At 35.1% G+C, this 72,089-nt stretch overlaps 3 protein-coding genes across 3 annotated transcripts; all 3 read right to left on the reverse strand.

The window, feature by feature from the left end:
• Positions 1 to 3,492: 3,492 nt before the first annotated feature.
• Positions 3,493 to 5,224, reverse strand: LOC142631307 (uncharacterized). Its single transcript, XM_075805449.1, has 2 exons — positions 5,038 to 5,224; positions 3,493 to 4,243 (listed from the first exon to the last, which is right to left on the reverse strand). Exons 1-2 carry the CDS (start codon positions 5,185 to 5,187, stop codon positions 3,611 to 3,613), a joined length of 783 nt encoding a protein of 260 aa, XP_075661564.1. The 5' UTR covers positions 5,188 to 5,224; the 3' UTR covers positions 3,493 to 3,610.
• A 13,239-nt stretch (positions 5,225 to 18,463) lies between these two features.
• LOC142632494 (uncharacterized) lies at positions 18,464 to 19,105 on the reverse strand. The gene has a single exon (XM_075806883.1). The coding sequence runs from the start codon at positions 19,103 to 19,105 to the stop codon at positions 18,464 to 18,466; it is 642 nt and encodes a 213-aa protein (XP_075662998.1).
• A 20,381-nt stretch (positions 19,106 to 39,486) lies between these two features.
• LOC142632243 (uncharacterized) lies at positions 39,487 to 41,135 on the reverse strand. The gene is made up of 2 exons (XM_075806670.1): positions 40,951 to 41,135; positions 39,487 to 40,187 (listed from the first exon to the last, which is right to left on the reverse strand). The coding sequence occupies exons 1-2, from the start codon at positions 41,098 to 41,100 to the stop codon at positions 39,555 to 39,557; spliced, it is 783 nt and encodes a 260-aa protein (XP_075662785.1). The 5' UTR covers positions 41,101 to 41,135; the 3' UTR covers positions 39,487 to 39,554.
• Positions 41,136 to 72,089: the final 30,954 nt, after the last annotated feature.

The following is a 72,089-nucleotide window of genomic DNA, read 5'->3' on the forward strand; positions in this document are numbered from 1 at the left end:
ATAGCTGAAATTATTTAAAGCATGAATAAAGCTGCATCGTGTTGTAAGACTATAAGGACTTTAAGGTCTATAGGAACTTTTGGGCTGTTGATCTATGCCATAGGGTTAATCATGAATTGCTGGAGAAATGGCAACCGACCACACACATGAAATCTCATTTTGTCGAAGTCCAAGTTCTCTGATGGATGATTAATGGCCTTGGTAGTCTTTGCCTAGACTTTGACTATTCCCTACCACAATGAACCCTTAGAAATCAACACATCTACAATCCTTTCAAAGGATAATGACAGACTTGTTTCTTCTATCCAAAATTATAATTGCATCTCAAAATGCTTAGATATTAAATATATTAGGGTCAATGATATTAAGTCCATGAACAAGTCAAATTAGTTTTGGCCCACGGTTTTCATTGGGATATATACTAAATCCTTGGTTTACCCATAGTGTGAATTTTAGAACAAAGTTACAGTTATAGAGCCTAACTCATGTTTAAGGTTTTACTTTTGTTTAGGACATATATTAAATCCTAAAGTATTAGCTGCTGGCTCTGAGTTTTGATAAATTCAGGGAAACATATTGTTGGGTAGTGATACTTTGCATTAGTGTTATCATTTAGTTCAGCAAAATATAATTTTAGTGAGTCAATTTGTATAAGTCAATAAGATTTATATTTTGTGGAGGATATTAAGTAATTTTCATGATTGATTATAGGTCATATTTAAGAGTATTTTGAGACTATTTGGAAGGTGTTTTAGCTGGACTTTCAGAGTGATTCAAGTGCTGTAAGTAATTATGCATAATATGCGCAAGTTTTGTCATTTAGGTTCTTAGATGTCAAAGGTTTTCAAAAGTTATATTTTTAAGCTTACGTTTTCTAAAGTTTATCGAAAGCATTTTTATATCATTGAAAGAAAAATTTCGACTTTTAAATAATGTTTTAAAGAGAAATTTTGAATTTTAAATAACGTTTTGAATGCCCGAATCTCATTTAAAAGATGATTTCTAAACTAAACTCTTTTTAGAAAATAATTGAGTTTCAATGTAAGTTTTCTAAAAAGGTTTTTGTTCTTTAAGTTTATTTAAAATCAAGTGAATTCAAAGTCATATTATTATTTTTCAAATGGTATTTAAGACGTTTCTTTTAGCAAATTGGGTTTTCAAACTTACTCTAGAATTGTAAAGATATTTATATAAACTCTTCAGTTCTTATTAATTCCCTAAGAGAGTCAAGCATCCATTGATCCTGTTTCAATTTAATATTGTGATATTCAATATGTCTCTATATCTAGAATAATTGTTAATATTAACAAAATTATTTTATTTTGTATATATTTTGTTTTGTGATATGTGACTCAAATTAAGTTTTATTTTTTTTTATTTTTTTTATTTTTTATGAATTGATCATATATGTGTGTAAATCCGCTCACAAGATTGTATTTGAGAATATGTGTTGATCTTTCACCAGCAGGGGTTAAATGTTAGTATCCATTCACAGGATTGTATGTGAGAATATCTGATATGTATATGTGACACTATGCTCTAATCAATTTTATGCATGTGTTTTCTAATGATTGTGAGATGTGATTACATATGTATTAAGTGATTCATTATATGTTTTGGAATAATTATTTTTGATATAATTGAATGAGTTTGTGAAAAATCAAAATATACGTGCTTTGCTTGACTCTATCCGTTGTATATTCTGTATAATTACTTACTAGATGTGTGACTCACCCCATCAATTACTATTTTCAGATTAAAATGTAGTTGGGAATATAGAACTTTTGGATCGCTTTGTATGGTACGAGGTAGAGCGTGAAAATTGTAGGTAACTTCAGTATTTCTTGATGACTTATAGAATTTTAGTTATCTTTATTTTGTAACTCATGTTTTATATAGTAGAGATTATTTCCAATTTGTGGAGTTTAGATTTTTTTTTTTGTTAGAGGTTTTTAAGAGTATTGTTTCTTTGGATTTTTTAATTTATTTTGGGATTATTTATGTTTATTGAGTTATATAAGTTCAGCAAGTTAGTCATGCATCTAAATTAATGTTCCATAGAATTGGGTCGTGACATTAGTACTACCTGACATTAGCCCAAATCTTAAAACTAGTTTTTTGTATTTCATCATTCCTTCTTTCTAATTAAATGGTTGGATATATGGCTACGTTTTAATTACTCTATCGAGTGGTTTTTCTCCACTCAATAGAAGATATATTACACAGGACAAAATATTTAATTTTTTTTATAAGGGATTACAATTTTATTTCAATAATAAATTTAAAAAGTACACAAAACAATTGGAAAAAGGAGAAAAACATGTCTCTTATTAAAGCCAAAGATAAGACTCCATGGCTCGCTCAGCAAATGGAAAATGGTTGTGGGGTTTCGTCTTGCACCTGAGAGTCATAAATAATACTATGGCTGAACTGTGGGGTATTAGAGAGCCTTTGGTTCGAGCGTGGACCAAAGGCTATTACCAAGTTTGTCTCCAAACAAATTCCATTCTTGCTTACAAGTTACCAATGGTTGAAAACTAATGAAGATTATCCTATGGAATTTTCTAACTTGGTTTTGGATGGTAGGTGGCTCCTTAGCAAGAATTGAGAGGTGCATGTTGAGCATATATGGAGAGAGGCCAATAGCTGTGTAGACTTATTGGCGAAGAGGGGTGCTTCTCAATCGGAAAGGGAAGTGTTGTATGATACATGCCCCACCTTTTTGTTGCAATGTATATATTGGGATTCCATGGGTTTTGTCTCATTCCAGAGTCGTCGCGGTTAATAAGGATCCAGTAATGTTGTGTTTGGTTTCAACTAGTCCTCTCTTCTTGTTGGTATTGGTTGGTTGTGTCTTGTAAGTTAGTTTGTGTTTTCTAGGTTTGTTTGTGTAATGATGTGGTCCCTTGCACTGTAGTTTTGTTGTAATATTTCTGTTGTAAGACCTTTGTTTATCTAATATAAGTCCTCTTTATGCAAAAAAAGAAAAAAAAAAAAAAAAAAAGGATAAGACTCCTGTTGCGGAGAAGCGTGGGGGGCCAAATTCTGTGCTACCATGTTAGAGCCAGCTAGAAGCACATCGATACGACAGTATTTTGTGGCCAAGCACAGAGTGAATGATCATGGCTGCAAATTTCAGCAAGGAGCCAGCTTGGATCACCCTCGTAGTAGATCATATTACTTAGGCCTCGATCAGACACAAACTTGATGGTGGCTTCACTGGCTTCGGCATGATAATCATTCTCCGGTATTTGTTGTTTACCAAAAGCAGCAGTATAACTAAACCCAGATGGTCACTTGCAAATAATTTGCAATGATACAAATAACCACAGTAACTGTTGGTACGAAAAATGCACAGGAAAGGCAACACTCTACATAAGCCAAGCCCTCAGAAAGGACTAGGGTTTCAGCGAAAAATTTAAGGCCCACATTGTTTAATTTAACACTTTTTCAAGAGCAAAAGTAACTAGAGAATTTCAATGGCACATATAGAGAAGGCTACTAAATTAGTATACTACTACTAACCATTACAATATCTTATGCAAATATCATAAACAACCCTCCACTCCCTCTTTCCCCAACCCCTTACCCTGTGGAGAGAAAAAAAAATTTAAAGCTTAACTTTTCCAGCAAGCATAAAGCCCTTATAGGCTATTGATCTGATCAATTTAGGTCCTCCCCAAGCACTTTCAAGTTCTTTAACCACGCTTTCTGATAACAAATCAACACCTTGGTCTTTGGCTGTATTTACTGGAGACCATGACCTTAACATATTCAAGAATTTCTCAAACGACACCTCTTGTGGTATATCTAGTTGTTGTGGTTTCCCCTCACATCCTATACCTACACTTTCAAAAGGAAATGGAAGTGTCTTATAATCATCAAATACAGATTTTATTGTTGGGTCCCAATAGGGAAGAGTTGTGTCATAAAAACGCTTCATTATGGGATCAAAAATGGGACTAACTACTACGCCTTTATAAGCCCAAACAGCAATTACACCTCCTGGCTTTCTTAGAAGCCGTGTCACTAGGGAGTAGAACTTTGGGAGCTCAAACCAGTGGACAGCTGTGGCCACAGTAATCAAATCAACTGAATTTTCTCCTCCAATCAAGGCCACTAATTCATCATCTGTGATGGATAACGGAGTGTGGAGATATCGAATGCGAGGGTGTGGCATTGCAAGTTTCAACTGAGCCTCACTCACATCGGTTCCAACTACTTGCTCATAATGCTCAGCAATCTGTCAAGAACAATGTAATGCAATTCTATCAATCTTAGTTTTATTTGATTCTTCATAAACATCAAGATGCAAGGACACAATTTTATTTTGCAGAAAAGTAACAATAGTTTTTTTTTTTTTTTTTCACTTTTTTCAGTCAAACTGTACAAGATACGGACAAGTTCATGGATTAATACATGTAATACCCAAGATGAAATAGCTCTTTTGGTAGAGATTAAGAGTTGAAAATTACCTCTGAACTTTTTTCTTTTAATTTTTTAACTCAACTAATTCAAGGGTTGAGATTGAAAGTTAATTTGTAATTCTCAATCTTAGCCATTAATCGAAAATAGAGTTATAAAAATTTCTGCTTTTCTGATATTATCCGTGTAAATGAATCATCACTAAAAGTACCATCAATTGAGAGCTCAATTGTGATAATCAGACTTCTAAATTTACATTACGGGTGACATGAATCTAGGCTCTAACAGTACAGGTCTTAGAACATCCTCATTATGCTAGTCAAACTAGCAACTTGGTAGAAGAATAACTAAACGCGCATATAAACAGCACACATCAAGCTCAATAATCAGCCATATAATTTTTTGTTTATACTTCGGTCTCTCATAACTTGAAATCTTAGCTCCAGGGGAATAGTAAGATGCTTCAAGAGAGGTGGGATATGAGCCCACATTAATGGCAAAAAAAATATATATATTATAAGCACAAAGTAAAAATTGCTCAACAGAAACTGGCTAAGATGGATCAAACTACAAAGTAATAGAGAGATGTAGAGAGGAAAAAAAGACACTAACACCAATAGCAGCTTGACCATTGCCGGTGCCAACATCCCAAGCTAAAGAGTGGTGAGGAGTGAGAGCAGCCAGCATAGAGTACCACTCGGTTGGGTAAGTTGGCCTACCATTCGCGTAAAAATCAGCTTGCTTGTCAAACTTACCAGCCATTATCTTAGGTTAAGGTTGGTCTGTTGGTCTTGTGAATTGCTTCTGTTTCCTTTTTATGGTCGTTGCTGGTAATTGTTTTCCGAAACTTATGACGTATATGCTTACGCTCTTAGCATCCGAAATTGACTTTAATTGTAAGAGCAAGTTTAGTACGTAACTACTTTTACAACTTTGTTATATAGTAATTTTGTAAGGGGGTGAAATTAGAGACTCGTGAACTTGTTACTTTATTCTCACCACTTACCACTCTACAGCTCATCACGTAAGCAAATAACAAAAATGGTACAATTATTATGTGTAAACTTTTTTTTTTTTTTTTTTTTTTGATAGGATTATGTGTAAACTTATTCTAATTGAACTGGGCGGCTACCTGCCTACCCTGGTGGGATTCATCTGGACCAAAGTTTAATACGTACCTTTTCTATCTTCGTAGGTGACTTTTCTTTTGTTTTTTTTTGTGGTTATGAGTCATTCTGTTAAGTTTCGCGTTCATGGTTTGTTTTTACTTTTTAGCTGGCCATTGGCTAACACTAGCATCAGGCGTACTATTAAAATGATATTTAAACACATTATAAATTTATTTTATATATTTTAATATACTACATTTTTTTTGGTAAACAAAAAAAGTAGTATATTAAAATAAATAAAATAAATTTATAATGTTTAAAATAATATACCACCTATTCTGTTTAAAATAATATACTACTTTACAATACTTTATATACAACCTATTCTGTTTTTTTTACTATATTTAATAAATATTCTTTCTTTATTCTTTTTTTTATATTTCTTTTTTGTTGTTCCCAAAAGCACTAAAGACATACGAGAGAGAGTTTAAATAACCATTAATAAATTACAACAATCATGAAGAAAAAGAAAGTTTGAATAAAAAAACCTAAAATATTTTTTTGGGCACTTGGCACATGATTTTCTAGTGTTTGGTGTAAATGCTAGAATTAGAATTAGAAAATATTATATATATATATATATATATATATATATCCGTACAATGCTAGAATTAGAGTTGCACTGTAGCATGTGTCAATTTTTTTTAGCATTTAGCACATGCTTTTTTAGCATTTGGCACATGCTTTCTTAGTATTTGGTGTGCTAAATTCTAAAAATTTAGCATTTAATTAGCACAATTGATGCTAGCAACGAGGTAATAAGACTCAAACTGAGAGGTCATGTCATCATTGCCATTTAGTTTAAAATAAAGTACTTTTTATTCACGCTACTGTGTGCTTATTTATCTTGTTTATACATATTTGTGCTGTTAGATTTGGGTCTCGGTTTTCATCTTTCACAATAGTGAATTATTGTTTCTACGACCAAACTCTTGCATAAATAGCTTTCATTGTGTTTGCTGGGTTAAGATAGCTTGACCTTGATTAATTAATTCAATTATCAAAGTTGATTAATTAGGTTCAAATTTATACAAATCGTGAAGGTACCAACAAATCACCAATTAAATTAAATGCAACAGAAATTAAAATGACACAGTGATTTTTTGACAAATGGCAAAAACCTCATAATGTGATTTTAAGGTCACCACTTCCAAGAATCCACTAATCAACAATCAAGCAGTTACAAGTATAAGAAATCTTACCAACTACCCTGGCCTATCCCAAAATACCAACCAACAGTTGAACCTTCGCTCCAATACCCAATTAGACTTGATCTTATAGTAGCCTTTTTTCCCTTCATGCACAAATCTTCAATCTGTGACTAACCTTTTGCACGAATCCCAGTACGTGACTAACTCCAGCAACTTGAATGATGTTGTTAGCTGCAAAGCTTTTCACTTCATCAACAATGAAGATTTAGAAGCACTTGATTACAAAACCCTATGGTATATAAACGCAGTAACTTCTCACAGAGAAAGTAAATCTCTAAGTCTCTGTATCTGTGTTAACGACTTTTAAAATAAGCTTTATATATGTCTAGGGTTATGAGAAAAGAAACCTTAAACAAATGCAAAAGCCTAGGCCAAATTTCATATTTTAAAAATTGAAAATCGTAAGTCTCGATAGATCAAGCTGTTGTTGAGCTATCTATCGAGCTTTACATTAAGTTTCGATAGTAGGCATTTGTCAAGCTATCCGTCGATACTTGATGAATAGCTTTTCTTCACTTGTTTCTTGGACCAATCTTCATGTCTTTTAATACGATCACTTGATATATATATATATATATATATATATATATATATATATATATATATATATATATATATATTGGAGTCATAGACTCCAGTTGTCTCTGATTTTATCAAATATTAACCCAATAATTAATTAGATTAATTATATATGCAATAGATCTAAATCAAACAAACATCAAACAAGCATAGATCACATGAACACCAAGAATGATGACAAAAGAAAACTTTTGAAACTATGGCTTCAAAGTAAAAAAACGTGGGGAGGATTTGACCTAAACAATCCTCAAGACAACATTTCACTATTAGAATTAAAGTTATTTGATAGACTTAACCTTAAATCTATTGCTGCTTCATGTAGTACTTACGAGCATGACTGCACTTAGTTTCAAATCCACAGATTCTTCTACTGTGAAACTGTTACACATAAATTCTCCTATTTGTGAATCTGAGATCTCCACTCAAAGATTTACATCAGCAACTATGGTTGACTGAATTCTCTATGGCTTCATATAGATCTACACTATGCTAGCAATAACACCGTGTTGATCTTTCTCTATATGCTCTTGAACTGTCACGGGTTGAATAGATAGAGGCTCAAATCAACTATGAATGCCTCCAATGCATTGAGAGAAGCTTGTTTATACAAACCCTAGCCGCACATATAATGTTTCTCTCTCTGAAAAGCCTCTCTAGGGATAGCTTGTGATGTCGTTTAAATATCACAACAAACGGATCATGAATGAGGCTTGAAACAAGCAAGTAATGGGCTTTTTTGCGTGTCAGATTTTTGCTAATATCGCAATCTTGATGGATCGAGCTAGGTGTCGACTGGTGTCGAAGTGACAGTTTCGATCGGTCGAGCTAGTGTCAAGCTAGTGTTGAAGTAATAGAACTAGAACCTTTGTTTTCTTGCTTTGAACTTGATTCTTTCTTAATCTGAACCTAGGTCTTGGTCTTAAACTATAAAATACACTCAAGACTCATCAAAAAGACTATAAATGAATTACATTTGATCACAGTTTGCCAACATAAAAATATAAACTCTACAATATATATGTTAAAGATGTTAATAGAGAGTGTGGATAGCGGTGATGGTTATAGCATACATTTCTTACTATGGATGCGTAAATGTGGCTTTGTGGGAGTCATATAAGATGTCGAACAATTTCATCCTTCTTGGGTTTGTTAATTGACGTGATCATGGGGTGACAACCATTTCCAAACTCTGTTGTAGTTTTAAGATGTAAATTTCTTGCTAACATTTTGTTTGTTTCAGAGATCAATTATGATTGGTGCGTATTTGGCTTTAGGTTAAATTTACGGTAGGTTTTAATTAATTATCATGCTTAATATTTGGTGAAAGATATTTTTTGCTCTGTTTATAACTTATACTATGATAGATTGATAGTATCTTTTACGTTCTCCCCCTATTTTACTTGGAACTTGCATCCTTTTTTGATTTATCAAATTATTTTAGATTATATTTGTTGGGTTAAGATAGCTTGACTCTTATTAATTAATTTAATTACCTAAGTTGATTAATTATGCCAAATTACATGCAAATTGTGGAGACATCAACAAATCACCAAATAAACTAAATGTAGCAGAAATTAAATTGGCACGATGATTTGTTAACAAATGGGGAAAATCTTTCCCAAGGCAAAAACCTCACCGAGTGTGTAACGACCCAAGGAAAAGCGCTAGCCACATCTGCACGATACCTCAAAAGTACTAGTCACAATTGAGGCTCCTTGTAATTGTTAATAAAATCCAGATCTACCCAGTAAATACCCGATGTGGGACTCATCACACACCCACACACATCACACAATCAATCAAATTAGTGGTGCTTCCAGCAAGGGTCAATAGATCACACAGCAAATATTAAAATCTAATCAGAGTATTCCTGCTTTGATACCACTTGTTGGGTTAAGATAGCTTGACCCTTGTTGATTAATTCAATTACTCAAGTTGATTAATTAGGTCAAATTACATGCAAATCGTAGAGGCACCAACAAATCACCAAATAAACTAAATGTAGCAGAAATTAAATTGACACGGTAATTTGTTGATAAATGAGAAAAACCTTTCGCAAGGCAAAAGCCTCACTAGGTGAATTTAAGGTCACCACTTCCAAGAAGTCACTAATCAATAATCAAGCAGTTACAAGTATAAGAAATCTTATCACTACCCTGGCCTATCCTAAACTACCAACCTACAGTTGAACTTTTGCTTCAATACCCAATTGGACTTGATCTTGTTGTAGCCTTTTTTCATTTTATGTACAAATCTCCAATCTGTGACTAACTCCTTTGCACGTATTCCAGTATGTGACTAATTCCAGCAACTTGAATTATTGTTATTGACTGCAAAGTTCTTCACTTCTTAAACGATGAAGATCAAGAAGCACTTGGTTACAAAACCCTACAGCGTACAAACGTAGTAAATTCTCACAAAGAAAAGTAAACTCTGTCTCTATATCCATATATGACAGCTTTTAAAAATAAGCCTTATATATGTCTAGGGTTGTGAGAAAAGAATCTCTAAACAAATAATACAGCATAAGCCAAATTTCAGATCTAAAAATTCTGAAATTGTATTTCTTAATAGATAGAGCTTGTGTCGAGCTTCCCAGTTAGTCTTGATAGTAGCTATCTATCGAGTTATCCGTCAAGCTTTAATAAAACAGATTTTCTTCACTTATTTCTTGGTTCAATCTTCATGTTTTTAATACTAATACTTGATATGTTTGGAAAACATATTTCTTGATGTATTAAACCTTAGATCTACCCAATTATAAGAAAAGTGCGTTTTGTCAAAAGATTAGCCAATTACATATAAAATATGACCCTAACAACATTGCTAGTACAAATTCATGTTATACCATTTTCCAAACACACACATATAATTTAAGAGAAATATTACAAACTATGTTACAACAATTTCATGCTATATATTGAGTTGAAAAACTTTTATTAACTCTCATCTATTCTACTACTTACATCATTTTGATTGCATATAAAATATATATATATATATATATATATATATATATTTGCTAGACAATTGTGATGTTTTTTTTTTTTGGGGTGCTTTTAGACTTATTGCATATGGATTTCTTTTTCAAGACTTATGAAATCCCTCATTCAAAATCTTATTCCTCTATTATATATGTACTTACAATATGATATATTGTCCAACATACTAAACTACCAAATTGTATTTCATGGTCTCCCTCTTTTTGATGTGTTAAGCTGAATACTGATGATAGCTCCAAAAGAAATATGGACCAGTTCGAGTCGGAGATATAATTAGGGAATATTTAAGTCATTGGATTGTTTTGGTTTGTCTAAATAGTGGAATTCTAATTTGGGTTTTAGAAGTCTCGTTTTGAAGTTGATTCCTTATAAGTATATACTACTTATAAATGTTATAAATCTCTAGTTAGAACTTCAATCATTCCTACTTATTTCACCATTCTGTTTGTTGATTGCATATCTATAGAGAAGCCAATAAATGTGTCTTATTGTGTAGTGTATATGGGCAACCAACTTTTGCATCCTTTTGAACTTTTTTTTTTTTGATAATTCAATAATTAGGGTTAGGGGATATGAATCTTAGATATTTTTATTGAAAATACAAAAGTACTAATTGAGCTATATGCCTACATGGCTTTTGGTGTTAGAAGTATTGGTCAAATAATTAAATTTATCATATCCTAATAACTTAAACTTTTGAGACAATCGGTAGTTTAACCCTTGGTACTTCTTTTTGTACTAGTTGGTGTAGAGTTTGTTTAGACCCCTTAAACCACAATTGAATTAACCTAGTTAATAAGCCAAGTTATTACTTAGTCCAAATTCCAGATCTAGGTTAACACAATTATATAATCATATCAATGTAAAGTACGGAATATAAAAACACAAAAATATGATGACACCGGTAAAAAACTTGGGGAGGATTTAACCTAACTATCCTCAAGGTAAACCTGAATCCACTATGAAAGAATTGAAGTGTACAATAGCGACTTAGACCACTAACATCCTATTGCTACCCACCAGTAGAACTTACTGACACGACCACGTGCAAGCTCCGAGACCATAGACTCCTTCTTTCTTGGATTCTCCAGCAAGTACAAGCACCCCCGCTTGTGTATCTTTAAGCTCTTATGGCAGTAACTGAATAATCATCAACTTCTTGAAGCTATCTCCTTCTTGATAATCCTAAGCTTGTGTGAAGGTAAGCACCTCTCAAATCTCACAAGAAATTCACACAAACAACAATATGAGCAACCTCAAAAACGTGACTAGGGTTTGCTTTTTATACCTAGGGCAAAACATAAACCCTACACGTCATATGGGCTTAGGTCTGAGTTGGAAAATCTGCAGAAAAAATAATCTGCACGACTTTCAATCGGTCGAGTCTAATTCTCGATCGATCGAGTCAGGCAGAAATGCACAGTAACTTCTGCAGTTAATTCGATTCCAACTTTACATAAATCACATACTTTGAGCAAGTCAAAAACACACCTAGACACCTGTTTTGATCATGGTTTGCCAACAATACATATTAGAGTTCTAATACATTAGTTCATAAGTATTTAGAACCTAACAAACTCCCCCTTTGGCAATCCGTGACAAAACACAACTAGAAGCTCAAAGTTTACAAAGAAAAGCCCTTTACAAAAAAATGCCCATTAGAACAAATCCAATCCTAACTACTATCCATCAGTTGCAAGTGTAGACAGCAGCTTAATTCAATCAACCTGTATATTTCCTAAAACACTAAACAAAACGCATAAACGTATGTGTGGAAAATACAAGTAAATAAACATAACATTCTTGATTTCACAAAACACAAAATATAGACAAAAAGCAATGATATCAATGAATAACTTATAATCATAAGTAACTCATAATCATAAGTCTATAAGCAGTGAAACAAGAAACAATATAACTCCCCCTATCATGATTACATCAAGAGCCAAAAACAAAAAATACACAGTGAAGCACCTAGATACAATCTAATCTCCACAGGCTCTCAAGCTCTCCAAAAGCAAAAAAAAAATCCCCCTAAGATATACAATCTCAATCTCAATCTACTCCCCCTTTTTATGACGGAATGCCAAAGAACAAATCAAAATCCATCATCAAAAGGAGGCGGCGAAGACGAGCGTTTAAGAAGCGCCAAATCTGCTCGCAAAGCACGGATCTCGTCCAAAATGTGCACCAAAATCAGACCATAAGCCGCCTGAACGGTCACGACAGACTCCAACGTACGACGAATGTCAAAGTCATCCGAAGTCAATGGCGGAGGAACATCAGCAGCAGTATCTCTGACAAGATCAGCAGGCTCCTTACCCGAAGAAAGATCTGTAGAAGAAAAAGGGGGAACGGTACCAAAAGACTCAGCTTGAGGGCGCTTAAAGCGCTCTCTCATCTGAGTAGCCCTCTACTTAAGCAAAGTGGCACCAATGGGAGCAATAACATGAACGGGCTCAAACACGGGGAAGTCAAACAAACCTAAAAACAACAAAATCCTATGAATGAAAATAGGATGAAAAAGAGCATAAGCAGTAGAGGAACTCTTATACACTTCGTTCAAAGAACGAAGAAACAAATGAGGAAAACTAATAGGAGCATCCGTAACCAGAGCATACAAGAATGCACATCGCTCCAAAGGAATGGTGTGCAGATACGAAATAGGCCACAAGGAATGACACACTATCCTAAAGATAAGATAGGTAGACTCGGTAAGCTCAACAGAAGTGATCCGAGGATTAGAACCCCACCGGATAGAAGTACCAGTGATGTATGATATGATGTCGTCTAGGGGAGGAGACATAGCATAAGGGTAAACAGGATGCTGAACAAGAGGCACCCCTAGAGCATTAGCCACTACCGAAGGAGTAATGGTATACTCATCACCACGAATCCAACTTCTTACAAGAGTGCTGGAATCATAGGGGTGAACAGAGAGGTTCGAATAGAACTCTCTAATCAAGATGGCTGGAGGAGGAGCATCAAAATCCAAAAGAGACAACCAGCCTTGACGCTCGAAGTTTGCCCTAATGGCAGGATCAATCTCATCTAACAGAACCCTACGCTCAGCCCAAATCTTTCTCTTAGGGTTAAGATTCTCAAAGGTCTCTTGGTGCTTTGCACTCAAGAACCTATCACTCTCAAAGGAAGGGTCAAAAGAAGAGGTGGATGACCTATTGGCTCTAGTCTTCCTAGGCATGGTGCTAGAGTAATAAATAGAGACACAAGAGAAAGAACAAAAAACAACACAAGGGCAAACTGCAAGTTAGCACAACAAAATAAATCTATATGATGCATGAACAAAAAAGTGTCATGATGCATGCTCTAATGCAATGACAACAAGTTCTAATTTAAGGTTAGAATCACAAAATTGGCTTGAGCATAGAGTTTAAAAAAAAAAAAAAAAACTCTAAAATTTTCAAAAACCACTTGTAGAATTTTACTCAATTGACCGATTGATCATCACACAAGGTAGAAAATAGTTTATAATGATTAATTACATCAAATCAACAAGCCAATTTCATCAATTCAACCTAAATTGAACAAAATCCCCAATTTAGAACAAAACAAGCCCTAGAATTTTCAATTCTTCATAAAACACCAAATTGATCAAATTAAACATTATGGATCATGATTATAGCATTATAGGACAAAAACCCATCAATCAATTTCAAAAAATAAGACTTGAATCATCAAAAATTCCAAAAATTGCTTAGTCCGAAAATATCCCTTAAAATGCATGAATTTATGCATGTAACATGAAACAAAATGCAAAAGGAAGGGCATAAAGGTCTTACCGGCCTTTGGAGAGAAAAACCTTGCAAAAAGAAAGGAGGAAAACGACAAAAAATTGGATGGTAGCCTTGACCGGTTCGTATGGAGAGAGAAAAGTTGAAAAACTTTTTGAAAAGTGGATGAACACGTGAAAAGAAAACTCTTTTTAAAAAGTCTCTATACAATTTTCGATCGATCGAAAAACAGATTCGATCGGTTGAAAATGCTTCGATTGATCGAAAACGAATTGAGCACCGATCGAAACAGACAGTGGCTAACCAAAAATTTAATCGCAATTTCGATCAATCGAAAAACGTGTTCGACCGGTCAAAAATCTAGAAAACTCATTTTTTGAAAAAAGAAAACATATTTATGCAGAAACTCCTCAAAGCATTGAATTTTTATGAATAAAATGCATGAGTATGAGATGAAATGCTTTTCAAAAACACAAGTTTCGAACCCAGTTTCCCAAATATATAGATTTTCCAAACAGTTTCCTTGAATTCTCAAGCATCAAAATGATTTTGCGAAATTCTCAAGGCAATTTCAAACTTGGTTGGTCAGACCAAAAACACACACAATAACATGTACAAAGTTTAACAAAGAGTAACTTGTGTAGTGTGTGCAACTAGCAAAGGCATAAGAAACATGTGAGGTGATATGTAAGTAAAAATCAACCACAAAGTCTTCAAAATTCATCACAAAGAATATGAAAGAGACTATCACCTAAAGAGTTACATCATATAACTCTCACGTCTCCTAGATCATAAGCTTGCAATCATGTAAGTTTCTTAAGTTTCCCTTATAATGTACACACAGATTTTAAGATTTTCAGAAACTTATTAAATAAAAGCCGGGATAATGTACACACCAATTTTATGTATTTGATTTTTGCATTAAGTCCAATAATGTACACACCAATTTTAAGCAATTAACCCAAGGGTACACCTTATATTCTTTTTGTGCATGTGCTAAACTTTCTCGAGCACAAAATCTTACGATATGCACTAAGGTATTCATGATTGGCTTGTAACAGTTTGGACAAATGTGCTCAAACTTTCCACAAAAATGACACACCCAAGTAGACTTCTCATGTGTCCTATTCCTAGAAATGGTAGACTCCTTAGGTTTAGATTCTTTTAGATTAACCCTAATCTTCTTGGGAGGAGAAACTTCTATGGGTTTGACAACCTCATGCACAGGGGGTTCAAAAGAAGATGAAGGAACAAAGATTGTGGAATTTGGTGCAGACACATTGATGCTCTCTACAAAACCTAACCCAGTTTTGTCGGAAGGAGACTTTTGAACACTCAACATCTGATCAAGTTTGAAACTAGCAGACCTATTTGTTTATTCTCTAGCAACAGATAGTTCATGTTCCAAAGATTTAACTTTGTCAAGCAAAAGCATGTTCTCAGTCTTCACATTATTCAAAAGTTCAGTAGCATCAAACAAATTCACAAGCAAATTTTTCTTATCAAGCTCAAGAGATGCAATTTTCTTTAAGCCTAATTCAACATTCATAGCATCCTTTGCAGCAACTTTACAAAGTTTATTGTAGGCTTCTTGAAGATCTGCATCCTCAGAGAGTTCCCCATCAGAAGGGTTCTCTTCAACAGTCACACTTTCATTGACTACAGCAGTAGCAGTGAAGGCAATGAAGTTTCCATCCTCGTCACAACCAGACTCATCATCAGAAAATTCATCATCACTAAGGGTTACAGCCATAGTCTTACCCTTACCCTTAGACCTCAAGAAAGTTGGACATTCTAATTTCACATGACCATACCCTTGACATCCAAAACATTGAGGACCCATAGCATTATTTGAAGATTGACCTAGTTTTTCTCTAGGTTTTTCTATTTTGTTAACCTTAGTGGGATCATTCTTTCTAAAATTTCTAGGTTCATCAGTGTTGTTACCTCTTGCCCTTCTGTTGCTATTTCTATGGAAATTTCTAAAGTTCTTGGCAAGATAAGTAATCTCTATAGCAGAGAGATCATCATCAAATCCACCAACCTCAACATCATCAACAGACTTAAGAGCCATTGATTTGGATTTGCTAGTTTTGGGTAGGTCCAACTCATAGGACTGAAGAGATCTTACAAATTCATCAACAGGAATAGAGTCCACGTCCTTGCTTTCAATGATGGCAGTCACTTTGTATCTAAAATCTTCAGTCAAAGATCTAAGAATCTTCCTAACAATTTTAGGTTGATCATAGATTTCACCCAAGTTGTAAGCAGAATTAACAATGTCATTTAGCTTAGCATAGAATTCATCAAAAGATTCATCATCAGACATCCTAATGCTTTCAAATCTAGTTGTTAATTGTTGCAACTTATTGAACTTAATTGCCTTTGTGCCTTCATGCACAGTCTGGAGGATATTCCAAGCAGTGTGAGCAACCTCAACATTAGAGATTCTCTTAAATTCCTCCATAGAAATAGCATTAAAGATAGCATTCATAACTTTGCTATTGAAGGCTGCTGCTTCTTTCTGAGAAGTTTTCCACTCACTCACAGGAGTAGTGGGCTTCTCCCATCCGTATTCAACGGAGTTCCAAACTCTCTCATCAATGGATTTCAGGAAAGCTTTCATCCTTACTTTCCAGTAAGCATAATTATTTCCATCAAAGTGAGGATGAATAATAAGAGAGTGTCTGTGTTCCATGACAACAAAGGTCAAGGATCAGCTCAAAGATCAAAAGATCTACACACAAGAGCTATCCGCTCTGATACCACTTGTAGAGTTTGTTTAGACCCCTTAAACCACAATTGGATTAACCTAGTTAACAAGCTAAGTTATTACTTAGTCCAAATTCTAGATCTAGGTTAACACAATCATATAATCATATCAATGTAAAGTGCGGAATATAAAAACACAAAGATATGATGACCTAGGAAAACCAAACCGGTAAAAAACCTGGGGAGGATTTAACCTAATTATCTTCAAGGTAAACTTGAATCCACTATGAAAGAATCGAAGTGTACAATAGCAACTTAGACCACTAACATCCTATTGCTACCCACCAGTAGAACTTACTGACACGACCACGTGAAAACTCCGAGACCACGGACTCCTTCTTTCTTGGATTCTCCAGCAAGTACAAGCACCCCCGCTTGTGTATCTTTAAGCTCTTATGGCAGCAACTGAATGATCATCAACTTCTTGAAGCTATCTCCTTCTTGATAATCCTAAGCTTGTGTGAAGGTAAGCACCTCTTAGATCTCACAAGAGATTCACACAAACAGCAATATGAGTAACCTCAAAAACGTGACTAGGGTTTGTCTTTTATACCTAGGGCAAAACATAAAACCCTACACGTCATATGGGCTTAGGGCTGAGTTGGAAAATCTGCAGAAAAAACAATCTGCACGACTTTCGATCGGTCGAGTCTAATTCTCGATAGATCGAGTCAGGCAGAAATGCACAATAACTTCTGCAGTTAACTCGATTCCAACTTTACATAAATCACATACTTTAAGCAAGTCTAAAACACACCTAGACACATGTTTTGATCATGGTTTGCCAACAATACATATTAGAGTTCTAATACATTAGTTTCTAAGTACTTAGAACCTAACAGTTGGCAATTCATATGTAATCTAATTGCCTATGGGAAGCTTGGTAGTTATCTGCTTGTAGGCTAATATACCCATTTTTCATATTATTTGATATATAGTTGTAATATGAATCATATGATCCTAAAAAAAAACCAACAACGAGAAACATACTCAAGAATCTTCCAAATGCAACATAACTTTCTCTTCCAATCTGAATTAATTAGTAACCTTCATAATAGTCTGCTTAAAGTTCACAATTTAACTTGTAAATCACAATTATAGTCACTATATTTTGCATTTTTTTATTAATAGCCCTTCGTGATAGCCAACTGAAAGTTTACAACTTAACTTCGGTTAATTACAACTACAGTCACTACATTTTGTACTTGTTAATAATTAACGATTGACTTCAATCCTTAATGGTGAGGAAATAAAGACAAATGAAATATCTTTTGAGAATCTAAATTTCAAGGTGAATAATATTAATCAAAATGCGCAAAATACAACCAAAAAGATTTTTGCTCACTATTTTTTGTCCATATCTCACAAAATATTATGTATTTCAAGATGAAATTATTTAATGTCAAATGACACATCTAGGCCTTCCTTTAAGCACTTATTCGACCTTCCGCTCAAAAAATAAAAAGAAAAAAAAGAAAAAAGAAATAGTTACTGTCGTCAAAGCTGCCATGCCCGAAGTAACCTAAAATCCACAAAGAGCTTGTCTAAGAAATCTAGTTGTGGGAGGATTCTCTGCAAAAATTTCGCTTGAGAATGCTAAAATTGAATCTTGATTTGCTTTTATCCCAAAAAAGTCCAATCTCATCACCTTCTTTTAGTTCCCTCCTTATAACGAATTCCTTGGCCCAATCTTCAATGAAGACATTGCTCCCATTTGTTCTCTGTTTGAAGATCAATTGATGTTCAGATTTGGTATCAAAATCCCAAACAACCACTTGTACCCCATATTTAGTTATGAAATCTTCAATATATTTTTGTTCGCATTCAGTCAAAACATACTTCTTTACCAACTCTGTCTCCAAAGAGAGCCACGCCCATTGCTCGTTACTATAACTTGCCTCAACCCTCTTCCTTATAACCCAAGTATCCTCAAAGCCGTCCAATGAAGCACCTCTATGACTTTCATCCTTTTCAACTTCATGGCCATTAACTTTCTTTCTTTTGCTTATTTCACAATCTTGAGACGCAAGAGAGACATTGCTAGCAAAGTTTTCAAGTGATTTCCTCTTTTGGTTGATGCAATTAGGACCATAACCCAACCTCAATTCTGTTGAGACCTCTTCCACTTCTTGCTGGTTCTTGGTCTTAGATAGTTTTGCTCCACTAATCTGAGATTCGCGATCTTTCTTTTCCATCATAGCAAGAAAATTATAAAAGACAGGTTCTCTTTGTTTCCTCGTAGAAAAAATCAAATTAATCTGATCATTAGTTGGGATATTCTGTGTCATGACCTAGGAAGAAACTGATGGAAGTTCACTCCTTTTGCCATCTCTTAGTTCTTGGTTTCGCTGGGCTTGTAACATAGCACTCCTTAGCTTCAACAAGGCTGTGTTTCTCTTCTCTGGCGTAGAAGAAAGCAATAAATCCAAAGAAAGTTCACTCTTTTCTCCTTCTTTTCCTTGTTGGTTTTTCAGGGCTTGTAGCCTATGCTTCAAAGCAGCAAGTTTATAGTCAATAGCTTGTGCAGTTCTGGGTTTAGAGAATAAACCTGTCTCTGATGGGCACGGTAATGCAGATGAACTGGGTATGGAGGAACCTGAAAATTAAGAGAGAAAGAGTTTAACAATTATGGGGGAGGTTTTTGAATGAATGAGAAAGAGAAGGCAGTGTTAGAGTTAAATAGAAGAAGAGAATGAACGGTGTGGGAGATGTTCAATGCGAACACGGAAAACAAAAACTCATTTGCAAGAAATCTAAAGCTCAAGAAGTATTAGTAATTTGTGTTTCCAAATCCTATTAGGAATTGGCTTAGTCGGTGGTTCTAATTTCTAACGGCTAGAAGAGCAGAACAGATGGATGTGTGAATTGGGCCTTGTTGGTCTTATTCATTAGGGCCTTGTTGGTCAATTCCAATTAGGTAAATAAGTTTAGGACACAACTACTTTCACAAGTATTGAGGTGGCAATTTTCTGATTGGTATGCAGATGTTAATTATAGTTATGTGCAAAAGTGTTGTATGAAATGAATGTAAAACAGTTAGAACAACATAAGAAATTAAATACCTCGTGATGGGTCAATTGTGGCTTCTTTTGCACTCAGTAGCTCCTGTGCCGATGAGAGTGGTGATTGCTTCTCTTCCTCATCTCTTTTTTGGGATAGTCGTTTGTATTTGCTTTGAGTGTTGCTAGATCAAGCTGACTCTAGGAGTGGATTATAACGTCATCAGGTATTGTTCTGTACTTTGTGTGGGTTTCGCATCTTTCGATTAGAAAGTGAAATTGTGGCTTTTTTTTTTCTTTTCTTTTTTGAAATAACAGATTGAAATTCTTTTATTCATAGTAAGACTCTGTACAATATAAAGAAGGGCAAGGATACACCATCTTGTCCCAGACTAGCTAATTTTCCACTCCTTAATAAGCCACTACACCTACCAATTCATGAACAAACTTCCCCCCCCCCCCCCCCCCCCTCCCAACAGTCACGTGGTTGCTTGAGAAGCCAAGAAGGACTGGTATGCATCCAGTAGCTCGAGTGCACCTGCATAAATCGCCTTGGGTTGTGTCTGCACCTTTTGAAAATATGCTTTATTCCTCTCATTCCATATCGCCCAAGTCGTAGTGGACCACTGTTCCAGCTCCTCCCTCGTCAGTTTCTTTTCCATCATTCTAAACAGCTGGAAAAAGTCTCGCACGTCGTTGCTGCACTTCTGCACTCTTCCTCTGGCCAAGGACCACACATTGCGGGCGAAGGGGCACTCCCACAGTAGGTGTGCTTCCGTTTCACGGTGTTGGCGACAGAACTCGCAGCTACTGTCCACTTCCACTCTTCTCCTATATAAGTTATCTCGGGTCGGCAGAATGTTGGACACAGCCCGCCACATAAAAGTTCGGACTTTTGGTGGTACCTTGAGGTTCCAAATCGTTCTCCACAATTTGCTTTCCTCCCCAGCTCGTGAGTGTTCTGTTACCTCCCTTTGGTTCAGTCGAAGAGCAACATGATAGGCTGATTTCCTTATAGGTTCTTGGGGCAAAAATTTCAACAATCTTGTGGCTTTGGTAGTGCTTCTATTGGTGGAATAGTTGGAGAGGGTGTGGCCATGATTGCCCTGTTGGAAAATATGGCTAAATAAACAAGTTTTGATTTAACAATACAAATCCTAAAAATTTAGCAATGACAAAAATAAATAGATAGAGTTAGAAAGATCTCACAAACTATAGAATCACGCAAAATGCGTTGTCTTTAAAGGTTGATTCATACCACCCGGAGTAGAACTCGGTGTGAATGACTCTCTTGGCCGGACAACCCCCTAAGATTAGACTATAGTAATTTCTTCAAGTTGATCACACACTCAATCAAGAAGAACTAGGAACAACCTTACTTGCCTTTCCTTTTCATAAAAAATAATGAAGCTGAAATTTCTGTGCTAAAATTTTTGTGCAGCAAAGGAAAAAAAACAAAGCAAAAACAGAGGGATACGGCTGGAGAAGAAGAGAGAAAATATGAGTATTGAATAGTATGATTTTTAGGGTTTTAAGCTAATGATGTGAGGGCTGTTGGGCTGTGCACCAACGGCTATTGTGCATGCCAACGGGCTGCACATTAAATGCCCCAACGGGCTGCAAATTTAATGCCCAACGGGCAGAATCAAATTGGGCTAAGGCAAAAGGAAAGAAAATGAATTAGGCCTAAGAGAGATAGAGACAAGTTTAAGTTCAACCCAAGCCTAACTCTAACCCTTAGCCCATTATCTTTTAATCTACCACTCAAGGTGCTATGGTTTATAAACCAATATGAGAGCTCATCTCTAACCAATGTGGGACACAAGCATAGTTTAAGAGTTTGAAACACACTTACTCCAACATGCCCTTCCACAATCGCTAGCTAAATTTAGATATGTGTCGTATATTTCACACATTAAACTTATTGTATACACAATATCACGTAGGCTGAATCATGTTTTGAAAATATAATTTTTCAATTTAATTGAATACGATTTTATAAGGAATGTATACAAAGTGTACAATAAGATGTGTAACAAGATTTTTTTTTGAGAATAGTACTATAAAATATTTACAATATTTTCATAACAAAACTTAAATAGCAGGCTATTACTGGCTTTAATTTGAACCCACCACTAACGTAACATTTTATTTACCACTTATAGTTAGGGAGACAATATTCCACAACAAAAATGGTAAATATATAAATAAAAGTGATGAAGGGGGTGCAAATGAGAACTAATAAGAGCTTGTCACCTTGGCTTTGTTGTGAAATTATTGTGAAAATATTGTGGATGCAGAACTATTCTATCGATATAGCACATGATTATTATTATTACTAGTCGCAGACCTACGTGATACATGAGAATATAATTGTATTTTAGTTATGGTATAATATATAATTTGTTCTCTCAAAAACTTAAACTATTTCTAAAATTATTTTTAATTTATTTATCCCTAAAAATATATCATCATTTTATTATTTCGATTTATTTGATCGATATTATTCATTTTTCAAGCGGTTCATATTTTGATAAATTATGTTATTGTGCGTTATATTTTCCTAATTTATTTTTCCTGTACAACTAAATAGTTTGAGTTGCAAATATATTATTCAAAATTTTCATTAGCTTAAAAAGATATTATTATATTTGTAATTTTTCTTATCATAGGAGTAGTTTCGAACTATTGATTGAGTTTTGTTTACTAATATAGATGCATAAAAATGGAACTGCATATTTCTTAGACATTCCTAAGTGACTATACCATATTATAAATTTAATATTTAAAATAATATGTAGGAAAAAGTAGACTTTATGTCTAAAATTGAACACTTCACCTATCGAAATGAAAGAAAATAATCAGTATAACATAAAGAGAACATGGTCTAAATTTTTTTTTATTACATATACTTTTATTTATTAAGATTTTATTGTCTTTAACTGGATCTTCATATCACATTTTTGTTACTATGCTCCTATTGAGCCTTCTCATTTGTCACATCATTGGCCACATCATTATTCTTTTTAGTATTTATTTTTTACTTTTAATTTTTTGAAAATATTAAATATATAAATATATTGTCTTTACAAATTCATCTTAGGTATTTTTAACTTTACATATTCATTTACATTAATTTCGATGTTATAACTAAATAATAAATCAATGAAAAATTAAAACAAAAATATTGTCTATACATATTCATCTTGGGTGGTTTAATTTTAATAGTTGATAGACACATTCAAATACATAGCCAACATTGTATTTTGATATAAATTCAAAATCTCACTTTCAAAATCACTAAGTATTTTGTCAGAAAAAAAAATCAAACAAAAGCTAAAAGAGGGAGAGAGAAGACTTGTGATGGAAAACTTACGAAATCAAACACACTACCAAATCATATTAACCCAAAATAGTATTTATATATAGAAAAAAATGCAATGATACATCAACCTAAAGTAAAGTTGTAAAAAAGAATATATATATATATATATATATATATATATATAGAGAGATAGAGAGAGAGAGAGAGAGAGAGAGAGAGAGAGAAATCACATTTTCAAGAGAGAAATATAAAATAAAATGAGAAAAAGAAGCATCAAATAAAAAATATAGTCATAAGTCAAACACTAAATTATCCAAGCCATGATATATAACAAAATAACATTATATTCTTGTAAAATATATTTATATGCAATAAAATAACATTTAACAATTATAGAAAAAAATAATGATAACTTAAAAACACAAAACCAAATTGCAACCCAAAGTAAAATTCTAAAAAACACATAAATACATCAACTAAAGTAGAGATATAAAAAATAAAAAATTCACACAAAAATAAAACATGAGAGAGAGAGAGAGAGAGAGAGAGAGAGAGAGAGAGAGAGTAATAACCTTTTTCATGTGAGAAAATATGTATAGAATGGGAAGAGAATGTCATATTTATAGGTAATAGAATAGGGATAAGAAGAGTCAAAATAAAAGGAAGATGAAGAGACAGATCAAAAGTGACATTAAAGTTAAGAGTAGTGGAGAGATGAAAAGGTAAAAGAGAAGTTATGGTTGGAAGTAGTGGAGAGAAATGAGAAATAGATAGATGATGTGGCCGCCGATATGGCTCAACAGGAATGTAGCAACAATAAATGTTACGCTTCAGTTTTTAAATATATATATATAGGTATAGATGGGTTCTAGTCAAGAGAGCCAATACCGTACTAGAGACCATTTTAGTTTGATCAAGGAAACAAAATATTTTAGGTATTGGTTGATATCGGTGTACTGTTTTGGATTTTACGAGATATATATAATTTTTTTAATATAAATTATAATATGTATAGGTTTAATATATTAGTCATTATATATTACCCGAGTATATATTAACACAAATAGTATTCTAGCTTTTAAGACTTTAGGGACTAATGTATTATAACTTCAATATATAATGTGTTGGCAAACCATGACCAAAACATTTACTCTAGGTTTAGACTTTGCTCAAAGTTTGGTTTAATGTAAGTTTGGAATCAAGTAATTGCAGGAAACTACTGTCCTATTTTTGCAAGGCTTGATCGCTCAAAGAATAGACTCAATCGATCGAGAATCGTGGATCAGGAATTTTCTATAGAATTTTAAATCGGCCCAAATAGCAGTTCAAGCCCATTAAGGATTAGGGTTTTAGGTCTACTTCTTCTAGTATATAAAGGACACCCTAAGCACGTTTTTAAAAGGCTTTTAGAGAGAGAAGTGTGTGCCTCTTTTGTAGATCTAGGGTTTTGTACCCAAAACTCTCTAGAGTCTTGTTATTGTTTATGCTGTGTATGTGAATCTCGTGTGAGATCTAAAGGTGTTTTCCTTCACATATACTTAGGGTTATCGAGAATCAAGATTATGTTAAGAACTTGATGATCATTCAGTTGTTGCATTCAAGAGTTTAAAGATATACAAGTGCGAGTGCTTGTGCTTGCTGGGAATTCAAGAAAGAAGTAGTCCGTGGACTCGAAACTGTCACGTGGTCGTAGTAATAAGTTTCCTACTAGAGGTAGCAATAGGATGTTAGTGGTCTAAGTCACTATTGTGTAAACTTCAATTCTTTCATAGTGGATTCAGTTTTACCTTAAGGATAGTTAGGTTAAATCCTCCCTAGGTTTTTTACCGATTTGATTTTTCTGGGTTATCATATTGTTATGTTCTTTATTTTTCGCACTTTACAATGATATGATTGATATGTGTTAACCTAGATCTGCATAATTTACCAAAGTTAATCACTTGGCTAAATAACTAGGTTAGTTTGGTTGTGTTTAAGGGATCTAAAAACTTTACATAGTACATATTTATATTTAGAAGAAAAATTACTATATTTAAAATAAACAACAAGTGAAGGAATGAAAGAGGAATGAAAAAAAGAATAAAAAAAGAAAAAAGAAAGATAGATGCACACGTGTTTACTTTAAAATAGCAAAAAATATACTAATTTAACCCTCGCTTAAAAGAAGTGAATGGAATGAAATGAAATGAAAAGGAATGAAAAGAATAATTTTAGAATATTTTTCAATTCCCTTGTTTGGGAGTTTTAATGGAAAGAATAGAAAGTGCATTCCTTTATTTGAGAGTTTAAGTGTGAGAAAATGGAATGGATAATTTGAAGTGTCTTTCTGCTTATGTTTGTGATGATTTCAATAAAAAAGAGACTGTAGTTTCTGTTGATTTTATTGATGCTTGTGAAAATCTTCATAAGGAATTATCAAAATCTTTGAAAATTGCTAAGAAATTTAAAGAAGAGTTAAAATTGGCTAATCTTGAAAAGAGGAATTGATTGTGAGATTAGATGAATCTAATAAAAAGAATGAATTTTTGAGAAATCAAATTTTCTCTCAAGATGAGAAGATGAAAAGCTTGGAACAAGAGCTAGTTGAATTTAAAGCTAAAATTGAAAATTTGACTAGTACCAAGCCTACTATTGATAACATAAGTATTTCTGTTTCTCTTAAGCCTAAAGCTGAAAAAGTTTATATCTCTCCTTTCAAGAGGAATAATAAGGAAAATGCTTATTTTGTTAGGTTAGACAAAAGTAAAAGTTCTGATGTAGAGGCTGAAGTTTCTAAACCTATGTCTAAACCTAGTGCTAGTTTTCAAAATAAATTTGTTTTTGTGCCTACCTGTCACCTTTGTGGTGTTGTTGGTCATATTAGATCATATTGTTCTTTGTTGAGGCAAAAACCAAAATCTGAGACTAGATTTTTTGTTAGGAATACTGATATTCCTAAATTTGTTCCTATTTTTCACTTTTGTGGTGTCTATGGTCACATTCGTCCTAATTGTCATAAATTGAAATTTAAACATTCTGTATTTCAATCTAGGATATGTGATGATATTTCTCCTGCAAAAAGTCTATATAAATTGTTTCATATTCTTTTAAAAAATTTAAGCTTGTTGTCTTGTGAAAGGAATTTGCAGGATTTCAGTCTTTCTCAGAAAATTGGTGTAATCCCTCAAATACACTCTGCTTTTCATGGATTTTCACCTACAAAGCTAAAGACTCGTGCTATATGGGTGAGAAAATATTCTCTAAGGTGAGTGTTATTTACTTGTCCTTGATTTAATTCTTTCAATTAATTGTGGACATGTTTTGTTTTAGTTTTTGGTTGTTTTGTTTTTTTAGGTTTAAAAAAAAAATCCAAAAACATTGAAAATTTTCAAAAAGACAAAAATATTTTATTTTATGTCTAGTTTTATTTTTCTTGAGGATTATATGAATTATAATATCTCTCTCTTGATTTAGAACATGCTTGACATTATGGAGAAACTTGAATAGTATGTGTTATATAAGTGCTAAGCTATTTCTGATTTTGTGTGAGTATGTACTAATTTGTACATGTACTCAAGGGTTAATTAAGAAATTGATATTTCCTGTTTGTGTACCCTCTATAACTTAGTTAAGCATTGTCATGCATTGCATTTGCACTTTTAATCATTTAGCATAATGTGTGTTTTTAGTTTTGGTCATAAATTTTTTTTTAAACCAAAAAGATTTTTATTTCTTTTGTATTACACATCATGGATATGATTAAGGTTGGTCATATTATCTTTACATACCAAAAAGATTTTTATTTCTTTTGTATTACACATCATGGATATAATTAAGGTTGGCCATATTATCTTTACATAACATGTTTATGTACTTTGCTTAGCTTGGATGAGCTTATTTTTTCTTTTTTTCACTTTACTAGTTTGAGCTTTGTAGTGCATGTTGTGTGGGAAGATGTTTATAGTTTTGGATCACTTTGTCTTGATCTTGAAGTCACATGCCTTTGATTGTAGAACTTGATCTTAATGAGAAAGGTATAAATAACCATCTCACCATTGTTTACTAGCCAATCATGAACACCTTAGTGCATATCGTAAGATTTTATGCTTGAGAAAGTGTAGCACATACACAAAAAGAACATAAGGTGTAGCTTCGGATTAAAGCTAAAATTGGTGTGTACATTATTGAGCTATAATCAATTCACAATGAAATAAAATTGGTGTGTACATTATCTTGACTATTCTAATAATTTCCAAATCTAATAAAATTGGTGTGTACATTATGAGGCAAAATAAGAAACTTACATGATTGCAAGCTTGTTTTCTAGGAGATGTGGGAGTTGTATGATGTAACTCTTTAAGTGATAGTCTCTTTCAAATTTATGTGATGAATTTTTTAAAAATTGTGATTGATTTCTATCTACTTATCACCTCACATGTATCTCAAGCTCTTGCTAGTTGCACACACTACATAAGTTACTCTTTGCTAAACATAGTACATTATATGGTGTGTGATCTTGTTGTGGCCATCCAAGATTATGTTTTCTTTGGTGTTTGATGCAAAATATGGTTAAGAGTTTGAAAATCTTTGTTTTAAAGATCTGGGTTGAATTCATGTGTTTTTGAAAAACTTTTAATCTCATACTCATGTATTTCATTCATGAAATATTGTGCTTTAAGGAGTTTCTACATGAAATTGCTTTGTTTTTCAAAAATTTAAGTTTTCTAGATTTTCGATTGATCGAAGCTATTTCTCAACCGATCAAAAATGTGTTAAAGTTTTTGGTTAGCTTCTTCCTGACTCTATTGGTATTCAATCGATGCTCGACTGATCGAAATTGAAAAAATTTCAATTTTTAAATTTTTGACCAAACTGGTTTTTTTCATGCATCATTTGTGTTTAGGATTCACATGCATTGCATTGTTTTTTGTATTTATTTTGTATTTTTGCAGTCATATCTCTCATTGTTTTCACACATAACATGAATACACTTTGCTAAATTGAGAACTTAACTTGATTTAAAAATTGATTGATTGATTTTTGAGTTATGTACTTATAGTGTATGCTATTTTTTATGTATAAACTGCAGAAAATATTTTTCTTAAGAGATATGATGGATAATCAATGTGCAAATATTTTTTCTACTCATGCAACTATTTATGGGTCACATATGGTCAAGTTTGCATATATTGAAAGAGAGAATATTTTTCTTCATGTGTATCCTCAACCTAATTTTTTTTTTTTGAGTTTGGTTTGTCTTTTTATTTTTCCCTACCTCTTATATTTTCCCCAAAACTGTTTTTCCCAAACCTTGTTTTTTTTTCTTCCTATTTTTATAGGGGGAGGAGCTTGTTTTTAACATTTGTTGTTCATAGGGGGAGTTGTTGCTCTTCATAAGGGGAGTTGTCTCTATTTTCTATAGAGTTGAATTATTTTGTGTTCCCTTAATTTTCTATTCTCTGTTGCATATGTTTTCTGTCTAACTTCTGATTGGGTTGTCTTTGTCAATACATGACAAAAAGGGGGAGAAATTGATGAAATGTGGGAACCTTATTTGTTTTGTTTAGGGGGAGTTGAAATTGTTTTTGAAAGGGGAGAAAATTAAATTTTTGATGTATCTAACTTAGGGGGAGAGTTAGTTTGCTTATTTGTTGTTTTACTGTTTTTCTTTCCGTACATGCGTTTATGTGTTTGTTAAGTGTTACAAGAATATACAAGTTGATTCAGTCATACTGTTGTCTACACTTGCAACTAATGGATAGTAATTAGGTTGAATTTGTTATGTTGGGCTTTGATTTTGTAAAGGGCTGTTTTGTTTGTAACTTTGAGCATTTTGTTTAAGTTTGTGTTTTGTCACAGATTACCAAAAAGGGAGATTGCTAGGTTCTAAGACTTTAGGGACTAATGTATTAGAACTTCAATATGTAATGTGTTGGCAAACCATGATCAACACATTTAGTCTAGGTTTAAACTTGCTCAAAGTTTGGTTTAATGTAAGTTTGGAATCGAGTAATTGCAGGAAATCACTATTCTATTTTTGCAATGCTCAATCGATTGAAGAATAGACTCGATCAATCGAGAATCGTAGATCAGAATTTTCTGCAGAATTTTAAGTCGGCCTAAACAGCAGTTCAAGCCCATTAAGGATTAGAGTTTCAGGTCTACTTCTTCCAGTAGATAAAGGAAACCCTAAGCACGTTTTTAAAAGGCTTTTAAAGAGAGAAGTGTGTGCCTCTTTTGTAGATCTAGGGTTTTGTACCCAAAGCTCTCTAGAGTCTTGTTGTTGTTTATACTATGTATGTGAATCTCATGTGAGATCAAGAGGTGTTTGCTTTCACATATACTTAGGGTTATCAAGAATCAAGATTATGTTAAGAACTTGATGATTATTCAGTTGCTACATTCAAGAGCTTAAAGATATACAAGTGTGAGTGCTTGTGCTTGTGCTTGCTGGGAATTCAAGAAAGAAGTAGTCCGTGGACTCGGGGCTGTCACTTGGTTGTGGTAGTAAGTTTTCTACTCGAGGTAGCAATAAGATGTTATTGGTCTAAGTCGCTATTGTGTAAACTTCAATTCTTTCGTAGTGGATTCAGTTTTACCTTGAGGATAGCTAGGTTAAATCCTCCCCAGGTTTTTTACCGATTTGGTTTTCCTGGGTTATCATATGATTGTGTTCTTTATTTTCTACACTTTACAATGATATGATTGATATGTGTTAACCTAGATCTACATAATTTACGTAAGTTAATCACTTGGATAAATAATTAGGTTAATCTGGTTGTGTTTAAGGGGTCTAAAAATTTACATAGTACATATTTATATTTAGAAGAAAAATTACTATATTTAAAATAAACAACAAGTGGAGGAATGAAAGAAAAATGAAAAAAAGAATTAAAAAAGAAAAAGAAAGATAGATGCACACATGTTTACTCTAAAATAGCAAAAAATATACTAATTTAACTCTCGTTTAAAAGAAGGGAATGGAATGAAATGAAAAGAAATGAAAAGAATAATTTTAGAATATTTTTCAATTCCCTTGTTTGGGAGTTTTAATGGAAAGAATGGAAAGTGCATTCCTTTATTTGAGAATTCAAGTGTGAGGAAATGGAATGGATAGGAGGGAACACTCATTCCTCTATATTCTCTTAAAATCTCAAATTTTCATTCCCCCCAAAATTTGGAGGAATTATAGGGAATGAAATTAGATTTAATAAATTTTTACTAAAACTATCAAAATAACCCTATATATTTAACCCTTTATTTTAAAATAGGAATTTAATAGGTAATATCATCATAAGATGATTTCATTCCTATACCTTTATATTACTCGCAAACAAGGTTACTTATATTCTATTCATTTCCATTTTTTTCCATTCCTTTATTTTAAAACATCCAAACATTGTTACTTAATTTGATTCCACTCCTTTCAATTCCCATATGAACTCTCAAATGAAACCTAAATTGCCACACCACTCCCACTAGTGGTGGAGCCAAGAAATTTTTGTAGGGGCCAAGCTAAATGTAACAAAATTCCAAAGAAAAAAAAAAGTTTACAACCCCAAAGTCCAAGATTTTTTTTATGCAAAATAACACCATTTTGCTAACAATTTCATTAGTTAGCAACATTTCCAAACTATTTAGGAAACTAGCACCTCAAGTCTTTGAGACTCAAGTTCACTGTAGCAACTTGAGTTCCATGTGCTGGCAGAGCTAATAAAAATTAAAATCCATGTGAAACTTAAGTTTGAGAGACTTGTGTTCCAGTTCCTGCACTAAGTTCTTGTTCTTCCTTCATTTTTCTCTTTATGACTCAAATCAAAGATTTAGAAAATACCCAAAACCCAAAGGCTCGAGTTCTTGCAAATCTAGTTTAGAGAGAGAGAGAATGAGTGAGAATTTGAGGTGGAGAAGTCATCATTATGATGGTGGTGGCTGGGGTTTTGCCATTAGATCGAGTCGGCTTGGAAAAGAGGATTTGGTTCGAGTTCAAAGAGATGAACTTAAGATCGGACCACCGTCGATGATGGTCGAAGGAAAAGCCAAGGAGGGTCGGACATGGAAGTTTTAGAGAGCAGAGGATGCCACCAGGGTTCAGTCCAAATCATTGCCTAGGTTTAGTCTAGACTGTGGGGTTGCTTCACCTGGGTTCAGTCCAAATCATCACTTTGGTTTCAGTCCGAACCATAGGGTTGCTTCATTTTTGCTTCTCTGGGTTTGTTGTTTATTGTTTTTGTTGCTTGCTCTAGGTTGTTGCAAATCTGGTTTAGAGAAAGAGAGAGAGAGAGGGAATGAGAATCTGAGGTGGAGAACTCATCATTATGATGGTGGTAGCTGGGGTTTTGCCGTTAGATCAAGTTGGCTTGAGAGAAGAGGATTTGGTTCAAGTTCAGAGAGATGAACTTGAGATTAGACCACCACCGATGGTGCCAATTTTGGTTGGAGGAAGAGCCAAGGAGGTTTGGCCATGGAAGTTTCAGAGAGCAAAGGTTGGGGCCTATGTTCAATCCGAAGTGTCGCCTTGGTTCAGTCTGAACTGTGGGGTTGCTTTTCCTGGGTTTAGTCCAAATTGTCTCTTGGTTTCAGTCCAAACCTTGGGGTGGCTTCGTTGTTGCTTCTCTGGGTTTGTTGCTTCATAGTTGGGGTCAGAGAATTTGAATCATAGATATTTTTATTGAAAATACAAAGGTGCTATTTGAGCTATATGCTTACATGGCTCTTGGCACTTCTTTTTGTACGATTTAATTTGATTGCCTATGGGAAACTCAGTAGTTATCTACTTGTAGGCTAATATACCCATTTTTCATATACTTTGTTATCTTGTAATATGATCCTAAAAAGAACCAATAACTAGAAACGTACTCAAGAATCTTCCAAATGCAACAAAACTTTCTCTTCCAATCTGAATAAATTATTAAGCTTCGTAATAGTCTGCCTAAAGTTTACAACTTAATTTGTAAATCACAATTGTAGTCACTATATTTTGCAATTTTGATTAATAACCCCTCGTGATAGCCAACTGAAAGTTTACAACTTAACTTCGGTTAATTACAACTATAGTCACTTCAGTTTGAATTTGTTAATAATTCAACGACTTCAATCCTTAATGATGGGGAAATAAAGACGAATGAAATATCTTTTGAGTCTAAGGCTGCGTTTGTTTTGACTGAAAAGGATTTCAGGAAATCATTTTACACCAACCTATGTGTTTGGTAATAATTCATTTCAGGAAATCATTTTACACCAGCCTATGTGTTTGGTAAGCACAGAAAATTGGGTCAAACGAAAATCAATTTCTGCGTTGACTGTAAAATAACCCTAGCAAGCCAGAAATGAATTTCAGGTTTTATTTTACCTTCAAATGATTTCCACCCCAAGAAAATAGAAGAAAGAGAGAAACAGCAAGAAGACCCAGCATCGCGATCTTGCACTGTTGAGCTTGCGTTGGAGAGATCGAGTGGCGAGATCGCGTCGTAGAGCTCGCGCCAACGAGATCGAGCCGCGAGATCGCGCCGACGAGCTCTCGCCAGCGAGATCGAGCCATAGAGCTCGCGCTGGCGAGATCGTCTTGCCGAGATCGCGCTGTGAGATAGCATCGCCGAAGCTTGTCGCCGCTGGACCGGTCTCGTTGCCCATGACCCACCGACCACCGATCTCTCTCTTTCTCGATCTACCTCTCCCTTTCCGTCGAGCTTGCGATGACTCTCTCTTCCTCCTCCCTCTCTCAATTTGACCGAATGGTTTATTGTTTTGAAAATGGCGTTGTTTTGATTTTTGTTTGTTTAGAAGGTTATGTATTGCAATTTTCTATCATAAAATTTGTTTGGGAGCTGGGAAAATGTGAGAAACAAGTAGAAAATTTGCATTTTCAAAATGTTACCAAACACTTGAAATTATTTTGTAATATAATTTTTAAAATGCAACCAAACACTAAAAAATATTTTTCTTTCCCGAAAATATTTTCACTTGAAATTATTTTACACTCAGAAAATATTTTACACTTAACCAAATGCAGCCTAAGTTTTAAGGTGAATAATATTAATCAGAAAGCACAAAGTGCAACCAAAAAGATTTTTGCTCACTATTTTTTGGTCCATATCTCACAAAACATTATGTATTTTAAGATGAATTTATTTAATGTCAAATTACACATCTAGGACCTTCCTTTAAGCATTTATTTGACCTTCCGCTCAAAAAATAAAGTAAAAAAAGAAAAGAGAAATAGTTATTGTCTTCAAAGCTGCCATGCCCGAGGTAACCCAAAATTCACAAAGCGCTTATCTAAGAAATCTAGTTGTGAGAGGATTCTTGGTAACCCAACATCCACTGCACGCCAACACTAACCACCGCACATGATATTACCATAGCCCAAGCTGTTGCTGACTTTTGGTGGGGACGGCGTCATTTCTTGGTGGTTTTGATTCATGGCACTGTGGGTGAGAGTTGGCTGAGATGGTGAGAGAGAGAGGCCATGGGTGAGAGTTGATTGAGATGGTGAGAGGGAGAGGCCGTGGGTGAGAGTTGACTGAGGTGGTGAGAGGGAAAGAAAGAAGCTTGGGTGAGATGGTGTGGTGGGGAAGAGATAGTGTAGTGGAATAGAGAGATGGACCAGAGGATGAGAGTTAAGATAGAGAAGCAAAGAGAGAGAAGAGAGAGGGGCACGGGAAAGAGAGAGAGGAATAAAAGAATTGAATAATATATATATATATATTTTATAACTCTTAGATATAATGAGCTGACAAAGATGACAGCTTATTGTAGCTGAGTGTTAAAAATTTTGAACTATAACACCTTTGATGTTGTGGGGTTTTTAGTGTTTTTTGTATCAAAATAGCTTTATAGCATATTTAACACCTTTGGTGTGAATGCTCTAAGGTCACATGTAAAAATGAAAACCATTTTTTTAGTTTGCTTCTTCTGTCACTTCTCTAATTTTTTGACTTCTAGCTCTCTCTCTCTCTCTCTCTCTCTCTCTCATCCCTCTCCTCTCTCAGACCCACCTTCAACATATCTCTTGCTCCTTTCCTCTTTTAATTTCTAGGTTTGCTTGAACCAATATTTCAAATCTAGTCTCTCTCCTCTCTCTCCTCACTATTGCACCCATTGGTCGTTGGTGGTGGTTTGTGGATCGATGATGGACAGTTTGAGGTTGTGGATAGACAAACAGAAGTGGGTGTTTGTTCTGGGTTCTAGGTTGTGATCGACAAATGGAAGTGGGTTTGAGTTTAGGTTGCGGATCGTTGACGGCGACATGTTTGGGTCTAGGTTTGGATTGACAAACGGTGGCAACGATGGTGGTAGGTTGTGGACAGGGATGATGATAGTGGTGGGTTTGGTTTTTGGTGTTCAAAACTATTGATTTTTTTTGGGGGGGGGGGGTTTGGGATCAGTTTTGTGGTGTTTTGTTGTGGTGGGTTTTGGTGTCCTTGATGGTGGGTTGTAAGGGTGGGATGTGGGGGGCAATGCTGGGTTTGTATGTTTTTTTAGTTTTTATTAATTTTTTAATACAAATGAGGGATAATTTAGATTATTTTAATGTAGAGTAATCTTAAATAAAACATGTGATATAGGGTGTATTGTTAAATGTTGTCTTAAAATAAATAAAGTAATTTTTGTAGTATTAAAATGACATATTTTAGAACACCAACATCAGGTGTTCTAAAAAACACTATTTTGATACATCAAAAAGTTGCATTATCTATTTTAATATTGATAGGTCAAGAATGTATTAACCCATTGTGATAAATTAACCAATTAATTAGTCAAGTTAATTAATTAATTCAATTAACATGCAATACGCATGGTAGCACAAACAAATCACCAAATAACTAAATGCAGCAGAAATTAAATTTGACACGGGTGGTTTGTTTACGAATGGGAAAAACCACCGAAGCAAAACCCCACCTGGTGAATTTAAGGTCATCACTCCCGAGAATCCACTATTATCACAACAAGCGGTTACAAGTAAAGGAATCTCAGTACCTTATACCAACCTACAGTTGAACCCTTACCCCAATACACAATTGGACTTGTTCTGTAATGACAATCTTTCTTTTTCAATGCACGGCTCCCAGTACGTGACTAACCAATCGATGCATGGATCCAAGTACGTGACTAACCACCAACTTGAGAAGGATGTTGGCTGAAAATTTCTTCATTTTATCAACACAATGAAGATCACGAAGCTCCTTGGTTACAAAATCCTACGGTGTAAAAACGCAACAACTTTTTCAAGAGAAAGATAAACTAGGGCAAATTGTCTCCGGTTATAAAATGCTTGCAACAACAAGTGCAACAACAAGTGCAACAACCTTATGACAGCTATTAAAATAAACCTTATATATATTTAGAGTTGTAAGAAAAGAAAGCCTATACACATACACATGGATATGCGTGAAATCAGATCTGAAAAACTGATTTTCGTAAATCTAGATAGATAGGTTATCTTTCAAGCATCGGGCTAAAACTGCCTTTTAAACCTCGATAGATGTCATTTTTCGAGCTTTAAAATTCAGCACTTCTTCACTTGTTTCTTGGACAGATTTGCATGGCTTTAACTCTTAACTTGAACAACATTTTTTTGAAGACTTAAACCATTCTAGATCTAACCAATTACAAGTAAAGTGCTTTTTGTCAAAGAATAAACCAATTCTAAATGACATATGTTCTTAACATGATTCACATATGTCCTAACAAATACCACTTTACAATACAGCTACATCACATCTTTTATTTTAAGATTATAACACATTAAAATAATCTAAAACAAACCTCATCTACATTAAAAAAAATTAACAAAACAAATATATTCATCAAGTGGGAATCTGAGAGAGAGAGAGAGAGTTGAATAAAAAAACTACCTAAATAGTTTAGCACATATAGCCATACCAACTTATTATTAAAACAACATTGTTCAATTTAGTTAGCTTTTGATACATCTCATGAAGGTGATTTTTTATGTTTGGTATGCTAAATGATAAAAATGTAACATTTAGCACACCTTATGCCAATGCTTATACAAGATAAGACAATACAATTGCAAAAATGTGCTCACACAAACAATAAAATAGAATAATCATAGAAGACAAAAATATTTTTTTATTTTTTTATATGGAATGGAAATTTTATTTCAATAATAAATTTAAAATGGTGGTGAATTATCTAAATTTTCCTCTATTAAAGCCAACGATAAGACTCCTGTTGTGGTGAAGCATGATGGGCCAAAGTTTGCAATGCCTTGTTAGAGCATAAGCATCAAATGTTGAAAAACTATGTCATTTTAACACATCATTTTACAATACACCATACATCACATATATTATTCTATAATTCTATATATGGCAACAATATTTACAACACATTAAAATAATATTAACTCAAAAGTCAAACTAATACAAAACACAACTAGTGAGCAGTAGCCACCACTCAACAACCAACAACCATCGCCACAACCATTACACAACCACCGCATCCTCCACAACCCAAAACATGCCCAACCAAATACCCAAAAAAAACCCATAGCCACCACCCCACAACCACCAAAATCCTCCAACAAATTTCAAATCTAAAAATTGCAAATAAAAAATAAAAATAAAAAACTTAATTCCTCCAACAAGATAGAGATTAAAGAAGAGAGATGAGGGTCATTGTTGTGGTGCTGGGTCTCTATCATGGGTTTCAGGTCACCTTCTCCATCGTGGGACACCCAAAACTCCAATGCAATGTCTGATATTTGAGAAGAGAGAGAAAAAAGAGAAAGAGATAGTAAGGTTTGAGAAGAAAGAAGAAAAGAGAAAAGAGAGAAAGAAAGAGGTCTGAGAAGAAAGAAGAAAAAAAAGAGAGAAGAAAGAGGGAGGGAGCCTAAGAAGAGAAGAAAGGAGAAAGAAGAAAGAGAGATGAGCAAGAGCAAGAAAGAAGAAAGAAAGGCAAAAAGAGAGGAGAGAGAAATATAATAAATTCTTTTTTTTTAGCATTTGTGTCCGAATAGTTTTACCAATAGAAGTGTACGGATATAAATGCTAAAAAAATATTAGCATTTGAAACACAACGAATATAAATGAACGTTTTTGGTATTTAGTGTGCCAAATGCTGGAAATTTATTAGTTGATACACTGGGATGCTAATGTTCTAAAGAGCTAAAAGCACAACGAGTTGGGCAGTCCAAGGTTTACATGGATCCAACATTATTTTGAGATCCTGAGTATATAAAAAGACCCCAAGCATTGAGAGAACAATCATGGCCGAAAATTTCATAAACGAGCAAGCTTAGGTCACCTTCGTAGACCACTTGAGCTTTGAACAGACGCATACTTGGTGGTGGCTTGTAACAAAGCAATATCTTGGGCGTAAGGGTCATTCTCCAGTATTTGTTGGTTACTAAAAGCAGCAAAAATTGAACCCAAATGGTCACTTGCAAATAAGTTGCAATGATACGACCACTGAAACTGGTGGGACGAAGATTGCACAAGAAAGGCAAGGCACACTTCTACGTAAGCCAAGGCCTAAGAGCATCTCCAACAGATGCGGTATCTCCATTTTTTTCTCCAAAAAATGCTACTGGACATGCTCCAACCGGTTCTCTATCAACAAAACTTTTCCAATTTTTTTTGAAGTTGCTACAGTACTTCTCTTAATTTAGAGAACACTGTAGCAACTCTATTCCCTTATTTTATCTTAAAAAATTGCCAGTGGTATTAATTTACTATTCTTTCTCTCATCCAAACATTTTTCCTCCTCTATGCTCTTTGGCTTCTCTTCACTCTTCAGAATACATCAACGCTATGCCATGCCACGCCACGGCCACACCATCAGCTTCTTCCTTAAAATCTTCAGAAAACCACTTCCAGCAAGCTCTACTAGCCTCTTCAAACCCAAAACCCATCGGCACTTCCTTCCTCTCTCTCTTTCTCAGATCGGCATGGAGACAACCCTATCAGATTGGTGTGGTTGTTGCAGCATGGTTTTTATGGAGAAGTGGTTGCTGCAGCGGCGAGATCGGCGTGGTCGTGGGTGGTGATGGGTTTCTAATCGGTTTTTGATGATGGGTTTTGGCCGTGGGTTGTTTTGGTCTTTTTTTTTTGTTGAATTAATTTGGGTATGGGTGGTGTTTGTGTTGTTGATGGTGGAGATTGCGTGGTAGTGGTTGATGGGTTGTGGCTTGTGGTAGTTGAGTTGTGGCGGTGGCTTCTTCTTCTTTTCTTTTTTTTTTTTCTTTTTTTTTTTTTTTCTAGTGGTGGTGGGTTAGATGAGTGTGGGTGTGGGTGTGGATGTGGGAGTGGTTGGGTTTTGTGACTGATGTGGTGCTAGTGGTGGGGGATTGTCGTGTTGGTTGTGGGGGTAGGATGATTGATGGTGGTGGTGGTGGATGTGGGTTTGCAGTGCAGTGGTAGTAGCGTGGTGGTGACAGCGGTAGTGATTGTGTGGGAGTGAATAAAGAAAGATTAAAAAAAGAATGAAGAAATAATATTTAAATAAGATGGAGGTAAGGATAAAGAATCTGTTGGAAATTGTATTTGAAAAAGTGATAGGTAAAAGTTAAATGTTACTGTTGATTGTCCAAATAGTACAAAAATATGGAGAAACTGTTGGTGATGCCCTAAGAAAGGACCAGGGTTTCAGAGAAAAATTCAACGCATTCTTTTTTCTTTTTCTTTTTCTTTTTTAAAGGGAATAGTTCGGTTAACTTAATACAACTTTTTTCAAGAGTAAATATAAATAAAGAAATGTGCTAGGTCCACAACATTTTTGCAACATTTTCACAACAAATCATAGGTGGTTAGTTTTATTGGTTCAAATTTAAACCTAACACTAAGATTACTTTTTTGCTTCAACAATAATAATCAGTAACAGTCTGCTACTTAAGATTTGTTGTAAAAATGGTGTCGAAGATTTGAAGACAAGATTAGGATCAGTGTGAATTCAATAATGATTCCGATCAGATTAGAATTGTTTGATTAGATTAGATTAGTTGTTTTTAATTTCAATTTCAAATTGTTATTATATAAGACTAGTGCCTTGTCTGATATGGCTATTTACACTGTATCAGTTGTAATGCAAAGGATAAGCAAAATTAAAAAAGAAAAAAGAAAAAAAAAAAAGAGGCGGTCTCTTTTTATCAATGTTCAGGTGATTGGTCTCTTGAATTGACTAAATTATCATTTTATTTTCCAATTCATAATAGAATATCAATGGGACATAAAGAGAATAAACTTTTATATTATTATTATTACTGTTACAATATTTTTTGCAACAATCATAAACAACCCACTCCCTCTTTTCTCAGTCCCTTACCTAGTTTCTAAAAAAATAATAATAATAAATAAATAAATAAAAAATAGAAAAAAATTAAAGCCTAACTTTTCCCGCAAGCATAAAGCCCTTATAGATGATTGATCTGACCAATGTAGGTCCTCCCCAAGCACTCTCAAATTCTTTTACCACACTTTCTGATAACAAATCAACACCTTGGTCCTTTGCTGTATTTACTGGAGACCATGACCTTAAAATATTCAAGAATTTCTCAAGTGACACGTCCTTTGGTATATCTAGTTGTTGTGGTTTCCCCTCACATCCTATACCTACACTTTCAAAAGGAAATGGAAGTATCTTATAATCATCAAATACGCATTTTATTTTTGGGTCCCAATAGGGAAGAAGTGTGTCACGAAAACGCTTCATTATGGGATCGAAAGTGGGGCTAACTACTATGTCATTATAAGCCCAAACAGCAATTACACCTCCTGGCTTTTTTAGAAGCCGTGTTACTAGGGAGTAGAACTTGGGGAGCTCAAACCAGTGGACAGCTGTGGCCACAGTAACCAAATCAACTGAATTTTCTCCTCCAATCAAGGCCACTAATTCATCATCTGTGATGGATAATGGAGTGTGGAGATATCGAATGCGAGGGTGTGGCATTGCAAGTTTCAGCTGAGCCTCACTCACATCGGTTCCAACTACTTGCTCATAATGCTCAGCAACCTGTCAAGAATAATGTAATGCAATTCTAACAATCTTAGTTTTAATTGATTCTTCACAAACGTCAAGATGCAAGGAGACAATTTTATTTTGCGGAAAAGCAACAATAGGTTTTTACTATATTTTTTATGCAACCGTACAAAATTCGGACAAGTTCATGAATTTATACCCCGAGCAATACCCAAGATGCACTAACTCTTAAATTTCTTTTCTTTAAAAATAAATAAAATAAAATAAAAATTAAACTTTCTAACTCATGAATTGAAAGTTTTTTATTTTATTTTATTTTTATTTCTCGTTCTTAGCCATTGATTCAAAATAAAATTTAGCAATATTATCCATCTAAATGAATAACTAAAAAGCACCATCAATTGGAAGCTCAGTTATGGTAATCAGACGTCTAAATTTACATTGCATTTGATAGGAATCTAGGCTAGCTTTAACACTGCAGGTCTTAAAGCATCCTCATTATGCTAGTCAAACTAGAAATTCGGTAAAAGAATAACTAAACACCCGTATAAACAGCACGCATCAAGCTCAATCATCAGCCAATATATTTTTTGTTTATACTTTAACTCGAAATCCTAGCTCCGTTTCTACTTTTGAGAGAATAGTAAGATGCTTCAAGAGAGGTGGGATATGCATCCTCATTAGAAATAAGAATTCTAAATGGAAAATTATAAGAAATTGCGTTGATTATAAACTAGCTAAGATGGATCAAACTGCAATGTATTAGAGAGATAGAGGAAGGACAAAAGGGACTAACACCAATAGCAGCTTGACCATTGCCGGTGCCAACATCCCAAGCTAAAGAGTGGTGCGGAGTTAGAGCAGCCAGCATGGAGTACCATTCGGTTGGATAAGTTGGCCTAGCATCCGCGTAAAAACCAGCTTGCTTGTCAAACCTACCAGCCATTCTCTAGATTAAGCTTCTGCTGTGAATTGCTTCTGTTTTCATTTTTACTTTCGTTGCTTCTGTTTTTAAACTTTCACTCACCATTCGGATTGAATTGAGTATAATTAGACTGGGTGGTTACCTGCCTACCAGGTGGTATTGACCTAGTCCGCCGTTTGATTCGTTCCTTTTCTAACTTTGTAGATGACAATTTTTTATCATTATTCATGAATAGATATGTGCTCTATCTGAATCTATTGATGTGAACCACAAAGTTTAATTAGCACCTTGTCTAAATTTGTAGGTGACTATTTTTTATCACTATTCATGAATATATATGTGTAGTATATCTCATGTATTGACTATTGATTTCGTAGAGTGTTTGTGTGTACCTTTAGCTTCTGTTATCTTCTCTTTTATAGTTGTATGCCTCATTAATGGGCAATGATGTGCTGCATTTATGCTCAACGGCTAGTGCGTTACCGAATCTTTGTCTGGAGGCCACAGCTCATTCTGTGACCATTGGTTCGTCAGTTACGTTTTGTCATCAATGATCGTAATAAATGTGTAACGTCTTCTCTAGATGAATGACGATCTTTGTATAATGACGACCATAAATTTCTAGTTCATCAACTGCCCCCTTGTTCGTTATCTTGTCTTTTAGACGAGATAAGAACAAATTTTTCTGACGCTTCATATTCTGTGCACTGTGCATTTATGACGATTTGATGTCTGGGTGGTTGGGTGCCACGTGTACGGCTAGGATGTGTTCAATGTGCGAACATATCTCGGTTTTCCCGCGTGATTTTTGGCCACTTGTTTTGCATTTTTCCCTCCTCTTTTCTTTCTTCTGTATTTTTCCTTATTCAGTTCTCTATTCTAGGGTTTGTTTCTCCTCCGAGCTTCCTTTCTCTGTTTTGTGTTTCCTGGTAAGTCCTTCGTGCTTCTTCTTCTTTTCTGATTCTTCCATGGTAGATTATTCTACTGTTAGAGCGGATTGTCCTTCCATAGCCTTTTTTTTTGCTCATTTAGGTAGTTTACTTAAGTCCGTAGAGGGGGAACGTCTTGAGGGGATCAGTTCCTTCGTAGGGAAGGACTGTCCATATATTTCTGTCCTTTCTTCCTTATTTCCTTTAGTTTCCCATTTTGCTGAGGTAGCTAGGTTATTAAGGATGTCTGAGGTAAGGTCAAGTGACCTGGAGACAGGGTTACTCTCATCTGATGATTGTGTGGTCTCAGAGGCCACTTCTATTTCTACTCCCTATAAGGCCTAGAACATCTCGTGTTCTCTCTTCGAAAAGGACGAAATGCGGATCAGGGAAAGATTTCAGTTCCCTGATTCTATAAAAATTAGGATCACAAGTGACGAAGAAAGAGCTTGTCACTCATATGCTGATAAGGTTTGTTTCTACGAGGACGATTTTACTAGCGGCCTTCATTTCCCCGTTCATCCCTTTGTTAGGGAACTTTTTTCCTATTTGCTTCTTGCTCCGGCACAGTTGGTGCCTAACTCTTGGCGAATTCTTATTTCTTGCATGGTGGTATGGATGTTTGCCAATGAAGGTGATGTCATTAGGAGGGACGAATTCCTCCATTTTTATCGTCTGAGGAAGTCTAAGGACCCCGGGTATTATGAGTTTAAGTCGTAGGATAAGGCTTCTAGATTAATCCTTAATTACCCCTCGTCTCTCCGAAACTGGAAGCCAAATTTCTTTTTTTATCTTTGGAAGTGGTTGGGAGTTCGTCCCTAGTGAGGACTTGGTCAAAGCCCCCAAGTTTTTTCATTGTTGGGAAGTTCCCGTGTCTGGTGCGTCTTCCTTGTCTGTTTAGCTGTTTTTCCCTTTTTTAGGAGTGACGGTGATAGGTGACCTACTCGTACTCTCGTTTTGCAGTTGCCTAGCGTCCTCATCTGAAAAAGAGGTACCAGCTTCATGTGGAAAAAGCAAGGGAATATTTGGAAACCGTTAAGGATTTTGACGAGCTCGTCTCTCCTCAATCTTTATTTCTTCATTTCTTGGGCCCAGAACCGTCTACTAAGGTCGGAAAGACTTAGAAGTGGTGAAAAAGAGTAAGTGCTCCTTTTCCTTTTTTCTTCTTCTTATCTCTTTTTTTTTTTTTGACCTTTTCTTCATCCTTTCAGGATTGACGACTACGTTTAGTAAGCAAAAATTAGCCAAAGTTCAAGAGAAGAAGGCCAAGGGTGGAACCGTCAGTGACCTTTTGTCCAAGAAGAAAGCTGGTGACATCGTTAAGAAAGATCCCACGAAAACGCCTCCTCCTACCAACTTCCTGCCTCTCCCACTTCGTCGCTGAAGATGATTGCCTCTAGTGGAGAGGAGATTAGGAAGAAGAAGAAATCTGGTAGTAAATCTTTTCTTCCTACCTTCTGGGACGATGCTGATGCGGCAGCTTTGAAGGCCTACAAGGCATTTTTTGTTGACGATTTGAGTCCTCTAATGGCGAAGTCATCCAATGAGGTGATGTCATCTCACATTCAGAAGCTGGTGCAAGTAAGCGTTGTAGGCCGCCTTTACTTCTTCTTTTCCTTTGCTTTATTTATGCTAAGGAAGGTTCTTGTAGGCTTTGGGGGAGTCTTTGTTCGTCTTTGAGAAGTTCTTGGACTCGGAAAAGAAGGTAGCTACGTCCGAGCCTTTGATCAAGTCTTTATCTGCTGAGAATGAGACATTCAAGAATAAGGTTGCCATCCTTGCTACTAAAGCTGAGAATGACAAGAAGCATGTGACAACCTTGGAGAAAAGCCTACAAGTGGAGAAGGACTTCTGCAAGCTGAAGGACAAGCAGATTGTGACCTGGAGCTGAAGCTACAGAATGTTAGGGCCACGGCGGTACAAGATTTTAAAGACTCTGACGAGTACTCTGATGAATTATACAAGTACTACGTGGAGGGCTTTAATCTTCTCGTGAAGTGGATGGCAAAGGATCACCCTAGCTTGGACCTTTCTGGCTTGGCTGTTGAGGAAGTTGAAAAAGAGCTTATGTGTGATTGTCCTTCTGAGGCTACAATGGAGAATGTTACGGAGGAAGCCACAGACGTTGTTGAAGGAATGAAGGAGACCACTATTGTAACCCCTGCAAACCCTGTCCCTGATGAGTAGTAATCTTTTATTTTTCCTACTTTCTTTTTTTTTTTCCTTGCAAGGCAAGAACAATATTTCTATTTGGGGCCCATTATTTTGGGCAGCTAAACAATTCCTTTTGGGCCCGTTGTTTTGGGTTTCTAAACAATTCCTCTTATGATGATAGATAGGTTTATAGATTTCCTACCTTTAGTTGTAGTAAACAACTTTTTTACACTTGGACAACCTTTTACAATGATGTTAGTTGTGTTGAGACAACTTTTATGTTTTACCTTCAGTCACGGTGGGATGATTTTTTTTTTTTTTTTATTGAGTCATATTTGACTAGCTTAGCGACAATCTTTGGTTGTGTTTGAACAACTTAGTGTTTTTAGCTTTGTTTGAATAGCTTTTACTGAGTCATGTTTGAATGACAACCTTCATTGTATTCTTTAGTTGTGTTTGAACAACTTTACATTGAGTCATGTTTGAATGACGATCTTTAGTTGTGTTTGAACAACTTAGTATTTTTAGCGGTGTTTGAACAGCTTTTTATTGAGTTATGTTTGAATGACGATCTTTAGTTGTGTTTGAACAACTTAGTATTTTTAGCGGTGTTTGAACAGCTTTTTATTGAGTTATGTTTGAATGACGATGTTAGTTGTGTTTGAATAACTTAGTATTTTTGGCTGTGTTTTAACAGTTTTTATTGAGTCATGTTTGAATGATGGTGTTAGTTGTGTTTGAACAACTTAGTATTTTTGGCTGTGTTTAAGTAGCTTTTTATTGAGTCATGTTTGAATGTCAGTGCTGCGCTCTACTCGTGACTTAGGGTTGTGGTATTGGAGCTTCTTTTAGGTTAACCATTTTTTGTTTTATCTTAAATGACGATTATGTTGGTTGTGTTTAAACAACTCTGATTTAGTCGACTTTGGTAGTTGTGTATGAACAACTTCAACGGCTATGATGCTGTTGGTTGTGTGTGAATAGCTTTTAATTTGAAATTTTAATGACAAAGATCCTTGAGATGTCTCCCAAAGACGACTCCTAAGCATTGCACATGTTTTGATAGTGATAGATCATGGATAATCGTTGTTAAATACATATTGACAAGTCATGGATAATCATTGATAAATACGCATGGATAATGCTTTCATATATTATTGATCTTATGAATGACGAAAGTAATGGTTGTCATACATACTAATATGAAGATTAAGCAACTTGAAAATGTAAAGCATTTCTTACTGGTGGTATTTCTTCAAGTGTTCTATGTTCCATGGTTGAGGCAATTCTTGGTCGTCTAGAGACCTCAGGTAGTAGAAGCCTTCTCTAGAATGACGAATTACTTTGTAGGGGCCTTCCTAGGCTAGTTCCAGTTTTCCTTGAGATGGGTCATTTATTGCTTGTGACACCTTCCTAAGGATGAGGTATCCTATGTTGAACCTCCTTACCCTGACCTTTCTATTGTAGTACCTGGCCATTGCTTCTTTGTGTTTAGCCATTCGCTTCATAGCTTCTTCTCTGACTTCATCAATTAGGTCTTGATTGCTTTAAGCTCCTACTGATTCTTCTTGTTTTCATATGTTTTGACTTGGAAGCTCGTCAGTCCTACTTCTACTGGTATGACGGCCTCAGTGCCAAATGTCAGTCTGAATGGTGTTTCTCCTGTTGGGACTATTGTGGTCATCCTATACACCCAAAGGACATTTTGTAGCTCTTCACTTTGCCCCCTCAAGCCTAGTTTTGATGATTTTGAGCAAGCTACTATTCGTTACTTCTGTCTGGCCATTGGCTTGAGGGTGTCTCAAAGAAGAGTAGTGATTCTTGATTCCTAAGTCTTGGCAAAATTTTCAAAACTTGGGGCTGTCAAACTACTTTCCATTGTCTAATATTATGACATGTGGGACTCCAAACCTGCAGATGATGTTTTTCCATATAAAGCTTGTGTCTCTAGCCTCTATTATCGTCGTCACTGGCTCTGCTTCTACCCATTTTGTGAAATAGTCAATTGAAACAATCAGAAACCTGAGTTGCTTCTTCCCTAAAGGGAAGGGACCCATGATATCAATTCCTTATTGGGCAAAGGGCAATGGTAAGGATATGGGTATCATCGTCTCTCCTGGTCTCGTCTGGACATTTGCAAATTGTTGACACTTATTGCATGCTCTGACAATGTTGTATGAGTCTTTCTATAGGGTTGGCCAGAAATATCTTGCTCTGAGCGCCTTTCCTGCTAAGGATCTTATCCTAGCGTGATTTTCACAGATTCCCTCGTGTATCTCGTGGAGCACATAATCTGCTTTTTCAGAATTGGCGCATCTTAAATATGGGAATAAATATCCTCATCTGTAGAGCACATCGTCAGTAATGACGAAGTGAGCTGCTCTAATCTGTATCTTTCTTGCTTCCATCTTATCTTCAGGGAGCCGTCCTTTTTTCAAATAGCAGATGATGAGAGTCATCCACTCGTCTTATTCTTTTATCTTCATAACATACCCACCTTCTGTGCTTGGTTGCCCCCTTATCTCTACACATAGTTCAGAGGTTGCATTGTAGACGTCTGATGAAGCCAATCTTGCTAGGAAATCACCTTCTGTGTTTTTGGTTCTTGGGATTTGCACAAAGTCTAGGCTGTCAAAATGCTGTGAGAGTCGTTGGACGATCTTCAAGTATTTCTGCATCCTTCCTTCTTTGGTTCCGTAATCTCCCTTCACTTGTTCGATTATTAGCTGAGAATTAGCTTGGACGATAAGATTCCTGCTCTTAAAGCTTTTGCTAAGCTTAGCCCTATTAGCAATGCTTCGTATTCTGCCTCATTATTCGTTGTTGAGAACGGTAATCTGACAGCATACTTCAATGTTTCTTTTTTTGGAGATATGAGCACCACTCTTGCTCCTCCTACTTTCCTCGTTGCAAACCCATCCGTTTGGACCGTCCATGTTTACATAGGAGGTTCTTTTTCCTTATAAGGGTAAGTGAACTCTGCAATGAAGTCTGCCAGCACTTGGGCTTTGATTGCTACTCAGGGTCGATATCTAATGTCAAATTGGCCCAACTCAATTGCCTATTGGATAAGTCATCTTGCTGCATCCATCTTGTTCATCATCTTTCTTATGGGCTGACCTATCATGACGACAATAGGGTGTGCTTGGAAATAAGGACGGAGCTTTCTAGAGGCGACCAACAACGCGAAAGCTATCTTTTCTATCCTTGGGTAACCACCTCTATACCCTGAAATGCCTGGCTACTGTAATAGACGGGCTTCTGCATGCTCCCTTCTTCTCTTATCAGTGTTGATCTTACCGCAGTATGGGATACTGCCAAGTAGAGGTACAACTTCTCTCCCATCACCGAGGGGCTTAGTAGAGGTGGCTTCTTCAGGTATTCCTTTAACTTGGCAAGAGCTTCCTCACATTCGTCAGTCCACCGAAAAGCTTTTTTCAATACCTTGAAGAATGGCATGCACTTGTCCTTTACCCTAGAGACGAATCTGTTTAGGGCTGCAACCTTTCCTGTTAGGCTCTGCCCCTCCTTCACTATCTTTGGTGATTTGACCTTGATTATTGCTTTTACTTTTTCTGGATTTGCCTCTATACCTCGTTTGGACAGCATGAATCTCAAGAATTTTCTTGAAGTAACAGCAAAAACACACTTTGCAGGGTTTAATTTCATATTGTACTTACGTAGTGTGCTGAAGGTTTATTTGAGATCGTCCAAGTGGTTGGCTTCATCCTTGCTTTTTACCAGCATATCGTCTACGTACACCTCCACATTTTTTCCAATCTAATGAGAGAACATGCAGTTCACCAACCTTTGGTAGGTGGCTCCTGCATTCTTTAGTCTAGAGGGCATAACTTTGTAGCGGTACAACCCTTGGCTAGTAACGAATGAGGTCTTCTCTTGATCGTCTTTGTCCATGATAATCAGGTTGTATCTAGAAGATGCATCCATGAAACTCAAGAGCTTGTATCCAACAATCGAGTCTACCGGTTGATCAATCCTTGGCAAAGGGAAGCTATACTTTGGGCAAGCCTTATGCAAGTTTGTGAAGTCGACACACATCCTCCACTTGCCATTGCTTTTCTTTACCATAACCACATTTGCAAGCCAATCTGGATAGAAGACTTCCTTAACGAAATCAGCTTCTAGTAGTTTCTCTACTTCTTCAGTTACAACTTTGTTGTGCTTTAGCGCAAACACTCTTCGGTTCTACTGTACAGGTTTGTATTCCGGGTTGACGTTAAGACGATGCTATATGATTTTTTTATCAATCCCAGGCATATCTTTGTGTTTCCAATCAAAAACATCTTGGTTTGCCTTTAAGAAGAAGATCATTTTCTCTTTCTCAGGGGCAAGAAGTGTCGTTCCAATCTTCATTATCTTCGTTGAGTCTCCTGGGACGATCTCCACTTCTTGTGGTGTTTTTAACGGTTCAAAAATGGGATCTGATTTGTTGATCGCCCCTGTGTGATTCTCTCTAGATGCTAAGGCATCTTAATAGCACTCTCTTGCCAAAACTTGGTCCCCTTTGATTTCTCCTACCCCACGGGCTATTGGAAACTTCACCTTCAAGTAATATATTTGTTAGAAAATTTTGGTTTTGTATCTCATACAAAACACACAGCGGAAGCAACAAATAAAGATCTATTTCATTCATGATTGACAATATGTACTATGTAAATTTCATAATTTAAGAACAAGATAGCGTACCTTTGTATGGAGAAATTCAAAATAAAGATTAGAAGCACTTGGGAACTTTTAATCTTCACTCCAATTCCACTTTGCGCCCAAGATGTGTGGTCTCTCAATCAGTTTTCAAAGGGAGAATGAAAGTGTGTCTCACTTTCACATACACACCATTTCTTATATCACTAATAAAAATTATGTATGTTTCTCATTTTATAACTAACTGATTATCTAATTGGGCTGGCCTATAGGGCCTTTCCAATTGGGTTTTAGTTTGTGGCTTGTAGTGGGACCAAAAGAGACCAATAAGACACTAGCTCCAATGGGCCTTAGGCTTTTCTGTCAACTCTTGACAAGTCCAAAGTTACCATTAATTATATTTAATACCACTATATAAATAAAATTGCACTCTAGGCCTTATTAATAAATTATATCCTAAGACTTTATTATACATGCACTCATTCATAAAATATTCGTAGTAATACATAGTCATAAATGTAGACTGCCACTTTGTAAATTACTACATCTTATCCTTGAGTACCCGGTTTAATCCTTTAAAGTTATTCATTATATATTTATGAATTCTAATTTCATAAATATATACTTTAGTAATTTCTTACCAAAGTAGTTAGGCCTAACTCTCTGAATAACCGAATTCATTAAACTTATCTCAAGGGAATATTTTATATCTCCATTAAGAGATTATGAATTTCATCTTGAGAATATATGTTCCATCAACACTAAATGTGGCTACCCAACATACTGAGGTTTTGACCGTTACTTTAGATCTCACTCCTGATATATCAAAGCAACTTACACATCATGATCAGGTCCATTATTCTCTCAGGATTAAGAGTTCATGCAAATAGAAGTCGTGAGATTTATTATTCATTTGACAGTCGTTAGGAGAATAATAAATCTCACAGCGGTCCAGTTCAATATGTCTTAACTCTTAAAACATATCAACATATCAACTAGAAGTCTCCACTTCTATGATCAAGACAAATCATCTTAGTTGATACGTTATAGTCTTCGCAGATGAAATGCCCAATTTCATCACCAACTACAAACTATAAATTCTGAGTTTACAAAGAACTTGTGATTTATATCTTCTGTGACTTTTCACATAAATCACATGCTATGCATCTCATGGACTATATGATAATATCCTAATATTCATGTTACCATTATTTTAGATAATAAAAAAAAACTTTGTTAAACACAACATTAAGTCATACATAATGTCATACATAATATCATACATAGGATCATACAATAGGATTTAAGGGTACACATCCTAACAATCTCCCACTTGCCCTAAAGACTATTGTGCACTAATCTAACTCCCATTCCCTCCAAATGTGACTCGAAAGTCTTTTGAGGCAAGGCTTTGGTAAAAGGATCTGATAGATTATTTGCACTTTCAATCTTTGCTACCACAACATCTCCACAAGCAACAATGTCTCGAATGATGTGGTACTTCCTCTCAATGTGCTTTCCTTTCTTGTGATTCCTTGGATCTTTGGATTGTGCAACCACTTCACTATTGTCGCAAAACAAGGTGATGGGAACTTGCTCCATTCTCATAACACCAAGATCAAAAAGGAATTTCTTGAGCCAAACAGCTTCCTTTGCTGCTTCACAAGCAGCAATGTACTCAGCTTCCATGGTAGAGTTCGCAATACAAGATTGCTTAACACTCCTCCAACTTATGGCTCCACCTTCCAAGGTGAAAACACATCCTAAAGTGGATTTTCTAAAATCTAAATCTGATTGAAAATCTGAATCTGTATAGCTAATGAGAATTAAATCCTCACACCGGTAAACAAGCATATAATCTCTCGTTCTCCTAAGACACTTGAGAATATGCTTTACAGCTTGCCAATGTTTTGGTCCTAGATTTGATTGATATCGGCTGACCATGTCAACTAAATAACAAATATCTAGTTTAGTACAAAGCATGGCATACATGAGACTTCCCACTGCAGAAACATAAGGAACTTGTCTCATCATATTTTCTTCCTCTTGAGTTTTAGGCTTTGGTCGTCAAACAGAGGAACTCTATGTCTAAAAGAAAGTAATCATTTCTTGGAGTTTTGCATGCTATACCGTTCTAGAACTTTATCTATATATCTAGTTTGTGATAAGCCTAACATCTTATTCTTACGATCTCGCTAAAACTTGATCCCTAGAATAAAGTTAGCCTCACTCAAGTCCTTCATATCAAATTGGCTTGGCAACCAAACTTTAACCGATGACATTACCCCTACAACATTCCCAATAAGTAGAATATCATCAACATAAAGCACTAGGAACATTACTACTTTATCTCGATGTCTTTTGTACACACATGGTTCATCAAGATTTTTTTCAAAACCAAAAGACTTGATTGCTTGATCAAATCTGATGTTCCACGACCTAGATGCTTGCTTCAGTCCATAAATGGACCTTTTCAACTTGCATACCGTATGCTCTTGGTTCTTTACTATGAAACCTTCCAGTTGCAACATGTATATTTCTTCTTCAAGATTTCCATTAAGAAATGCAGTCTTGACATCCATTTTCCAAATCTCATAATCATAATGAGCAGCAATGGATAAGAGAATTCTGATAGATTTAAGCATGACTACTGGCGAAAAAGTTTCATCGTAATCAATACCTTCTTTTTGTGTATACCCTTTCGCCACTAGTCTTGCTTTAAAGGTTTCAACATTTCCATCTATCCCTCTCTTCCTCTTGTAAACCCATTTGCAACCAACAGGTTTAATGCCGTTAGGCGCCTTTACAAGATCCTATACATGATTGGAATACATAGAATCCAATTCAGATTTCATAGCTTGGACCCAATGATGTGCATCTATATCATTTATTGCTTCGTCATAAGTGTAAGGATCCAATCCAGCCTCTTTTGAGATAGCCTCATAAGTTTCTCCCAAACCTATGAATCTTATAGGAGGCCGAACAATTCTCCCACTACGACGAGGCACCTGTGTACTAGACATCTCATAAGTAGTATCTTGTGGTGTATCTAATACAGCCACATCATCCCTAGTTTCATCCATTGGTTGTTCAACTACAGGTTCATTCATTTCAGCCAAGACAACTCTACTTCTAGGAGTAAAATTATTCATATAGTCATTTTCCAAGAATTTGGCATTTGTGCTAACCAACACTTTATTATCCTTATGACCATAGAATAAACCTCCAACTATTCCTTTTGGATACCCTACAAAAAATACCACTTCTGTTTTAAACTGTAACTTGTCAGACTTTCCTTTTAACACATGTGCTGGACAACCCCAAATGTGGAGATGTCTCATACTAGGCTTACACCCATTCCACAACTCTACAGGTATTTTAGGAATAGACTTCGAAGGTACTAAATTCAGAAGATACATTGTAATATTTAATGCATATCCCCAAAAATAAATTGGTAGAGTCGAATAACTCAACATGGACCTAACCATATCTAAAAAAGTCCTATTCCTTCTTTCTGCTACACTATTTTGTTGTGGAGTTTCAGGTGCAGTCAACTGGGATATAATCCCTTTTTTAGTCAAGTAATCCTTGAAGTCACCAAGAAGGTATTCGCCACCTCTATCAGATCGAATGGCCTTGATGTGTTTACCCAATTGATTTTCAACTTCAGCCCTAAACTCTTTGAACCTTTCAAAGGCTTCGAACTTTTGTTTCATTAGGTACACATAACCAAATCTAGAGTAATCATCAGTGAAAGTAATGAAATACTCATAGCCACCTTTTGCTTAGATTGACATAGGACCACATACATTTAAATGTACTAGTTCTAGCAAATCTTGGGCTCTTCTACCATTTGCATTAAAAGGCTATTTGGTCATTTTACCTTCCGAACAAGATTTGCAAACTGGAAAACCATCAAAGTCCATGGGCTGTAAAAGTCCATCTTTGATTAGTCTTTGAATCCTATTTGAATTAATATAACCCAAAAGCAAGTGCCATAGATATGCATCACTAGTAGAAGGAAACTTTCTCTTTAGTGATTTTACATAAGAGCTACTATCTATTTCAGAATTGTATAATTCAAGCTTGTCAAGAGTTAAAATATAAAGACTATCCACAATATTGCCAGAACAGATAAACATTTTATCCTTCTTTATTACAACATTGTCTTTGAGGAAAACACAATATCCATGTTTACCTAAGTAAGTTGCAGAAATTAAATTCCTACGAACATTAGGTACATAAATTAAACACTCGAACAGTTTCAACCGGAATCTTGCTCCCATCAGCCAAAGTAAGAAATCGTCCTCCCTTATTCAACTTTCTGGTCTCTCGGAACCCCTGCAAAGAATTACAGATATGATTAGTACAACCTGAATCTACACACCAAGAATCTGTTGATTCTGTACCAAACATATTTCAAGAAGAAATGAACTTTTCATACCCTTATTCTTAGCAGCCTTGAATGTTGGACAATTTCTCTTCCAATGTCATTTCTCACCACAATGGAAACACTTTCCTTTGGTTTTCTTTTCTTTGTCGGCAACCCCTAAGGCAATTTTTTTACCATCTTTCTTAGTGAAGTCATTCTTCTTCTTCTTCTTACCCTTGCCTTTCGACTTAGGTTGAGAAGTAGAAGCTTCACCAACATTGACTTCAACACTAGAAGTACCAAGAATGCCTTTTGCCATCACTAACTCATTCATTAATTCAGACAAAGAATAAATATTTTTGTTCATATTATAATTGAGTCTGAATGCCTTGAATGATTCTGGTAGTGACTGGAGTATCATATCCATTTGGGATTCTCCATCAATGTCGGCACCTAAAACTTTTAATGTGTTCAGATTAGCAATCATCCTAAGAATATACTCCCTCACTGAACTTTCTGCAGCCATTTTGGTATTATAAATTTGCCTCATGGTTTCTTGCCTTGCAGAACGACCTTGCTCACCAAACATCTCCTTCAGACTATACATTATATCTGAAGCAAGTTCTACATCCTGCATTTGATGTTGTAGCATATTTGAAATAGATGCTAGGATATAGCACTTAGCCATTTTATTAGATTTCTGCCAACGATCATATCGCTGTTTTTCCTCAAGAAGAGCATCTAATGAAGGAAAGTTAGGACATGGTTGAGTAAGCACATATTTGTGCTTTTCAGCAGTAAGAACAATGTCCAAATTTCTTTTCCAGTCAACATAGTTGGATCCAGTCAATTTGTTTTGATTAAGAATAACAACAAGTGGGCTAAATGATGCCATGATTTAAATCTGAAAATAATAAACATGAATACAATAAGTAAACTGGACATTATCAATTTAGCATATAAGCATATAATATAGAACCTTAATAAAACCATAAAATAATATATATGCAACGACAACCCAATCCATGTCTATAATTCCTTGGTAACAAGTTTATTATAAACACATTAATTGGTTGAGAATTATTCTCATTATTAGTGTTATCATGATAACTCTTATCAAACACTAATAATATGTCGTTTTACATTTAGCCTCTAAGTAATAATAGTACAAACTCAGCATAGAGGATACTATAATACTTAGTCTAGTGTATACCATTGTCTAGAATCATGTGTAGCCGCATGGAATGCAAAGCTCGAAGCTATGACAAGGTGTTTATCAAACCACTATAAACTAGGAAATTCAATCTTGTAGGACCATGAAATAAATACTCTCCGCATAGAATGCTAAGCTCGAGGCAAAGACAAAGTATATATTTCACACTACTATGAACCAACAATGGAGGCCGTGAGATCCAACCCTTGTATCTCTCTCTCACTAGATATTTTAAATTAAAGGTTTTTAAGATCAAGAACCATAATAATGCTAAACACTTTGAAAACATAATCCTAATCTCATTAGGAATAAATTTCATTAAACTAGGATTAACATATATAAATATATATAACGTAATAAAAACCCTTATTACATATAAAAATCCATATTATATTACATATAATATAATATACGAATTAATATAAGTAATATATAATTATTACATATTATATATATATATATATATATATATATATATAAAACTTAGGACCATCAAGAACCATAATATACGGATTCTATAAACAAATGGAATCCTTTATATATGCATGCAAGTGGGCTATAATCCATGCAAGGCAATTGAATCCTAGCCATGCATCAAATACAAGCCATGCAAGCCATGCATTAAGTCCAAGCCATCACATAAATTCAAACCATGCAATTGAATTCCAAGCCAAACGGTGCAATGAATGAGAATAACTACCCATGTCAATAACTACCCCTATTCGAATAAACATCAAGGCAACAGATATTGAATGTTGCCGTGCAAAATAGTAATGGCTATATATATATATATATATATAAATTGTTTCACATGAATTCCAACGCTAATAACATTAATTCATAAAACAATGATTATCAAACCATGTCTACACTAAGATAAAAGTTTTCTTAAATTCTAAAATTCAATCACATATTATACAATCATGAGATGAAAATCTGGCTTTGATACCAATTGTTGAAAAAATTCGGTTTTGTATCTCATACAAAACACACAGCGGAAGCAATAAATAAGGATCTATTTCATTCATGATTGACAATATGTACTATGTAAATTTCAGAATTTAAGAACAAGATAGCGTACCTTGGTATGGAGAAATTCAAAACAAAGATTACAGCACTTAGGAACACTTTTAATCTTCACTCCAATTACACTTTACGCCCAAAATGTGTGGTCTCTCAATCAGTTTTCAAAGGGAGAATGAAAGTGTGTCTCACTTTCACATACACACCGTTTCTTATATCACTAATAAAAATTCTGTATGTTTCTCCCTTTATAACTAACTGATATTTAATTGGGCTGGCCTATTGGGCCTTTCAAATTGGGTTTTAGTTTGTGGCTTGGAGTGGGACCAAAAGGGACCAATAAGACACTAACTCCAATGGACTTTGGGCTTTTCTGTCAACTCTTGACAAGTCCAACGTTACCATTAATTATATTTAATACCACTATATAAATATAATTGCACTCTAAGCCTTATTAATAAATTATATCCCAAGACTTTATTGTACATGCACCCCTTTATAAAATATTCGTAGTAATACATAGTCATAAATGTAGACTGCCACTTTATAAATTACTACATCTTATTCTTGAGTACCCAGTTTAATCCTTTAAAGTTATTCATTATATATTTATGAATTCCAATTTCATAAATATATACTTTAGTAATTTCTTACCAAAGTGGTTAGGCCTAACTCTCTGAATAACCAAATCCATTAAACTTATCTCAATGGAATATTTTATATTTCCGTTAAGAGATTATGAATTCCATCTTGAGAATATATGTCTCATCAACACTAAATATGGCTGCCCAACATACTGAGGTTTTGACCGTTACTTTAGATTTCACTCCTGAAATATCAAAGCAACCTACACGTCATGATCAGGTTCATTATTCTCTCAGGATTAAGAGTTCATGCAAATAGAAGTCGTGAAATTTATTATGCATTTGATAGTCATTAGGAGAATAATAAATCTCATAGCGGTCTAGTTCAATATGTCTTAACTCTTAAAACATATCAACTAGAAGTCTCCACTTCTATGATCAAGACAAATCATCTTAGTTGATACGTTATAGTCTTCGCAGATGAAATGCCCAATTTCATCACTGATTACGAACTATAAATTCTGAGTTTACAAAGAACTTGTAATTTATATCTTCTGTGACTTTTCACATAAATCACATGCTATGCATCTCATGGACTATATGATAATGTCCTAATATTCATGTTACCATTATTTTAGATAATAATAAAACAACTTTATTAAACAGAACATTAAGTCATACATAATGTCATACATAGCATCATACAATAGGATTTAAGGGCACACATCCTAACAATGTTGACGTTGCTGCTCTTAGTCTATTAAGTGCAGGTCTTCCTAAGATGATGTTGTATGTTGAAGGACAATAAACTATAAGGAAATCAATTTCCTTAGTGACCTGTGCCGGATAAGTTCCTGCAATCACAGTTAGGGTGACGAAGCCTCTAGGGACGATCCTATCCCCAGTGAAGCTTACCAAAGGCGAGGTGAAAGGCCTGATCTTCTTCTTTTCTAACTTCATTTATTGAAATGCGGGCAAGTAGATGATATTTGCTGAGCTTCCATTGTTAATGAGCACTCGATGGATGTTGAACTCTTCTACTTTGAGCATGATTACAAGTGGATCGTCATGGGGTTACCTGACGCCATGATCGTCTCTCTCTAAGAAGACAATATTGGGTTCGTCATTCCTTGGCATCTTCATTGGAGGGAGCCATGAATGAACGCTGTTTATCTCCCTTCCCTGTGCCTTTTTTAGGGATTTCAACATTTCACCTACTGTTATTTCTCCCGAGATCGTCTTTACTTCTCCTGTAGGGGGTTTGGTGTCCCCTATCTCCGGAGTTCTGTCTTGGTCATCCTTCCGTTACTTCGCGAGAAAGGCCATCTCGCTAGGTACCCACGAAACTTTTTTTTGGCAGAAACGAAAAATGCTTTACCAAATTCTTTACACACACTACATATACCCTCATTACTCATGAAATTGTAAGGATTGCTTTTCTAAGAGAAAAACCTAGCAAAACACTTGAGAGTTAGAGATTGTCATACCCACAATCATCTACACAATTTCTCTTGGTTTTTCTCTACTCCTACCACTCCATCTATACATCCTTGAGAGGTTCTTAGCCCAAACACTTAATGAAAGCTTGAATATGTATGAAAACACAAGAGCTGTTTAGACCCCCAAATTAAAATTACGGCTCAGTTGATTTTACTTTAACTTAAACTAAGTGCGAAATAGAGTAAATGCAAGCGAACAAACAATAAAACTACTTTAATCCATATTAATCAAATCACAGCAGTAAAATGAAAGATAAAAGAGTAGGGAAGAAGAATGCAAACACAAGATAACACTCTGATGCGTTATCGAAGAGGAAACCGAAGAACTCAGTGCAAAACCTCTACGCCGCCCTCTAAGCAGTAAATCGATCCACTAGAGAATAAAGTTGGAGTACACGAATAACAAAAGATCCTCCAAGCCTAGTCTACCCAATGTACTTGAGCCCTTCAAGCTCTTGCTATCAACTAATTTCACCAAGTCTTGTCTTCTCTAGCTTTCCAGATCCTGCAATACGCTCGATTACATCTGCCAAGCCTTACCGGCTTCTTTTGGCAAATCTCCAAAGCTTCTCAAGCTCCAAAACACTCTCTACACTTTTAAAAGGTGTGGGTTGCATTTGAGTACAAATGTCCTCTCAAGGTATGGCAATGGGAGAGGGAAGGAGAAGAGGCTACAATGATTTCTCACTAAGGATGAGTAGCTCTCTCTCTAAAAGATGGGTGTGTGTGTGTTGTAGAAAACCTATCTAGGGTTTATATCTCTGAATGGCCTCCTTGCAATTTCTATGGGTAATGAGGGTATATATAGTATGGGTGAAGGGTAAGAAAGTCACACTTAAAAATCCTATAGGTAAGGAGTTTCGCAGGTATCTCGCGAGAAGGCCTTACCCGCAAGACACTCGCGAAATCCTCCAGACTGGCATGACTCTTCAGCTTCCAGCATGTGCTTCTCACGTGGCTCTTTTGCGGGTTAGCTTCTCACGAGCTTCTCGCGGAATCCACTTGCTCTTCAATTCATGCTCAATTCTTCACCAGCTTAATACTAAATGTAATACAATAAAATCCCACAAAATACAAGGAACAAACTTAAAGAAATTACAACACTTTTTATCATGGAATAAAGCCAACATAAAACATAGTTGTAAATCACAACTTTACAATCTCTCCTTTTGGCTATTTCGTGACAAAACGCCCTATAACAGACTCTAGACTTAAACGAGAGTTTGGGAACAATGGCAAAACTCATTCATGCCTAATTCTAGAAGCTGTGTTGAACTTGGAACATATATACCTGTAACCTGAAACACTTGCACAAAACACATTAGACCCTCAAGGTAAAGCAAGTAATAAAAGGACAAATATATTGTAACAAGTAAATTGCGATTAAGTAAACATGATGTGAAACATGTGAGCAACTTGATCATACACCAAAACAGTCATATAGAAATGACTACAATGATCGTATAGCAAAGCAAATGATCATCCAAATATGCAACCAATAAAGTACAAAAACATAATGATGTATGCATGTCCAACACATAAGCAAATGATCATCCAAATATGCAACCAATAAAGTACAAAAACATAATGATGTATGCATGTCCAACACATAAGCATAATGCGATGAGAGCAACAAAGCATAGATACTAAACATAACCTAAAGCACCATAAAGCAACAAGAAAACAAGCATAAAAAAAAACAAAGCAAAACAAGGTTTTCTCAAAAAAGTGTCTTCTCCCCCTTGGTATATGCATCTCCCCTATGGCTTTTTCCCCCTACGAATGTGCACAAGGTAGAATTTCTCCCCCATAAGAATGTGCACACGAGTCATATAGAAATGACGAAACACACCGGTATACTCTCCCTCTTTTTGTCACGAATAGATAAATGAATCAAGAGGAAGGAGAGAAAGAAAAGAAGATATGAACAAGGGTAAAAGATAATGCATGAGGGGTGCAAGATGAAAGAGAAAATGAAGCTCAAACAGAAGACAAAAACATCTAAAAAATGCTACAAAGCATAAAGTGGACATGACATGCTAAGGATGATGGAACAAAGTATAGACCAAGACATGACGTAGACACTGTTAGGACATATGTGTTTCGCTTGTTTAGAACATATGTCATTCTTTTATGTAATTGGCTAATCCTTTGAGAAAACGCACTTTACTTGTAATTGGGTAGATTTAGGATGAGTTTTATACTTTAAGAAACTGTGTTTCAAGATCAAGAGTAAAAGTCATCAAGTCTGTCCAAGAAACAAGCTGAAAAGTGCACATTCATTAAAGCTCGACAGCTAGCATGTGTCGAGGTTTAAAGAGCTGTTCCAGCCCCGTGGCTCGACAGCTGCTCGACAACATCTCAATACCTCTATCTGTCGAGGTTTAAGAAAAACAGATTCTGAGTTCTGTTTTGATTCCAATCCGTGAATGTGTCTTTGAGCCTTCTTTTCTTCTAACCCTAGACATATAAAAGGATTATTTTAAGGGCCATATAAGTACGCAAGTTGCACAAGTATTGAGAAATCCTTGTTCATGCAAATTATGACTTGAGAAAAAGTTCTTGCCCTAGTTCATCTCTCTTGTGAAGAAGTTGTGTCTTTACACTGTAGGGTTTTGTAACCAAGCATCTTCTTGATCTTCATCGTGTGGATGAATTGAAGAACTTTGCAGCCAACAATCTTCTCTAGTTGGTGATTGAAGTCGTGTATTGGGATCCATGCAATTAGTTAGTCACGTATTGGGAGTCGTGCATCAAAAAGAGAAATTTTCACTACAGAACAAGTCCAATTGGGTATTGGGGTAAGGGTTCAACTGTAGGTTGGTAAGGTACTTGCGATTCCTTTACTTGTAACCGCTTGTTGTGATAATAGTAGAATTTCGGGAGTGGTGATCTTAAAATCACCCAGTGGGGTTTTTGCCATATAGGTTTTCGTCATTCATAAACAAATCACCGTGTCATTTATTTTCCATTGCATACTTTAGTTTATTGGTAATTTTTTTGTGCTACCACGTGTTTGCATGTTAATTTGATTAATTAATAACTTGGCTAATTAATCAACTTAATCCATCATAAGGGGTCAATACATTTTTTGCCTATCAGACACAAGAACATGTTATATGTGCTAAAAGGTCTAAAAAGACTTAACTAGCATCGGAGTCCAAAACAATGAGAAAATGCCATATAGGCATTTTATTAAACACTTAGAGTGTACATACTACACATGTATGTTAAACAATGCATGAACATATGAAAAACTTGCCTAAATACATATTATTTTTGCTATAAGGGCCCAACATCCAAAGCAAATTATCATTTAAAACAAAACCCAATCAAAAAGATTGACAAAAATTAAGTTTTTCAACTCCCATTTGAGAAAATCCCAACTATGAACATAAAACCCCCCAAAACATAGTCTAAGGATCAAAATCAATGAAAAGAGTTAATGATTACCTTAGAGATGTTTATGGAATGTAAAACATTTCAAATTAGTTGGTTTTTGATGTAGAAACATAAAAATAGGAGTTTGGGAGAAGATGGGAGAAGTTTAGAACAAATGTCCCACGAAATGCTCTTTAAGAGCTGATTTGGAAATTTTCGCTGGTAATTTCTCTGGTAAGCTTCCTGCGAAATTTCACTGGTATTTCATTGGGATTTCGTTGGTAAGCCTTACTCATGAAACAGTCACGAAACTCTCTATCCAAAGTTGAAAAACTTAAGAATTTGACCATTTAACACACAACTGAGCTAATACATGAAATAAGTCATGAAAGCACCCAGAAAACATGTTTTTTTTTTTTTTTTACACAAAAACAACTTGAAAAACTTTGAAAAACATGGATGATACAAATCACTTCCAAAAGCAAACAAAAAGAACAAAAATATTTTTGGTTTAATCCACATATGGTTAAGCACACACATGTCACATTTGAACATGAACAAACACACAAATGAAATAGGCATTCATTGAACATTAAACTTGTGTGTTGTGTGTGTGGATCAAGTATGGAATAGTCCTTAGTTTAGAGTGACACTTCAATGATTAATTCAATCAAGTCATACACAACTAGTACTAAGTTAAGTGATCTATCTCAATTATAGAAATGAACATATATGACTTCCCACAAGAAAATGATTACATATCTTTGAAGCTTTTCTTTTGGCTTCTTTCAACTCATAACTTTTGATCATTTAAGAACAATAAATCTCCTTTTATGATAGATGCCAGAAATTTTTGATATTTCAGTTTTGAGAGTAAGCCTTTAGCTTTTTGGGCACCATACATTTCAATATAAGTCGCTTTCCCTTTTTCCTAGTCAAATACTAGTATGTGCGACGACTTTTGCAGCTCATTATCTCTGTTCAAGATTTGACATTTGTTAAGCTATAAAGCAAAAACATAAAGGTGTGGGAAGATATATAGGCACAAGTCTATGCATGTATCAAAATCATCAAGACTATTGACTAATCATTCATGACAAGCTTGAAGATCGATTTACAACAATCACACATAGATGTCAAGATTTTTCCTACAAAGATAGATGTGCATACATCACAAGCTAAGCTCGAAAATGCACTATGCCATTAATACGAAGGTACTAGGCCAAACTCACATGTGATATGTGCTCAAACATATACAATCAAACTTTTTGAATTTTTTACTTTTTATGTGTTTTTGGATTTTTACTCACACAAAAATAAAAGCATAAAAGTAAGATCAACAACAAAAACAAAAACAATGCACATAAAGAGATGCAAGATGCACAAATACATGATAATGAAGTATCAATGCATAAAAGGGTCCTACAAAGATCCAAAGAATTAAATCAAGGAGCAAAAGAGAAAAAGCTCAACCATAGGAACCCTTCTTCATCCAAATGGAATGATTGTTTAGAATGGGTGTCTCATGAGAAGTGAGACAAGGGTTGGAAGAATAAGTACAGGAGATGCACATAGACAAGGAGGTAAGAACATCAAAAACTTTCTTCAACAACTTACCATTTTCCCCCTAATCTGGTTTTGCTTTTATAGCGCAACTTCCAAGAAGCTCAAGTTTCTCTTTTCTTTTTGATTCTTTTAAAAGCTTGAAACTGAGAGCAATGAGGTCTTAGATGACCAAAGGCACCACAATGGTGACAAACAATGGGTTTAGGTCCACTAGGCTTTTTAGGAAGGGATCTAACAACATGGTTTTGTTCTCTCAACTTTGGACATTGAGGTCTTATATGTCTAATCACACCACAATGGTGACAAGTTAGAACAAACGTAGGTCGATCCAAAACCTTAGATTGAGACCTAAATGGAGGCTTTGGCTTAAAAGCCTTTCTCTCCACCTTTTGATTTCTTTTATGTGGAGGAATGTACACCGATTTGTCTTTAGAGGTAGAACTCACAATAGGCACAAAATCGAATACCACAACATGATTGCAACAAATATTTTCATCCTTTTTAGCATTAAGTTCAGCAAACAAACACTTGGCATGCATCTTAAAAGATTCATTTTCACATTTTAGCTCATTAACAAGTTTGTTAGACAAAACAAGTTTAGCATCCAAGTCCATATTCAAACATTCAAACTCTTTCAGCTTTTCAAGAGAATTTTTAGCAAGTTTCTTATATTTCTCAACCAATTTATTAGATTCATTGAGCTTAGCAATCAAATCATCCTTTTCACAAAATAAATTGCTCAAATTCTTATGAAACTTGTTAGCCTTTTTCTTCAAGAGTTTGACATTAGGAATATCAACAACACTCATAGATTCAAGTAACATGTCATCACAATTATGAGGATTAACACTCATAGAGACATTTTCACAAACACATGACATGTTACACTCACAAACATCCGTAGAAGCATACAAAACACTATCCATGGCAAAACACACAAGGGGTCAAGGATCACACTTAGGTAATGAAACCAAAACAAGTGTACCCGCTCTGATACCAATTGAAAGCTTGAACATGTATGAAAACACAAGAGCTGTTTAGACCCCCAAATTAAAATTACGGCTCGGTTGATTTACTCTAACATAAACTAAGTGCGAAATAGAGTAAATGCGAGCGAACAAACAATAAAACTACTCTAAGCCATATTCATCAAATCATAGTAGTAAAATGAAAACTAAAAGAGTAGGGAAGAAGAATGCAAACACAAGATAACACGCCGATGTGTTATCGAAGAGGAAATTAAAGAATTCGGCAAAAAACTGTTAGGATTAGTGCCTTTAAATCCTATTGTATGATGCTATGTATGATATTATGTATGACATTATGTATGACATGATGTATGACTTAATATTGTGATTGATAAAGTTATTTTATCATTATCTAAAATAATGGTAACATGAATATGGGACATTATCATATAGTTCATGAGATGCATTGTATGTGATTTATGTGAAAAGTCACAGAAGATGTAAATCACAAGTTCTTTTTTAACTCAGAATTTATAGTTCGCAGTCGGTGATGAAATTGGGCATTTCATCTGCGAAGACTATAACGCGTCAACTAAGATGATTTGTCTTGATCATGGAAGTGGAGACTTCTAGTTGATATGTTGATATGTTTTAAGAGTTAAAACATATTGAACAGGACCGCTGTGAGATTTATTATTCTCCTAATGACTGTCAAATGAATAATAAATCTCACGACTTCTATTTGCATGAACTCTTAATCCTGAGAGAATAATGGATCTAATCATGAAGTGTAGGTTGCTTTGATATATCAGGAGTGAGATCTGAAGTGATGGTCAAAACCTCAGTATGTTGGGTAGCCACATTTAGTGTTTATGGAACATATATTTTCAAGATGGAATTCATAGACTCTTGATGGAGATATAAAATATTCCCTTGAGATAAGTTTAATGGTTTCAGTTATTCAGAGAGTTAGGCCTAACCACTTTAGTAAGAAATTACTAAAGTATATATTTTATGAAATTGGATTTCATAAATATATAATGAATAACTTTAAAGAATTAAACCGGGTACTCAAGGATAAGATGTAGTAATTTACAAAATGACAGTCTACATTTATGACTTTGTGTTACTACGAATATTTTATGAAGGGGTTACGTGTATAATAAAGTCTTGGGATATAATTTATTAATAAAGCCTAGAGTGCAATTATATTTATATAGTGGTATTAAATATAATTGATGGTAACATTGGACTTGTCAAGAGTTGACGGAAAAGCCCAAGGCCCATTGGAGCTAGTGTCTTATTGGTTCCTTTTGGTCCCACTCCAAGCCACACACTAAAGCCCAATTGGAAAGGCCCAATAGGCCAGCCCAATTAGATAATCAGTTAATTATAAAGGGAGAAACATACAGAATTTTTATTAGAAGAGATTAGAAAAGAAAAAGACACGGTGTGTGAGAGAGTGTGAGACACACTTTCATTCTCCCTTTGAAAAACTGATTGAGAGACCACACATCCTAGGCGTAAAGTGGAATTGGAGTGAATATTAAAAGTGTTCCCAAGTGCTTCTAATCTTTGTTTTGAATTTCTCCACACCAAGGTACGCTATCTTGTTCATAAATTCTGAAATTTACATTGTGTACGTTATCAATCATGAATGAAATAGATCATTGTTCATTGCTTCCGCTGTGGGTTTTGCATGAGATGCAGAACCAGAATTTTTCCTTCAATTGGTATCGGAGCTAGGTTTTCATATCATGATTGTACAGCGTCTGATTGAATTTTAGAATTTAAGAAAACCATTATCTTTGTGTTTTCAAATTTCTACATAAAGATATTGTTCAATAAATTTTGTGTGCATTGATAAATATATGTGATATATTGTTATGCAAGTGCACGGATTGGCCATTTTTTTTCTTTGGAAAAGTGAATCCGTAAGGATTCTTACTTTTTGACAATCCGTAAGGCCATGTCTTAATAGTTATTGAGATGGGCAGTTATTCTCCTGACCGTAATATATGGATATAACTACCTTTTGCAATTGGATATAACTACCTTTTGCACTTGATTTCCCTTGCACCGTTTGACTTGGTCAATGGAAGTTACATAATATAACTTTATGTGTTATACGTAAATGGTGTTTTCATGTATGGCTAGACTTTATTTCATGATATAACTACCATTTGGTCTATTCTTAATTGCATGGCTTGGCTTGTAAATGCATGGCTTGATTTGTAATTGCATGGCTTAGATTTTATAGAATGCCTTGTTTTATACGAATTGCATGCTATAGCCTTTTTTGCATCTTTTAATCATCTTGGTTTATAAGGATTATTACAATCCGTACAATATATATAAGGTAATATAAAATCATATATTACATATATAATTCCATATATTATATTATATATAATGTAATATGGATTTTTAAATGTAATATGGGTTTTTTATTACGTTATATATATTTATATATATTAATGCTAGTTTAATGAAATTTATTCCAAATTAAATTAGGATTATATTTTTTCACGTGTCTAGCATTATTGTCATTCTTGATCTTAAAAACCTTTATTTTAAAATATCTAGTGGGAGAGAGATTCAAGGGTTGGATCTCACGGCCTCCATTGTTGGTTCATAGTAGTGTGAAATATATACTTTGTCTTTGCCTCGAGCTTAGCATTCCATGCGGAGAGTATTTATTTCATGGTCCTACAAGATTGAATTTCTTGGTTTATAGTGGTTTGATAAACACCTTGTCTTAGCTTCGAGCTTTGCATTCCATGCGGAGGGTGTTTTATCATGGTACTACAAAATAAGCCTGTTAAAGGGATGAGATGTGGTTACACATGATTCTAGACAATGGTATACACTAGACTAAGTATTTTAGTATCCTTTATGCTGTGTTCTTACTATTATTACTTAGAGGCTAAATATAAAACGACATATTATTAGTGTTTGATAAGAGTTATCATGATAGCACTAATAATGAGAATAGTTCTCAATCAATTATAGTATTTTATGTTCACTCTATGCTAAGGGATATTGAATATGAGATTGGGTTGTCGTTACATATATTATTTTATGGTTTTATTAAGGTTCCATATTAAATGCTTATATGCTAAATTGATAATGTCCAATTTACTTATTATATTCATGTTTATTATTTTCATATTTTGTCATGGCATCATTTAGCCCACTTGTTTCTATTCTTAACCAAAACAAACTGACTGGATCCAACTATGTTGATTGGAAAAGAAATTTGGACATTGTACTTACTGCTGAAGAGCACAAATATGTGCTTACTCAACCATGTCCTAACTTTCCTTCATTAGATGCTCCTCTTGAGGAAAAAAAACAATATGATCGTTGGCAGAAATCTAATGAGATGACCAAGTGCTACATCCTAGCATCTATCTCAAATGTTCTACAGCATCAAATGCAGGATGTAGAACTTGCTTCGGACATAATGCATAGTCTGAAGGAGATGTTTGGTGAGCAAGGCCGTTCTGCAAGGCAAGAAACCATGAGGCAAATTTATAATACCAAAATGGCTGCAGGAAGTTCAGTAAGGGAGCATTGTCTTAGGATGATTGCTAATCTGAACACATTAGAAGTTTTAGGTGTCGACATTGATGGAGAATCCTAAGTGGATATGATACTCCAGTCACTACCAGAATCATTCAAGGAATTCAGACTCAATTATAATATGAACAAAAAGATTTATTCTTTGTCTGAATTAATGAATGAGTTAGTGGCGGCGGAAGGCATCCTTGGTACTTCTAGTGTTGAAGCCAATGTGGGTGAAGCTTCTACTTCTCAACCTAAGTCGAAAGGCAAGGGTAAGAAGAAGAAGAAGAAGGACTTCACTAAGAAAGATGGTAAGCAAATTGCCTTAGGGGTTGCCAACAAATGAAAGAAAACCAAAGGAAAGTGTTTCCATTGTGGTGAGAAAGGACATTGGAAGAGGAATTGTCCAACATACAAGGCTGCCAAGAATAAAGGTATGAAAAGTTCATTTCTTCTTGAAATATGTTTGGTACAGAATCCAACAGATTCCTGGTGTGTGGATTCAGGTTGTACTAATCATATCTGCAATTCTTTGCAGGGGTTCTAGGAGACCAGAAAGTTGAATGAGGGAGAACTATTTCTTACTTTGGCTGATGGGAGCAAGATTCCAGTTGAAGCTGTTGGAGTGTTTAATTTGTGTTTTAAGTCTAGAGTTTTAATATTGGAAGACTGTTTGTATGTACCTAATGTTCATAGGAATTTAATTTTTGCAACTTAGGTAAACATGGATATTGTGTTATCCTGAAAGACAATGTTGTAATAAAGAAGGATAAAGTGTTTATCTATTCTGGTAATATTGTAGATGGTCTTTATATTTTAACTCCTGATAAGCATGAATTATACAATTCTGAATTAGATAGTAACTCTCATGTGAAATCATTAAAGAGAAAGTTTCTTTCTACTAGTAATGCATATCTATGGCACTTGCGTTTAGGTCATATCAATTCAAGTAGGATTCAAAGACTAATCAAAGATGGACTTTTACAGCCCATGGACTTTGATGGTTTTCCAGTTTGCGAATCTTGTTTGGAAGGTAAGATGACCAAACGACCTTTTAATACAAAAGGTAGAAGAGCGCAAGATTTGCTAGAACGAGTACATTCAGATGTATGTGGTCCTATGTCAATCCAAGCAAGAGGTGGCTATAAGTATTTCATTACTTTCACTGATGATTACTCGAGATTTGGTTATGTGTACCTAATGAAAGGGAAGTCTGAAGCCTTTGAAAAGTTCAAAGAGTTTAGGGCTAAAGTTGAGAATCAATTGGGTAAACACATAAAGGCCATTCGATCTGATCGAGGTGGCGAATACCTTCTTGGTGATTTTAAGGATTACTTGACTGAAAATGGGATTATATCCCAATTGACTGCACCTGGAACTCCACAACAAAATGGTGTAGCAGAAAGAAGGAATAGGACTCTTTTAGATATGGTTAGGTCCATGTTAAGTTATTCGACTCTACCAATTTCTTTTTGGGGATATGTCTTAAATACTGCAATGTATCTTCTGAATTTAGTACCTTCGAAGTCTATTCCTAAAACACCTATAGAGTTCTGGGATGGGCGTAAGCCTAGTATGAGACATCTCCACATTTGGGGTTGTCCAGCACATGTGTTCAAAGGAAAGTCTGACAAGTTACAGTCTAAAACAAAAGTGGTATTTTTTGTAGGGTATCCAAAAGGAATAGTTGGAGGTTTATTCTATAGTCATAAGGATAATAAAGTTTTTGTTAGCACAAATGCCAAATTCTTGGAAAATGACTATATGAATAATTTTACTCCGAGAAGTAGAGTTGTCTTGGCTGCAATGAATGAACCTATAGTTGAACAACCAATGGATGAAACTAGGGATGATGTGACTGTATTAGATACACCACGAGATACTACTCATGAGATGTCTAGTACACAGGTGCCTCGTCGTAGTGGGAGAACTATTCGGCCTCCTATAAGATTCATAGGTTTGGGAGAAACTTATGAGGCTATCTTAGAAGAGGCTGAATCGGATCCTTACACTTATGATGAAGCAATGAATGATATAGATGCACATCATTGGGTCTAAGCTATGAGATCTGAATTGGATTCTATGGATTCCAATCATGTATAGGATCTTGTAAAGACGCCTAACGGCATTAAACCTGTTGGTTGCAAATGGGTTTACAAGAGAAAGAGAGGGATAGATGGAAAAGTTGAAACCTTTAAAGCAAGACTAGTGGCGAAAGGGTATACACAAAAAGAAGGTATTGATTATGATGAAACTTTTTCGCCAGTAGCCATGCTTAAATCTATCAGAATTCTCTTATCCATTGCTGCTCATTATGATTATGAGATTTGGCAAATGGATGTCAACACTGCATTTCTTAATGGCAATCTTGAAGAAGAAATATACATGTTGCAACTAGAAGGTTTCATAGCAAAGAACCAAGAGCATATGGTATGCAAGTTGAATAGGTTCATTTATGGACTTAAACAAGCATCTAGGTCATGGAACATCAGATTTGATCAAGCAATCAATTCATTTGGTTTTGAATAAAATCTTGATGAACCATGTGTGTACAAAAGACATCGAGACAAAGTAGTAATGTTCCTAGTGCTTTATGTTGATGATATTCTACTCATTGGAAATGATGTAGGGGTAATGTCATCGGTTAAAGTTTGGTTGTCAAGCCAATTTGATATGAAGGACTTGGGTGAGGCTAACTTTATTCTAGGGATCAAGCTTTGGCGAGATCGCAAGAATAAGATGTTAGGCTTATCACAAGCTAGATATATAGATAAGGTCCTAGAACGGTTTAACATGCAAAACTCCAAAAAAGGATTGCTTCCTTTTAGACATGGAGTTCCTCTGTCTGATGACCAAAGGCCTAAGACTCAAGAGGAAGAAAATATGATGAGACAAGTTCCTTATGCTTCTGCAGTGGAAAGTCTCATGTATGCCATGCTTTGTACTAGACCAGATATTTGTTATTTAGTTGGCATGGTCAGCCGATATCAATCAAATCCAGGACCAAAACATTGGCAAGCTGTAAAGCATATTCTCAAGTATCTTAGGAGAACAAGAGATTATATGCTTGTTTACCATAGTGAGGATTTGATTCCCACTGGCTATACTCTGATTCGGACTTTCGGTGGATCTAGATTTCGGAAAATCCACTTCGGGATGTGTTATCACCTTGGGAGGTAGAGCCATAAGTTGGAGGAGCGTTAAGCAATCTTGTATTGCGGACTCCACCATGGAAGCCAAGTACGTTGCAAGCCTTGTGAAGCAGCAAAGGAGGCTGTTTGGCTTAAGAAATTCCTTTTTGATCTTGGTGTTGTGAGAATGGAGCAAGTTCCCATCACATTGTTTTACGACAATAGTGGAGCGGTTGCACAATCCAAAGATCCAAGGAATCACAAGAAAGGAAAGTACATTGAGAGGAAGTACCACATCATTCGAGACATTGTTACTCGTGGAGATGTTGTGGTAGCAAAGATTGAAAGTGCAAATAATCTAGCAGATCCTTTTACCAAAACCTTGCCTCAAAGGACTTTCGAGTCACATTTGGAGAGAATGAGAGTTAGATTAATGCACAATAGTCTTTAGGGCAAGTGGGAGATTGTTAGGATTAGTGCCCTTAAATCCTATTGTATAATGCTATGTATGATATTATGTATGACATGATGTATAACTTAATATTGTGATTGATAAAGTTATTTTATTATTATCTAAAATAATGGTAACATGAATATGGGACATTATCATATAGTCCATGAGATGCATTGTATGTGATTTATGTGAAAAGTCACAGAAGATGTAAATCACAAGTTCTTTTTAAACTCAGAATTTATAGTTCATAGTCGGTGATGAAATTGGGCATTTCATCTGCGAAGACTATAACGCGTCAACTAAGATGATTTGTCTTGATCATGGAAGTGGAGACTTCTAGTTGATATGTTGATATGTTTTAAGAGTTAAAACATATTGAACAGGACCACTGTGAGATTTATTATTCTCCTAATGACTGTCAAATGAATAATAAATCTCACGTCTTCTATTTGCATGAACTCTTAATCTTGAGAGAATAATGGACCTGATCATGAAGTGTAGGTTGCTTTGATATATCAGGAGTGAGATCTGAGGTGACGGTCAAAACCTCAGTATGTTGGGCAGCCACATTTAGTGTTTATGGAACATATATTCTCAAGATGGAATTCATAGACTCTTGATGGAGATATAAAATATTCCCTTGAGATAAGTTTAATGGTTTCAGTTATTCAGAGTGTTAGGCCTAACCACTTTAGTAAGAAATTACTAAAGTATATATTTATGAAATTGGATTTCATAAATATATAATGAATAACTTTAAAGAATTAAACCGGGTACTCAAGGATAAGATGTAGTAATTTACAAAGTGGCAGTCTACATTTATGACTTTGTGTTACTACAAATATTTTATGAAGGGGTTACGTGTATAATAAAGTCTTGGGATATAATTTATTAATAAAGCCTAGAGTGCAATTATATTTATATAGTGGTATTAAATATAATTAATTGTAACCTTAGACTTGTCAAGAGTTGACAGAAAAGCTCAAGGCCCATTGGAGCTAGTGTCTTATTGGTTCCTTTTTGTCCCACTCCAAGCCACACACTAAAGCCCAATTGGAAAGGCCCAATAGGCCAGCCCAATTAGATAATCAGTTAGTTATAAAGGGAGAAACATACAGAATTTTTATTAGAAGAGATTAGAAAAGAAAAAGACACGGTGTGTGAGAGAGTGTGAGACACACTTTCATTCTCCCTTTGAAAAACTGATTGAGAGACCACACATCTTGGGCGTAAAGTGGAATTGGAGTGAAGATTAAAAGTGTTCCCAAGTGCTTCTAATCTTTGTTTTGAATTTCTCCACACCAAGGTATGCTATCTTGTTCGTAAATTCTGAAATTTACATTGTGCACGTTATCAATCATGAATGAAATAGATCCTTGTTCATTGCTTCCGCTGTGGGTTTTGCATGAGATGCAAAACCAGAATTTTTCCTTCAAAAACCTCTTCGCCGCCCTCCAAGCGGTAAATCGATCCACTAGAGAATAAAGTTGGAGTATACGAATAACAA

This window comes from Castanea sativa, chromosome 4 (genome assembly GCF_040712315.1).
Source record: "Castanea sativa cultivar Marrone di Chiusa Pesio chromosome 4, ASM4071231v1".
NCBI lineage: Eukaryota > Viridiplantae > Streptophyta > Magnoliopsida > Fagales > Fagaceae > Castanea > Castanea sativa.

Coding starts and splice junctions, on each gene's coding strand:
- LOC142631307 (XM_075805449.1), bottom strand. CDS start 5,187: ATGGCTGGTAAGTTTGACAAGCAAGCTGATTTTTACGCGAATGGTAGG. Junction 4,244..5,037: donor ATGGTCAAGCTGCTATTGGT/GTTAGTGTCTTT, acceptor TGTTCTTGACAG/ATTGCTGAGCATTATGAGCA.
- LOC142632243 (XM_075806670.1), bottom strand. CDS start 41,100: ATGGCTGGTAGGTTTGACAAGCAAGCTGGTTTTTACGCGGATGCTAGG. Junction 40,188..40,950: donor ATGGTCAAGCTGCTATTGGT/GTTAGTCCCTTT, acceptor TATTCTTGACAG/GTTGCTGAGCATTATGAGCA.
- LOC142632494 (XM_075806883.1), bottom strand. CDS start 19,105: ATGGAAAAGAAAGATCGCGAATCTCAGATTAGTGGAGCAAAACTATCT.